The sequence below is a fragment of the Nelumbo lutea genome, chromosome 5 (assembly GCF_056320005.1).
Source record: "Nelumbo lutea isolate HS-2025 chromosome 5, American lotus-T2T, whole genome shotgun sequence".
Classification (NCBI taxonomy): domain Eukaryota; kingdom Viridiplantae; phylum Streptophyta; class Magnoliopsida; order Proteales; family Nelumbonaceae; genus Nelumbo; species Nelumbo lutea.
This window is the reverse complement of record NC_142688.1, coordinates 77627327-77699415: the sequence shown is the minus strand read 5'-3', so window position 1 is coordinate 77699415 and position 72089 is coordinate 77627327. Positions and strand designations below refer to the sequence as shown.

The window sequence follows — 72089 nt, the reverse complement described above, 5'->3', positions numbered from 1 at the left end:
GTCTTCCTAAAATAAGCAGAATCTTTGACTCACTGTTAACTACAGATTGGGTATCTAAAACCGGAAAATCAACAGGATAATAGAATTTATCAATCTAAAGCAAAACATCTTCCACTAATCCCCTTGGTTTCTGAATAGAACGGACAGCCAACTGTAACACAACGGATGTGGGTTTTATCTCTCCAAGACCTAACTGCAAGTAAATTGAATAAGGCATTAAGTTTACACTTGCTCCTAAGTCCAAGAGAACTTGACCGAATTCTTGTGTCCCAATATAACAGGAAATTATGGGGCACCCTGGATCTTTGTACTTTGGCAGCATTCTCTGCTCAATCACCGCACTTACTTGTTTTGTCAAAAATACAATTTTCTTGACATGGTGTCTCCTTTTCATGGTACATAGATCCTTGATCACCTTGGCATAAGCTAGTACCTGCTTAATCACATGCAACAAATGTAGATTAATCTTAACTTCTTTCAAATGTTCCAAAATCTCACCTTGGTTGTCTAAAAATTTTCTTCATTTTTTGGCTCTTTTGAGGGGGCATCTTCAGTTCTGCTCGAAGTGGTGACATTTGTGAGAGGTGGGTTTGGCAAAGGCCCATCTAAAACCTTACCACTGAGTAGTGATGGTGTGGACCCCCTTAATATTTTTCGGATCAGAGGTGGATTCCTGTACCATATGTGACCCCTTCGGATTGGTTTGAGGCTGAGATGGAATTTTGCCTTTCTCTTGTATAGTAAGAGCATTGGTAAGATTAGTTATCTGACTCTTGATATCCTTGTTCTCTTCAACCACCCGTGCAAGAACAAATTCAAATTTTTGGTTAGTCTTATTTTGTACCACTATAAATGCTTGAAGTGTTTCCTCTAAAAGATTCCTATTCAGTCGAGCATTGTATTGGGGTGTAGGATGAAATCTGGATGGTTGTGCCTCTACACTCCAATTGTTGTTGGATGATGTGGATTGGTTCTGATCCTTCCAACTAAAATTTGGATGGTTCCTCCAGCTATGGTTATAGGCCTCTCAATAGGGTGAGAAAGGTTTCCTATACATTCCTAAGGCATTACACTGTTCTTCATAAACCTCTCTCATCTCACCATAGGTTGGGCAATCCTGAGCTAAGTGATCTAATCCCCCACAGACAAAACATGAAGTTTGAGTTTCTACCCTGGCTACCGTGTGGGTGACTTTATTATTTCTCATCTTTAAGGCCTCAAGTTTCCTTGTTACAACTTCTAATTGCGCTTTGAGGTTGTCTTCCTCCTTGAGATGGTAAATCCTAGTTGGATGTGACTTTTTAGTACTATTAGTAGCACTAGGTCCAGTCCACGTGTGAGCTTTCTCAGCTAACTCATTTAGGTAATCTATGGCTTCTTCAGGATCCTTTTACAAAAACTTCCCATTACACATCATCTCTCTGAATTGGTGCTCCCTACTGGTTAATCCCTCATAAAAGTAACTAACTAGCCTTCAACTTTCATACCCATGGTGTGGACACAGGTTCTGTAGCTCTTTGAATCTCTCCCAGGTTTGGTATACGGTTTCACTATCCTTTTTAGAAAAGGTTGAGATCTGTCTCGTAAGGTTATTGGTCTTATGGTGCGGGAAGTACTTGTTAAAGAATGTTTGGGTCATCTCCACCCATGTACCTATGGATCTCGGTCTCAAAGAGTATAGCCAATTCTTAACTCTCTTTTTCAAGGAAAAAGTGAAAAATTTTAGCCTAACAATGTCTACAATATCAGCTCAGTTATGAAAGGTGGCCACTACCTCTTCAAATTCCTTAATGTGCACATATGGATTCTCACTGTCTAAACCATAGAAATTAGACAAGAGTTGGATCATTCCAGGTTTGAACTCAAATTGTGGTGTATTCAGAGGGAACATGATGCATGATGGTGTGGCTGTCCGGGTGGGGTGCAGGTAGTCTTTTAAAGACCTAACATGGTTGTCCTCATGTTGACTCATGGTTTCAGAATTAGAGAACGAACTAAATGCTACTTCTTCTTCAGGGAGTGGTGGTGGGTCTATTCGTATCTGTCTAGTGAATCTCCCTCTTTTGTCCCTCGGTCTATTCATACACCCTCAACTCCTATATTTTTTTTTTGGCTTACAAAAAGGAGAAAAGGAAAATAAGATAAAAAAAATAAAATACAACTAAAGAAAATGAAACAAACAAAGGAAATAAAATAGAAGTAAAGAATGTTCAAACTCAATTGTTGGTTTGGCTTCCACGGCAATGATGCCAAATTTTGTGTCTCGCCCAAAATTATTGCCCTTGGCTAAGCGGTCGTGGAAGCGTAGCTTTAGGTGTCAAATCCATAAAGAAGCTGATTAAACCAACAAAAGAAGTTATCGCTAAGAGTGAATAACCTAGAAAAAATGATTTTCTGAAGCAAAAGTATTTGAATAAAAGTAAAGATGATAAAAGGATGAAAAGTAGATTGTGATGAATAAGGCTTCAAGATTCACTTGTTCAATTTGCTTAACTGGTCTCGATTTTGATTCATATTCATTTCTCAATTGCAGGTTTCACATCCCAAACAAGCAATCGGAAAATATAACTTTGAAACCAACGACAAGAACAAAAGTATTTGTTTCGAGAGAATTAATTTTCGATGAAGAACATAATGATCTATTCTTACAAGCTACCCAAGAACAACAACATATCAGATTGACAGTATTGCAGTCAAGGATCAACTCATAAAATAAATCTACCCAATCAATTATTTTCTAACAAATTGCACATAAAAAGAGCATGACTAATCTTATACGGCAATTGAAGAATATAACTTTAGGGTTTATCAAAATAATAAAACAAATCTCTCAAGAACAAAATTTAACATTGAAATCTCTCAATGAATCAAAGTAAAATAATAAGTAAAACACATCGATCAAGGTCCTCCCTAGACTTGTTGAAGCTTTAGCCACGCTTGGATGACACTCTCCCCTCTTCTCTTCTATGAAAGGCTGAGCAAAATAATGCCAAAATAACCTCTGCAAGTCGTCCCCCTTTTAGGTTAGATTTTTTTCTCAAAAATCACTGAATTTAGATATCTGTAAACAAAAGATATGCCCAAAATACTGGACTCTATTCAAAGTAAAACGGGAAACGAATCAGCACTCATACTTGGGCCATAGAACTTGGGTTTGGGTTTTTTGGACCTACGTTTGGTCTTTCCTCCATTCAAATATTAATTATTTCAGCATAAAAATTGCACAAATAATAAAATTGACATTTATAAAATTATTATGGAAAAATATTACTTTTAAACTCTTTATTTTAAAAATGTCAATTGTTGAGTACGCTTTAGATATACATATTCATTCTTCCGTCAAACCCCGCTACAATGGATCCACCAGTGATCATGTTGATCACCCCCCGGATTGGTATTTCTTCTGGTAGCGGACGAGGTGGCTGCTCGTTCTATCTACTAGTCTCTAGGGCATCTTTCTGCCGATCTCCCTGTCGGTCCCCTGACCTTTCTCCTCGTGCAAAATGTAGTTTTTCAAATACCAACGGCAGATGAGTACCTCGATCTCGTCGTGGAGGTTTTTGCAATTCTCCGTGCTATGACCATGGTCCCAATGAATGTGGCAATAAACATTTGGGTTCCTGGTTACTAGGTCTCCTCATAGCTTGGGTGGCCATCTGACAATGGAGGAGTCATTAATGGCCATTAAGATCTCTCCTTGCTTCATGTTAAGGGGAGTGTAGTTGGTTCTCTCCACTGGCGGGGTCCTGGAACGCCGACCTAACCTATAGCTTCGGGAGGGGGACTTACTCCTCGAACGCGAAGATTTGCTTCTTCTCCTTTGGGACTTGCTCTGTTTTCTTTTCTATTTATTGTTGCTCGTTCCTTCTTCTTCTCTCTTTCTCTTTTCACCTTGCTGGTTTTCTGTCTTCTAGTTAATCTCCTTTTCTATGCTTATTAACTGATCGGCTAGCCTGAGGAGCTCGGTGATGTTCTTTGGCTTGTTTGCTACAATATGCCACTTAAATTCCTCATGAGTAAATCCCTTCCGAGCCGCGGTAAGGCGTATTGTTGGATCAAGGTCTGGTATCTGCAAATAGGTTTCGTTGAAGTGCTTGATGTAGCTTCAAATTGATTCTCTTTCCCTCTGCACCACGTTCAAAAGGCTCTCCTGCGACTTTAGGCACTTCTTACTAGTGATGAAGTGGGTTGTAAACATGTCTACAAATTGTGCCCAACTTTTGATAGAACCCGGTGTGAGGTTCCTATACCAGGTATGAACTATGCCCCTGAATGTGGTGGATAAAGCCACGCACATACAAGCCTCATTGGAACCAGCAAGATGCATCTGGGACTAGAAGGCGTCTACATGATCATTGGGGTCGAAAGGCCCATCGTACTTGTCTAGTGGTGGTACTTTGAAATCTTTTAACATTGGGGCCGCTAGGAGCTCAGGTGACAAGGGGGATGGCCAGTTCAACAAAGCAAGCATTGTTCTCGTGGCAACCAAGCTTACCTCTCTTTCTCTGCTTCGCCCTACTAGGTGGCTGGGCTTCGCTGGCGGGCTGTTCCTAGCTGAGGAATGGCGAGTCTTACGACGTCGCTACTGCTGCTTCTTTGTTGGCATTGCATTTGTGCTACCGGCCTTAGTGTTGTCAAGTATCTCGATTTTGCTCTAAATAATGGAGCAAGGTGGATCGTGACTGGTGCTGGCTGTCGCAGGGTGCCAAGGGGTCTCCTCTCGAGCCCGCACCTTGAGCCATGAGCTAACAATCTACGTTCTCCTACTACAGAAGTTGCCCACTATGCCTCTCAGGCTGGCTGAGCTCGGGCATGTCCTTAGAGTTCCCCCTTTGAGAGATTGGGGGAGTACGTCGTTCATCTACTCTACCCCATGGTGGGGTTCATCCCGTGGGAGGGACTAGTACTTGTGAAGTTCTCTCACCCCGGGGAGGAGACTGGCGGACACTCTAAAGGGCCCGGTGCTGGTTCTGGTTCTGAGTTTATCCTTGATGTTGACTTGTTGGCTGGTTCGGCTATAGTCGTGGGAACTGCTGCTGGTACTACTGGTAGAAGTAATATTGCTAGAACTACTAGAACTGGTGAATTTGTTGCATCTGGATCTGCATCATCCGAACACTCTGAACAAGGTCGTTAAACTGGGAATGCCAGATGGTGCCAATTGATGGGATTGACATGACCTTTCGATCGCTTCCCACAGACGGTGCCAATTGATGGTGTACGATTTGGATTCTCCAAGTTGTAGTGCAGCTTGAACGTCTGTCGCCAAGTAGGTCGCTCGAACTGCAAAGAAAGGGAGGAATCAAAGAACTCGGGGTGGCTAACCCGGCGAGGTCGCTCGAACTGCAAAGAAAGGGAGGAATCAGAGAACCTGGGGTGGCTAACCCGGCGAGGTCGCTCGAACTGCAAAGAAAAGGAGGAATCAAAGAACCCAGAGTGGCTAACCCGGTGAGTTGAGAGTTTGGGAAATAGGAGAGCTAGAATGCACTTAATCGTGCATACCTAGGTCCTAGGGGTTGATGCCCTTATATAGTTGAGCTGTCGTACGTCTCACGAAACAACACTGGGATCCTTGGTCTGTGTAGATGGGATCCGTTTTGCTTTAGAAGGAGAGTAATGTACCAGTCAATGAAGTTTATCGTTACCGCCGATCCGGGCGAGGAGAGGATAAGGCCTACGTTATGCAGTGTGATCCTGGGAGATTCGGAGTCCGCTGAGAAGCTTCTGGAGTTGATTACATGTCACTTCGGTACTCGGGTGCCGAAGCGGCTTTGGTGCCGAGGTGGCTCTGTGCCGAGATGCCCGAACACCTAGGCTCCCGAACTACTAACAAGGCTCCCCATGCTGAGTTTTCATCCTATTGACAGGCCGTGTCCACATGTCCTTTACTTACTATGTCAGGCCAAATCACCCCTCATCAGAAATCATTAAAACTAGATGAATACGATCACAAAGATGAGGAGATGATGCCTCTTCATATGACGTTGATGAGGCTAATAGCCAAGGATGATCATAATCCATCATTGTCTTCATGAGGAAAACTTGCTTTGTCAAGAAAAATATCTTTGTCAAATGGTCCAAAGAGCCACTACCTTTTTATATACTTGCAATTTCGTTTAATAGTGTTCTCTGTTCTCTTCATACAATCGCCAAACTTGAATGAAAATATGAAAAAAAAAACACAAACTTTTAATTTGAAAACAAGGCAAAAGAATCTTCAAAAATGTAAAAAGAGTAGATTTGACATTTTCAAAAATTTAAATAACACATGTCATCACATGATACAAATAACTAATGAACCGCTAATGGCAGATACTAAATTCACAGTTTTTGGGAATTCAAGTTTTTCAGTGGCATAGGGTACTAATATGCAATTTTCCATTGTTTCTTCTCTCCTTCAAATTCTATCTTTTCTCCTATCTCTCTCTCTCCTCAAATTTTGTTTCTCCTCTTTTTTCTCTCTCATGGATTCTCTCTCTCTCTTTCACTTTATAATGAATCTCAATCTCTGCGTTTGTATTGAACCAACCATGTGATGACAGTTGCAGCATAGTAAAAGTTTTTCTCAACAAGCATATATTTACATAATTTTAAATGTTCAGTTACAAACGAGTAGGGGGTGTTTAGTTTGGTTTGCAATCATGTACATACAAAATATATGTGTCATCAATGGATGTAAGTGGTTGGTGGAAGGATTGGTCTTCTCCATACCCATAACCCCCCAACCATGGTGGTAGAGGGATTTTTTCTTTTTCTTTTGGAAAGGCAGGTGGTAAGAGGGATTTGATCATGGCAGCAGCGGCCCAGGGCCAAGACAGGATTCGTTTCCAAATCTTGGGGAAATGCATCCGGAGACTTTACCAGAAGCAATCTCTCAAAAATGGGGTCCATCAGAAGAAGCAAAAGCGAAGTATTCTCAACCAGGAATAATATCCCACTTAGTGCATGCATGAGTTTCTCGCAGGGGTCTTGCCTTTTTTTTTCTGAATTTATTTAAAATATATAATTGCAGAGAAGGAGCTACCACACTTCCTCGGTTCTATTTATACGTCTGTTTCAGTTTCTGTTTCTCGTGCTTATTATCTCCTTCTCTTGGGGTCTCTCCTTCCATTAATTGTGTTTGCTTGTTTTCTTTCTTTTTTCCCTGAAATCAAGAGAGAAAAAGATGTCTACCTCAGCTAATGATAAGAAGAACCCATTGATAGTTTCGTTTGGAGAGATGCTGATCGATTTTGTTCCAGACGTTCCCGGAGTTTCCCTGGCTGAGTCTCCTGGCTTCCTCAAAGCTCCCGGTGGAGCTCCTGCTAACGTGGCCTGTGCCATCACCAAACTTGGTGGCTCTTCCGCTTTCATCGGAAAGGTACAATACAACTTATCCTTCCTTAATTTCCTTTATTCTCTAATAGGTGATCGATCGGCTTTCTGCTAAAAACATGAGAAGTTAATTGTTCGTTCTCTGGTTTTGATGTTTAATTATGTAACTAATGGATTCCATTTGTGGTGGCATTAAAAAGCTTGGAGACGATGAATTCGGGCATATGCTGGTCGAAATCTTGAAGAAGAACGGAGTGAACGTGGAGGGAGTATGCTTCGACACCAAAGCGAGGACGGCACTTGCGTTTGTGACATTGAAGAAGAACAAGGAGAGGGAGTTCATGTTCTACAGGAACCCAAGTGCCGACATGCTTTTAACAGAATCAGATCTTAACTTGGATTTGATCAAACAGGCGAAGATATTTCATTTTGGTTCCATAAGCTTGATCTCGGAGCCATGCAGGTCTGCTCATGTTGCAGCCATGAAAGCCGCTAAAAGAGCAGGAGCTTTGCTTTCCTACGACCCCAATCTCCGGCTGCCGCTCTGGCCTTCTCCTCAGTTTGCCAAAGAAAGGATAATGAGCATATGGAAAGAAGCTGACATTATCAAGGTTGGTACATGGTAGCTCTACTACTACTGTTACCCTGATTAGTTCTTGTGTTTGTGAGGTTTCAAATGGTAGCTCTACTCATTAATGTGCATGTTAGAAATTCTCCCTTGACGATTTTCTAACATGAGCCATGGGTGGATACTCAACCTTACGATTACTGCATGCCTGAGGGGTGAGCAAAAAAAACCGAAAAACCCAACCGACCGAAAACACCCACCAAAAACGAACCAAAAAATCGGTTAATTGAATCGATCGGTTTGATTTTAGTTTGGTGTTTTTAAAAAATACTGAAGATATTGGTTCGGTTTCGCGGTTAATCAATATAAAAATCGACGGTCAACCGAACTGATCGGTATACATATATTTCTATATATTTTATATATATTATATGTATATTATATATATATTTTTTTTTTATTTATTATAAATATGCATTATATATATTTATAATATATTACATATTATTTATTATTTAAAATATAATATTATATATATTTATAATTTATATTATATATTTATATATTTTTTTATAATATATATTATAAAAAAAAAACTGAAAAACCGATGAACCAAACCGATCAACCGATTAACCGATTGACTTCAGTTCGATTTTGATTATCGGCTTTTCAAAAACCAGTAATACTAATTCAATTCAAAAAAAAAAAAAAAAAACCCTATGATTCGATTAACCGAACCATGAACACCATAGCTGAGGATGGTGGTGAGTAGTTCTACCTCATCAGTTAATTAGCTCTTACCTATCTATCCCACCAAAAGTAGGAAAGCAGTAGGACAGATGGGATCAAATGCTGGCCACCCAAGAGAAATGAGATTTAGCAATATTAATTGATTACTATATATATCATACTATAAACAATGGGTGGATTGGATTGGAATCAGTCAGCCTAAAATTAGAAGTAGTCCAGCCAGTACTTCTAAAATAATCATTAAATATTAATCCCGGATTCTTGCAAATTAAATGGGTGATTGATGGGTTGTGGGTGGTTAATAGGTGACCATGGTTTAATTCTCTTCAACCCGTACTCAACCAAACCCACCCAATGTAATGGTAGGCAACAATTTGTTGCCTTCACTCATATTGAATTAAATTGCATTAAGAACAGGAAAAGCCATCAAACCAAATGGTTCGCCCAACAAAACTATCTAGTTTGTTTTACCTCTCTGTACTTTGGGGTAGTGACAACTAGGTGTCCTAAATTTTTAATTGTAACATCTGAGTACTCTAAACTCTAAAAAATAGACAGTTAGGTCCATTCGTTAGTATTCCGTCAGTTAAATATTATATAATGTAAAAAATATCCTTCTTATGTATTTTTGAGATCGTTATTAGGCAATTGAACATCTCCCCATGATAATGTTTTCATGTGGATAGCAAATATTATATTCAAATTTTCTGATGACGGCATTCTCTGGTGATGATTTTACTCCATAAAATGATCTCAAAAATACACGAGAAGGGTATTTTTAATACTATGTAATGTTTAACTGACGGAATACTAACGGATGGACCCAAATGTCTATTTTTGAAAGTTCAAAGTACCTACATGTCACTACCCCCAAAGTATAGGGTACCTATCTATAATTTATCCTATTTTTATTACCTTATCCTTTAATTAAGTATTAAGTAGGAGGGGGTTCACTTGTAGGACATAGCCGAGTTGAATATTCTAATTTGACTCAATAGAAAAGGACAAGCTACGCTTGAGTTCAGGCTCGAGCCTGAATCAAGCTAGAAATATTATCTCGAATTCAGTTAGAATCAAGTTTGAGTATGTCTTGAATCAAGCTCAATAGTGAGCCAAGCCTATTTGAGCTCAAGAAATCAAGCTCTTCTAGTTTTTGGTCATGACTAGTGAGCAGAAAGGGAGAGATACTAGGGGTGGGGATTAGTCAATTAGGGAATCTAAACCATAAATTTTTATTATTTTATTTTATTTCTTTATATATAAGTTCAATTAAGTTTGTAAGCTTCATGAGCCGAGCTATACTATGAAGGTAATGACAACGGATTTAAATTCAACTTGAAACTTGATTTGGATTTAGCCAAATTGAACTTTTTGCAAGCTGAGAATGAATGGCTTGTGAATATCTTGCTTTGGATCCACCCCTATTCACCCTTTAAACCTAGCCTCAACAAACCATCAACAAATCCTCTCCATGTGAAATTAGTTGGATAAAAGCTTTTTCTAATTTCCCCTCGTCTACTTAAAGGTGTCAATGGACCGGTTTTGGATTGGACCCCATCCAGTCCAAAATCAATTTGGACGGATTGTATGGGCCAACAAGATATATTGGATTGGACCAATCCGGTCCAAAATATTTAATAGATTGGATTGGACCTGATCCATCCATAATAAATTTATATTGGATTGGGTTGGGTTGGATTAAGCCAATATCTAGTCCATTGATATAAGATAATTAATATAGGTGTTAATAGACTGGATTTAGATTAAAACCAATCTAAATCAAAATAAATTTGAACAGATTGGATAGCTCAAACATTGAATTGGACCGGTCCAAAATAATCCAAAATATTCATTGGATTGGATTGGATTGGATTGTACCCAATCAAATCCAATTGACACCCCTACCTACTCTGTATCTCAGCTCAGCTCAATTAAGTCTAATCCCAACTTCCATAAACCATCAACAAATCTTCCATGTGACAAATTAGTTTAATGGTCAAAAGGGTCTTTCTGAATTTACTGTTTCCGCTCTGTATCTCAATTTAGCTTAATTAAGTCTTGCCCAAAATAACCCAATTACTGGAATCATGATCGATCAAATGACCCCACAGCTGGGTCAACCACAAGTGGAAAACATGGGTCCTCCCCCCAACTTTACAAGGTCAAGTCACTACGAGGTGCTTTGATTGGTCAAATCTCTTCAACTATCATGATAGATTTTCGAACCCTCAAATTCTTTTTCAGTACTCCCAACTCCTTTGCTTTTACTGCTATCATGGTCATGGAACTTGCTTGTAACCTGACAAGTCACTTATCAACTTTCTATTCGTAGGCCCAATATATCTAAAAAACTTTTGGCCCCTTTAAATTATAAATTATAGGTACAATTGCTTTTAACGGTGGATGATGAATCCACGCCTCCCTTGTTTTCATCAAAATTTTTGAATGTTGGAAAAGATTTAATGTACAGCCAAAGTTCTCTCAACATATCTTGGAACATGTGATTTTGTAAGTAAATTTTACTTAAGGTCATTTACTAAAACACCATGTAATTTGCAATCAATTTACTAATCAACCTTTCTTAAGAATCCTTTGTATTTTATATAAACAGAGTGGAAATGTTTAAAGGCATGAGCCCATGCTTATTTATTCTGAAAATAGCCCTAAAATTTCATATAAGGGTTGTAGGAAGAAATAAGGTTTGATTTTCACATCTACCAAAAAAAATGTTTATAGTGTCTGGCTCATAAAATTTCAGTTCATTAATTCTTGTCTCTATTTGTGCAGGTCAGCGATGACGAGGTGGCTTTCTTAACTGGAGGAGATCCCACGAATGAAGATGTTATGCTAACCTTGTGGCATGAGAGGTTAAAGTTACTCCTTGTCACAAGTGGAGACAAGGGTTGCATGTATTTCACCAAGGTTTTATTTATTTCTAGAAGTTTTAATTGCATATTAATTCATATAATACATATAAAAACTAATAAATTAAATTCAAATTTTATTATAAAATATGCAGAAATTCAAAGGAAAGGTTCGTGGGTTCTCACTGAAAAAAGTTGACACAACAGGAGCTGGTGATGCTTTTGTTGGTGCATTTCTCTTTCCAATTGCCAAACACACTTCAATCTTGGAGGTTTAATTCTTTTTCTTTATCATACCCCAAGGTTTTTAAAACCGAACCGGACAGGGAACTGTTATGGGGACCAAGACAGTCCGACCGCCTAGCTCGAATGGATGACCCATTCAACGGTTTGACTGCCTGGATCGACTGCCCAAATCGATGGTTCAACAGTTCGACTGTCCGGATCAGCGGGTCACTGAACAAATCAAAATTTTTTGACCAAAAAGTGGTTTTAGGGTGAAACAGAACCAGTTACTTGATTAATTCCCGGTTTTTCTGGTCTGACCATCTGATCCAATCCGGTTTTAAAAAGCATGTCATAGACATCTCTTTTTTAATCTATCTTTACGTTTTATTTTTACTTAATTATCAATATTTATGTTCAAATTCTTGATGGATGTAAATAGGAGGAAGAGAAATTAAAAGAGGCTTTATTGTTTGCAAGCGCTTGTGGAGCAATCACTACAACCCGGAAAGGGGCAATCCCAGCTCTTCCAGACGCATCAACCGCTCTTAAACTAGTTGTCAAGTCCAGGGAAGGAAAATTTAGACAACTTATGGCATTTGCATGGGTTGTTGCTTTACTGGGAATCAGTATATGGTTTTTGTCAGCACAATTGAAGAACAAGTTTATGACTTGATACTTATATATGTACGGTTGATACCAATAAGATGAACAAACTATATGGTTGTACTGGATTATTTGAAATTTTGATACATTATGTATCAGTCATTTGTTCTTCTAATAACAAAGCCTATATATGAGCAGTTGTCTCACATTTTGGTGTTCACTTCCTGGTGCTATTTGTCAAAATATAATTCATCAATATCAACCTAACTGCAATGTTAAATCCTGTGAAAACTGTGAAAAGAGGTCCTATGTGGGTAAAAGAGTTATGGGTATTTTGGGAATTCAGAAAAGTTTTATGGGTAGAATTGTCTAGGTTGGTATGGAGTAGGGGTAGTTTTTGGACGTTATGATGCAGGGAAGGTGTAGTACAATCTCAACCTCTGAATTGAGCTCTTGTTTAGATGGGAGCCTGTGGAATTAATGATAATATTCCACGCTGTCATTCAAAATTCTGGAGTGAGTTGTGGAGTATTTTTTTTTTCCATAGGAACAATGACGGTTCAGTCCAGTGCCAGAATTCTTAGGTTCAACGTACTTTTGATGTAGGTGCTAGATCGGAATTGATGCCAATCCATGGGCAACAATTGGTGTATAGGATACAGTATTTGACATTTTGAATTTTTATAGGTCTACAGTGGAATTCAGAATTTTGAATTGAGCTGCAGTGTACTTCTCCGTATATTATATGAGACCTGCACCTGTTATAATGGGGCCCATAAATTTATTACTGCTGTCGAACAATATCATTCATTCCAATAAAGATATTTTTTAGTTATATTTGGTGGGCCAACATTTTTGGGCCTTTTTAATCTAATGATGGTGTTCAATTTTTCTTAAAATGTTTGGACAATGGAGATTTGGTTCGAGGTTGGATAGTTAATTTTAGTCCATTAGAGAAATCATGTTTTGATCAAAGAGTACACGAGGGTATTTTCGGTTGAAATTTGACAGATGAGGGTTTGAAGATCTATGGGGCTTAATTCAAATTGTTCATACATTATATGTGGCAATTTCAATATAGGTAATGGAAGCATGGTATAGTGGGGGATTTGCTGCCTTCCAATCCATAGGCCGAACTTCAAATCTTTTACTTGTAGCTTATATCAATGCTTTCAACTTATGTTTGAATGTGATAGCCATTGGAAGAAAAAAAAAAGAAAAAAGAAAAACTATTGACTTGATTAACCAATCTGATGACCTGATTGGTTAAATTACTAACATATTTGACTCCATCTTTTCTTTTTTATTTTTGTTATTTAATTTATGATATTAGAAGATGACTTGTTTGACCTAAAAGGACATGCGATTCCAATCAATTTCAAACCATCGTCTTTGATCAATGTTTTTCATCCTAAGGTCAAATTGTCTAGTCGAATTGATTGAATCATCACTTGACTAGTCAATTTGTTTTTTGTTAAAACAAAAATTTTATAAAAAGAAAAGATGTAGCCAAGCAAAAATAGGTCATGAACAAACCAACCACCTAAGAAAGGGCCTACACAAAGAAAAAAAAGGAAAAACCAACTCACCAGAAAGAAAAAAAAAAAGCCCAATCCACTGAACCAAAAAAAAAAAAGCTATTCATGGGTAGCATAAAATCAAAGACCGTAATCTACTACAAAATGAAAAAGAAAAACTATTAACTCAGACAATTCTTATTTAAATTTTTTCTACAAATTATCTATATTTTTTTGGAATTTTATATTTTTATATATATTTTTCAAATTTTCATTTTTTAATTATGCCATCATGGGCCAATCTATTTAACCCAAATGATTCAACTATTAACCTACCACTTGGATTGAAAAAAAAAAAAGTAGTATTGGTTCTAATAAACCTTAAATTTTATATTCCATTTCCATCATTGATAAAGTTAATTATTATTTACCCTATTTATTTTTGTTCAATATGATAAGTATATAATATTACAGACGTGACCAATTTTATTCTACAACTTTTTCTTTGCATTCTATCTATTTTTTATATCTTTATTATTTCATTATGGTATTCTAGGTTGAGGACAAGTCCTCTTGGAGACGTTACAAGGGCCAGATATTGGCTTAATAAATATTTTGGACCGGATTGGTCCAATCCAATATGTCTTGTTGGTCCATCCAATCCTCCAAATTGATTTTGGACTGGACGGGGTCCAATCCAAAACCGTTCCATTGACACCCTTACCTAGGACCACATCCTTTGCCCTCTAATGTCTTTTTGTACTTGCAGGTGGGACCCTCAGACAATTCACCTTGAAATTTTCCAAATTACCCTTGTTTCCATCCTTGGTAACACCAATTGGAACCATCTATGGAAATTAAAAACAACCAAGGGCAACAACTCAATGATGTATTGGGTCTTCTAGGTTATGTTGAAGGCAACTCAATGATGGTTCTCTAGCGCTCCCTAGATCCATTCATTTCTGAGATCAATTTGTCGACCTCTTCCTTTCACATTGTTAGCAACAGGCACTATTAGGAGACCTTAACAATCTTAGCTGTAATCAGGTAAAATCCGAATGAACCACTCTAGGATTACATCCAACACTTCAACACCGAGGCCGTAGAGATTAAAAACCTCGACCAAGTCATTACTATCATAGTGGCCACAAATGGCTTGAGTTCATCAACCATTTGCTTTTCTCTCACCAAGAAACCACCTTAGAACATGGTTAGTTCCTATCATTAGCTAAATACATAAATCCTGAAGAAGCCAAAGCTAGTAAATGCTCGATGAAAGATGACCAAACTAATAGGAAGAGGAAGGACAAAGACGAGTTGAGGCCTAGCAGCTCACAGAGTAGAAGGACATGTCATCCAAGTATGCACCACCTTCATACAAGAACTATACACCTCTTAACACCTCCCAAAGCTATATCTTGATACAAAGCATGAAGCAATATTATGTGCAATGGCCTACCAATATGAAGAAAAATGCAAAAAAAGGAAATTAGGACAAGTACTATAAATACCACTGCATTGTTGGACTTGACATGGATGAGTGTCATGAACTCAAATATGAGATAGAAACTCTTATTAGTAGGAAGGGGTACCTAAAGGACTTCTTCTGAAAGATCAAGAAGTTGGGTCGGCCTCGAAACCGACCAACCCCAACCAAGCTAGGGTCATTAATGTCGTAGTAGCTGGCTTAGAAGCAAGCAAAGAGAACTCTTCTTCTAGAAAGTCCTATGCTCAACATCTACAAATAAGACATAGGCCATAGATAAAAGCTAAGTTAAAGGAAGTTATCACTTTTTTCAATGAAGACCTATAGGGGTCATCACACTCCATGGCAATGCATTGGTGGTCTCTTTGATGATCGCCAACTATGAGGTAAAGAGGATACTTGTGGATAACAGTTCATTAGCTAGCATCGTCTTGTATGATGCCTTTAAGAGGATGCAGCTAGCCCCAAATCAACTCCATCCCACTGGCGTACCATTAGTCGTTTCTCTGAGGCAACCATCAAGCTAAAAAGTAAGATAACCCTTCCAGTCATTGTGGTACCTAGACCCTCAAGTCACTTAGATGACCAAGTTCTTAGTCATTAAGGTTAGATTACCTTAATAATGCTCTCACTAGTTGACCTACTTTGCACTCATTAAAAGCAATGGTATCTTCATACAACCTCGTTATTAAATATCCAACCGACCATAGCATTAGAGGAGTGAAGGGCGATCAACACCTCACTTGCTAGTGTTACATGGAAGTTCTTAAAGGAAAAATGAAAGAGACCTTACTAGTAGAAGGGATTAACCCTAAAGATGAGCAAAAGACCATTCGAGGCCAACAAGTAGAGGACCTCATTGCTATGCCCCTAAATGAAGCCAAGCCCGAGAAGGCAGTGTTAATCAAGTCCCTTCTCTTAGAAGATCTATGCTCTGAACTAGTAAGTTTCCTCAAAGTCAATGCTAATGTATTTGGTTGATCTAGCATTGATATACCAAGAATTGACCCATCGATCATGACTTACAAGATAAGCGTGGACCCAAGCTATAAGCCAATTCGATAGAAGAAGAGGAACTTTGAGTTGGAGTGATGGGAAGTGACAAGAAATTGAAAAACTTTCAATGGGTGGAAGATTTCCAAAGGGCCTTTAATGAATTGAAAATAAAGATAATTTCTTGCAATTGTCGAGTAAGTTGAACCTAGAAAAAGAGTTATACCTATATCTCTGGGATAGGAGATTTGGTAGTCAGTAATCCTAGTCCAAGAAAACACAAGGGCAAAAACTAGTGTATTATGCTAGCAAGGTCATGAATGACCCCACGGTAAGGTACTCTAACATAGAGAATATAGTGTTTCCACACCCATACCATAGTTTTCCTAACCAACCCTTAAAGGAGATTCTTTAAAGGCTCGAGGATTAGGGTTGATTGATGAATTAGGCCATTAAGCCAAGAGAGTTTGATATTATATACAAGTTGAGGTTAACTATTAAAGCTCAGGCACTTTCATCATCAAGTGTAGTGTAGTGCAAACAAAAGAACTCTTACCTACTTGGACTCTGCATATAGATGGGCCCTCTAATCTTAAGGAGAGTGGAGTTAGACTCATCCTTTAGTGCCCAAACAAAACCACATTAGAGTATGCACTTTGGTTTGGATTTCTAGCCTCTAATCACAAAGATGAATACGAGGCATTTTTAATGAGCTTTTCTTTAGCTGAGTTGGGGATAGATCAAGTTGAAGTTTTCAGTGACTCCAAGAATTGTTTATACACTTTCAGCACTTTGAACTCCAGCAAATCTCATGATTGGGGAACATTTGAGTCGATGCCTTATCAAAACTAGCAAGCTCAATTGGATCACATCTTAGAAAGTTGGTATTTGTAGAGGAACTACCCCATTCTAGCATCAAAGCAATGGACAAAGCTATTTCTCCAATTCAGTCTAAACCAAGTTAGATAGATCCTATCATGGAGTACTTATGCCACAGTTGTCTACTTGAAAATGAAGTTGAATCTTAGAAGACTATACGATGATTGGGTCAGCATACATTGATAGATGATAATTTATATATTAGGTCATTCACCTTGTGGTATGCAAAGTGCATGAGGCTGGACAAAGGAGACTATATCCTTAGAGGGACACATGAAGGCCTCTATAGCAATCACTTAGGGGAATAGGGCCTTGGCTCATAAAGGTTGAGGAAATGTTATTTTTGTTCTTCGATGAAAGATGACACAATTCAACTTGTCCAAAAGTGCAATTGATGCTAAAGGTATGCCAATGTACCACGTTAGTTTACAACCTCCCTCACTTTTATTAGTAGTCAATACCCATTTGCATAAGGACATTTTTCCCTCGACCTCGGATCAAAGGAAATTCTTGATAGTAGCCTTTGATTATTTCATGAAGTGGGTTAAGGTCGAGCATTTAACATAGATCACAACAAAAAACATTCAAAACTTGTTCTAGAAGAACATTATCTACCACTTCAGTGTACCTCATACATTGATCACAAATAATGGCCATGAATTTAATGACTTGAAATTCATAAACTTTTGTACTTGCCTCACAGTAGAGCAACAACTCACCTCAGTTTGCTACCCACAAACCAACAACCAAACTAAGGATATTAACAAAACCATACTATGTAGCTTGAAGACTAGATTGGACCAAGCCAAAGGCTTATGAGTTAATAAATTTCCCAACAAGCTTTGGGTATATAGGACGATAGCTCATACCACCACTAGCAAAACACCCTTCAATCTCACCTTTTGAACTAATGTCGTCATACTAGTAAAGGTCGACCAACCAACCTTGAGGATTAATTCTTATGATGAGGTGGGGGAACAATGAGGAACTTAGAGTCAATTTAGACTTATTGGAATAAACCTAAGAACAAGCCCATATCAGAGTTGTGGCATATCAATGAATGGTTTCATGGTACTACAACCCTTGGGTCCAAAGACATCAGTTTTAGGAGGGTGACCTCATCCTCTGAAAAGTCATCGTTCCTAAGCCTAGTGTGGAAAAACTTGTACCCAATTAGGAAGGGCCTTAAATAATACTCAAGCACTAGGACCCATGGCATATTGGCTTAAATGCCTCAAGGTGAGGAGGCCATACCTCGTACTTGGAACACTAAAAGCTTCCAAATATATTACCTTTATAGTTGACACAGATGTAATCCCTTGCTATTAAAAAAAATTCCTCTTCTTCCCCATTGTTATGTTTACTTCTTCTAGGTATAAAACCTTAGTTTCCACCAAGGTAGTATCTTGGTTCTTTTAAAGCCCTAATAAGGATGGCAGCGAGGCAAGTTTGAGGAGGGTTTTGTAAATTTTAGACCCTACCCGCCTCCCTAAACCTCCTTATCTGACCCACCCCAAAACCCATAACAGGTTAGATTTTGAGAATCCAAACCCTTCCCACACATGAAAATGCAAAACCCTCCTCAACCCTACCTTCATTGCATTCAAGGGTAGGGCGAATTGGATTTAGAACCCACATCTAATTTCCCACTATTACTTGTTATATATAAGAAATAAATAAGTAAAATAACACAAGCAAACAACAGATCTTCCAATTATCATTCACATTCAAACTATTATTAAATTCAACACCTAGCTAATACATAAAGTTTATATGCTTCCTAACAATATGTGGGTTGGGTTTAACCTAATACCATACCCATATGGATTGTAGAATCCTAAAATCTGTCTCTACCCCAAAACCTGACCTTTAAACAAAAAAAGAAAAAACTACCCCCACAGGGTAGGGTAGAAATTTCAACCCCTAAGCCCTCACCTCAATCGGGCACAATCGAGACCCAAGGTAGCATCTAGTTATATGCTCAACAAGTTGGCTTGATTAGATGGGGAATGTCGGCATATTGTTGGTTGTGCCCTCCAATCTAGTAGCCTATCTAGTAGCCTATATGACTTAAAGACCATCTATGGCCTTGGACCGGACACCCTAGTCACACAAGAAATCTTACTGTGAACAATATAGACCTCATCCAACTGAAGCCTAAAACTCCTTACGTATTACCAAGTCAAAGCAATTTCTACTCTCAACTCACTACTAACTAATGTACTAGAATAAATAATTGAAAAAGAAAGGAGTGGTTCTCATTACTTCAAAAATAAATTATTTACATGACATGGTGGGGGCACCTTGGCCCTAGTTACAAGAAAAAAAAAGAAAAGAAAAAGAGTTCAAGCAAAACAAAGGCTAGTCAACCCAATAAGCAAATATAAATTTGTCTAACGACAAATACCTTGAAGAAGAAAGTAGACTCGGGCATCCCCATCCCTCCTCTTCACTTCATCCTTCTCCATGGCATTGACTTTACCAGGAGCGTCATCACTAGAGCCATTCCCGCCTTTTCCATCTCAAACCTCGACCACTCTTGAGCTATCCTTCTCCCCAATCCTAGTCTTGTTCCAATTATCATCCTTGACATCAGCATAGATGCTGAGCTTGATAACATCGAAGTCCAAAGCGACGACCAATACTTGCTCTTAATAAATGTGAAACCCTTCAATATACGACTTACTATTATAGTTGACTAAGTCAATCTTGTAGCATTTAGAAGCTTGGTACTTGACCACACCCAGAACCTTGGCCTCAATCAGCTCCTTCGACCTATTTGATGTAGTCATTTTTCTACTCCAACAACTCCCTAGTTTGGGAGAGCTCAATCTTAGCCTTCATGGCCCTCTCCAACAACTCCCTAGTGGTACTAAACTTTCTTCCTTAGACTTGGTCAACAACTCCTTAAGCCAAGATACCTCATCCTAAAGCTTGATTTGGAAATCCATGACATGGTTTCTTTCCTCTACAAATCGTTAGACTTCAAACATTTACTTATTAAACAGATGGTGGCAACAGTAACCAACTTTTTCCTCTCGAAAATTACATATCTACATGGTGAACAAGCTAAAGCTCCCTCAATAAGGAACTAGAAAATGAAACACTTCCCTAATTGGACTTGGTTCAATAAGTTCTTCCTCCCAATGTTAAGTGTCAAAGCAATCTTCTAAAAATAGAGATCAAGCTTCCCTTATTCCCTCCTCAAGGGCCAGCCCTCAGCATAAGATGCAAAAAGATAACGACCCTTCCAGTCATGGTGCAAAGACAAGAACCAATCCAAAATCTTCTTTCCTAAATTGGGCCATGAAGAACCACCATCCTTGTTGATAAGTGGGTCCTAATAGAGAACAAACTCCTTAAGAGATTGAGGTTTTAGCTAAATGCCTCTTTGGTGGGTTGTGAAAATGACCCTAACTATGATCCTAATGGCATTCAAATCCAATAATACCCAAGTTGTAGTTGATGCTCGTACAAATATATTTTGTCCCTCTCTCTTTTTTTCTTTTTTTCCTTTTTGATATCTTCTAAAGGGCTACATAATGAGGGTAGCCCATCCACCAACCCATACCCCCCTAACCCAAGTGCAGGTAGGATGAAATCTTAGGTCTCCACTATGACCAACAGAAGACCTTACCTACTAGCTAGTTGGCCCCTTGCAACAGATTTATCACTCATTGCCTATACATGTTCTCTCATTGGCCTTGGGTGTTAGACAATGTATGTCCTTAGCTCCAATTAGATTGATGTGCATAAACATTTATGAATAACATAAATAGATTATTGTTTCATGATAACATTTGTATGTTTCTGTGAATTAATCCTTAAAGTAGATACTTATGATAATCGTGTTAAATAAGAATATTCTCAATCATTGGATAACTTTGGTGTTTATCCTAATAAGACTGACATTGGTGTATTGCTGAATTGGAGGAACAACTTCTCTCAACTGCTATGATTAGACCCTAAGCACAATTAATGGGAGTTTAAAAGAAACACTAAACACAAACCAATTTCCAATTATGCCCTGGACCTTGAAGATAGATGGGCAAAATTGAAAAGTTGCACTTAACTCTATACTTGATTATAGTACTACACTAGGTTTTAGACTAAACTATTTTTTTATGTGCTAACCAATAAGATCCATCAATGGTCAAATATTTTGGCATGTTAGGAAATTTTAGGAAATTACCTAAGTGTAAAATTTAGGAATTTAACTGTATTTGAAACCTAATTTGCAAAATGTATCTATGTGTTATATTACAATTTTTAAAAAATGTTTACAAAAGGTTTTAATCCCAACATACGAATAGGGAGTGAGTGTGAGTGATGCTACATTTTGTAGTCAAGAAATTAGGTGTTAAAAACCATTCGTCTTACATAAGTCTATTGTCCTTAGGAGTTTCTTCATAGGGTGGGTGAATCCAAGGACCTTTTTTATGTAAACGTTGGCCCAACTGAGGCCAAACTAATTTGGTCAAGTGTTCACTGCCCTTGGGCAGTGAATTCGACCTCACCTCTTAAAGAGGTGGGACTGAGCACTTATGGACTTGTATGAGACCTTTGTAGGTCCCATGCCATACAATGTTTAGACCCACATGGCCTTGCAATGAATAGGAAAGTAAGCCATTAAAAAAAATGGGCCCTACTCTCATTATTAATATGATTAGTTAAATAGGCATATGACAACTTAGCAAGTTTGGGTTATGGATATGAGCATAGAGCACCCATTCTTTTGATGAGATAGAGTTTATCTGATAAGGATAAACCCTTATCCAAATCTAATTTGAATTCAGCTCTTAGTAGGACTATGAGAGTGCTCTACATAAGGGAAGAGAGGGATGGGCAAACCGAGCTATTCTAAGTTCTCTCCAGCTCTCTTTTTCTCTCTTTCACCTCCCTTGCTCCTATAAAAACTAGTTTGTTCCAATCCTAGTAGTGACCGATTTCTTTCAGTTCTTAATTGGTTTTTGAAGAAAAACATTAGTCCTAAGAAGGTTCACACTGCTACATTGATCCCAAGAAGGTTGGAGATTCGAAGTGTAAAAATTGTGTTGCTGAATCGACTTCACTTCACTACTATGAGGACTTCAAAAGACAAATGTTGTGGGCGAGCCGAGGCAAGCTAGATAAGAACTTAACTAACACACGAAGATGCAAATGACGAGATTTTTTAGCATCTTCCTCTTCCCTTTTATAGAAATTTTAGCGGCTAGGATCAATCTAGTACAGACGGTCAAGATTGTGTAATTTTTTTTCCATGCCAATGAGTGCCACTAAGTCCCTAACTTGCAATCTACATCACAAGTTTGACGATTCTAAACCATCACCCCCTCAACTTACAAACCGTCATGAACTTTGCACTAAACGCTGACCCCAAAGCAAGCTCTCTGTCTTTCCCTTGGCCTCAACCTTAGAAGTGGGGGCATGTGATGTAGCCTGAATTCGTATAGCAACAAGCAATATTCAAATTCGTATAGGATCAAGCAATATTCAAATTCGAATCCGATTAAAAGATTCGATATCCGAATTCGATTCAATATCTGACAGATATCGAAAAGTAAAATTCAAATTCGAATCTGATTAAATATTTAATATTCGATTCGATTTGAATTCAATTAATTAATTACTTTAGATAATTAATAAATATATAAAATAAATATGTTACTTATATAAAATATATAAATATATAAATTATTTATATAATTTAATTATTATATATAAAAATTATGTAAAAACATTTAAAAATTTTATATATTATACATAAGAATTAAATAATCGATCAAATTCAGATATTTATTGAACCGAATATGGTCATATCCGAATTCGAATCCAATTAACTATTCAGTATGAATAGGATATCCAAATTCAACTGGTTAAATATTCGAATTATCCGAATTCAATTTGATTATGTTGAATCTCAAATTTGAAATTAGATTTTCGAACACCATTGAAACCTTAGTAGTTGACAATTGATAAATTGCACCCTTGGGGGAAATTATGGAATTTTACCCCGAACTTAATGACGAGTCCTGCTCGGAGATGTTATGACCACAATCAAGCTATCAAGCTCAAAATATACCAATTTAACACTTAACCACGTGGTTGTAACTTTTTGAGGCCGATACCATTCCAACTCGACATGCAGAGCCATTACAAGGTGCCCACAATATTGTCATTAATGAAGAATTGCCTATAAATTGGGTTGGGTCAGGAAGCCATAGGTCTCAAGGTCACTGCCCTTGGGACCTCACCTAGGGCCTCTGACATCCTTTCGTGTTTACAAGTGGGAACTTTGGCTAGATCACCTTAAAATTTTCAAAACTACCATCATTGCTTTTTTAATATCAAAAAGGGCATTGCCATAATGAAATTTTATAAGGTGAATTTTTTAAATTATTCTTATGGTTTAGTTAATTATCTAACTATACCCTTACTGTTTTTTCTTTTTTTTTCTAAGAAAAAGGAGCAACTACACAAGGTAAGGGTAACTTGGCCCTAGGAATCAATAAGAAACCAATCAAACCATCGTTGAACAGCCCAAAAACCATTGTTATCTTTTGTTTAATATCAGTCAATCAGGGAGTACTCGAAGAAGCCAATCAACGCTCTTGACACCGGTGTCACTTGAATCAGATTTTCGTCCAGTGCAATTGGATGAGTGGTATACGTCCTTCGAAGGAACCTATAGTCTGTAGAAGGGTTGCTTCCGCAAATCCCCAATGTTATTGGATTCCCCAAACTATATAATTCTTCTTAGAATTAGCAAACCCATCATGTCTATTAGAAAGAAACAGAGAGAGAGAAAGAGAGAATCTCTTGACACCGGTGTCACTTGAATCAGATTTTCGTCCAGTGCAATTGGATGAGTGGTATACGTCCTTCGAAGGAACCTATAGTCTGTAGAAGGGTTGCTTCCGCAAATCCCCAATGTTATTGGATTCCCCAAACTATATAATTCTTCTTAGAATTAGCAAACCCATCATGTCTATTAGAAAGAAACAGAGAGAGAGAGAAAGAGAGAATCTCTTACCCTCTCAACAACAGACCTGGTGTCAAAGAGCTCGCTCATGTGGCTGAACCAAAACCCTTCAAAAGGGTTGTATGGGTCTCTATCTGAATCACAAAGCTGGTGGCGGTACCTGTTCATGCTCACCCAATCCATTGGATTCCCCTGCGACCCATGGAAATACATTAACTAGGAAAAAGAAAGGTATAATCAAAGCAGAAGATAAGAACTTAAAAATGAAGTAGGTAGTCACTGAATATGGTCGGAGTGCCACTCACCTGGAGGGCCTAAACTCCTGTGCGAAAGGATTGTGTGGAAAGAAAGAGTGATCCCAAATAGTCCAGTCACCACATAGAGCCTCCACAACCACCCGGAATGCTCCCCTTCTGAAAGTGAAAGGCGCAAATAAGAACAGACATTCATCACCAACTTACCCTTGTCGTGGCCACATCCAGGGAATTCCACTTTCTTCCAAAGTAGACCCCCCTCCTCTTCTGTTTCTTCGGAATACCAGTCAGAATGTAACTTCACCAAGGCCAGAAGGGATTATGGACGTAATTCTAGGCCCAATTGGTCAAGGCATCGACAGTGGGACCAAAAGCATGGGGGGCTTTGGCATCTAACCTCCCAAATGGACACAGATAGAAACAGAGGCGGAGATAGAGGCAGAGACGGAGACGGAGCACCAATCTCTTTCTGAAAATTTTCATCAATTGGGTTTTATTTTGAAAATTTGAGGAATAGTAAAAAGCAAATTCGACATTTTGTTTTTTCCGTTTGCACTGAACAATGATGTCAATTGTCAGAAACAATAGGAGTACTCTAAGACAAAATGTAAACAAAGGTATAATTATTCAATTAGCTAGACCATAAGGGTAGTTTAAGAAATTTGCCCAATTTTATATTGGTTGTACTAGTAACTTATAAGGAAAATGGTTTTGCACACCTCTAACATTTTGAGTTTCTCATCTTTCTTCATCGAGGTTGAAGACACCAAGAGCAAATGAAGAGTTTTAACTAAATGAAGAACTCATCACCAACCAAACAATTTCAACATATTACCCATTGCAAACCTTCCTATTGTCACTCTTAATAGCATCATCACCAAATGAAGAGCTTTATCACCAAACACCTATTTGAATTCTCCCTAGTGAACCACCACCACCTCTACCGTCATCCAACATATTCTCTAGGTAGTGCTGTATAACACTTGTAGCATCTGAGTTGGTCCTTCATGGTGGCTCCTACAAAGCATAGATCCACTCGATCTCTATCTTTTTATCTTGTTATCCATTACCACTCTCTTCTAAGTATTGATATCTTTTAGGCTCCTACAAAGCATTGATCCACTGTCCTAAACCAATATGAAAGCTTGCCCTTTTAGCTTGTGATCAAGAGATAGATTTTGTTTTCTTGTCAATGAAATCTATACCTCTAAAATATCAGAGATGATATTTTGGGTATCCCATTTGTGAGATGTAGGAAACTTTCTTCTCTCTCTTTTAAATGGATCATCAAGCCTTTTATAGTTTTATTTGAGCTGATCACCATCTTGTTTAGGTTTTCGAAGGGGTAAGGTATCTAAATCAGAGATGATATTTTGGGTATCCCATTTGTGAGATGTAGGAAACTTTCTTTTCTCTCTTTTAAATGGTTCATCAAGCCTTTTATAGTTTTATTTGAGCTGATCACCATCTTGTATAGGTTTTCGAAGGGGTAAGGTATCTAAATCCCCCCTCTCCTATGCTTTACCTTTTGAGAATATTAATAAATTCTACAGTGGCCACCCCTCCACTATGAAAAGTGTGTACATTCATTTCCCTAAGAAGGTAGTGTTAATCTTTTTTTATCTTATATGGTAAAGAAGTTAGTATTAATCAGGGTTCAAAAATATCGATACCACAAAATGTACAAGTAACGTTAAAAATGGATACATATTACAGACTTTGGACACACATGGATATCGTGAAAAAGGTACTACTCATACACATTGAACACATATGAAAAAGGTACTCATAAAACGCTAATAAATCAAATCAAATAGATACATCAATGGCACAAAACCTGAGATTGAAATAACAACAATAAAGTACCAACACATAAGAAACGTCTTTTAATAATCCATATAGATAATAACTTTATTAATAATGCATCAATCAGGGATGACAGCATATATAGAGATATTAACACATTAAATTTATCCCTCTCCCTCTGTAAATATATTATAAACAAATTAATCTACAAAAGTCCACTTATCTGAATTCTTAAAATGATAACTAAGCACTACACAATTTCTTAAAATTTTAAAATAGTAAATATGTTATTTACTGTAAATTATAATAGTAATTAATAATTTATAGAATTATATACTCTTAATTAAAAGAACACCAAATCTATTAGAATTTCTAAGATAGAAATCATATTATTTGCAATTAATAAATTTTAATCTTAAGGCGTCAGCTTTTGAAATGAATTGATGATGGATCAATGGATTTGATAGATCCATCTTATTCCATCAAAACCACTTAAACACTGAAATATGTAGCTCCAATGAGAATTTCGGGATTACTTAAAATGCAATCTTCTTCTTGATTTCAACGAGTTCTTTTTCTTTTTAATGCAAGATCTCAAGTGTTTCTACAGCAAGAACTCTGACAAGTGTTTAGGATGATAAAGCATTCTCCCAGAACTTGGCCTGTATGCTGTACAGTATATATCAACCAATAACAGGCTTAGTATAGCATGATATGGACAATACCAACCAGCATGTGTGGAAGGAATGGGCACCAACCCTTTCCACCCATGTTACATGCCAGTCTCTGTGGCTATGGAACAGGATACATATTATACCCAATGAAAGTATTGATATCTGATACCTTGTTTAAGTAAAATCTATGTCCTAACCAAATATGTGACAGTATTATAGTTCAAATTACACAGTAGCCTGCTACCAATATATCAGAGCAGAACAGCATCATACGATCTGACACCAAACTACATTTACAAATATGCAGAAGCAGAACTGAACCTGGACAGTACACTACTATTCAAAGTTATAATGCTTGTCGACAGCCTCAGAGACATCCCAGGTGCACTTCATTCCTTTTGGAAACTCAACCAAATCGCCAGCCCCAAACTCAACAAAGTCATTGTATCCATCAGGATAGACTTTCACCTTACCCTTCAACAGATAGCATGTTTCCTTAGCAGCATATGTCCATGGGAATTTGCTTGGAGGGCATCCCCACCTAATCACCAAATTATACATTCCACCATGTCAACTGATTATATTTAATATTTGAAAAAATAGAACCTACATACACATGATAAATGCATACCAACACACATCAATGCAAGTATAATAAAATAAACTCATATGTGACAGCTACTTTTAGAAATATAGAGCCATGATTGTACAGACACATATTGAGGTTTAACCCTTTGTGGCACAAATCCAGAGTTGACCACCAAACCAACAATATTGCAATGAACCACGGATATGGGAATTAGAATCTGACATGTAGCCAAGAATCTTGACTCGGCAAGATGAAAAAGTATATACTATATACTACTAATTCCAAGAATCTTGACTCATCAAGATGAAAAAGTATATACTATATACTACTAAAACGGTTCATATTTTTTGAATTCTAAAATCATGTACCTACAGAAAAAGGGCCTAAAATGTTACCTACAAGTGTCCCTCAGGAACTCAAGGTATGGTGAATCTGATAAATGCCCCACATAGACACTGTCTATTTAAGAGAGTTCATGCAATACTGCAAATTCTGCCATTCATCATCTATCAAGTCCAACTAGATTCTTCTCCAGAACTGTTTCCACAGGTATATGTTCAATTAGTGTGTCTACAATAAGGGCTTGCTTCAGAGATTTGCTCCTCTTCCTTCATTTGGGAGGAACATCTAACTCATTTACTTTCTTGTTCTTTTTAAAACATTTGACATCAATATGTCCTGTTTTGCCACATGTCTAGCAAGCAGATGATTTTGTGGTTCTTTTATGGGTTTTTCCCCTTAATTGTCTTTCTTTTCCACCTCATATGTTTTAGCTAGTTTTTTTTTATGTATATGAACGGTAACATTCATTGAAGAACAAAAACCTTATAAGCAAGCCGAAATGCACCCCAAGTTCCCTTGCTAAGCTAATAATCTCTTTTAGAGGCTGTCTAAGTGACCATACTCCCAAGTTTCTAGATTGCATCCACCCTATTACCAGCTCGGAGTCTCCTCCACTTCTAAGTGCTGCATTCCCCATTGTTTTGCCAATTTCAGTCCTTGGAGTAAGGCCATGACTTCTGCCCTCAAAGAATCTCCCACCCCAATCAGGCCTGAGTAAAGGGCCAAAACTCTTCCTTCCTCATTTCTGAAGACACCCCAACTCACCACAGGCCTGGATTACCTAAGGAGCTTCCATCAAAGTTTAATTTCAGCTTGAACCTGAGATGGTGGTGACCTCTTGAACTATAGGGGAAAAGGGAGAGGATACAGCTATAGAACTCTGATTTCTAACCCAGTCAGCTGAGGAGAAGTCCTTGAACAGTTGCTGCACTTTCATCCAATGCAGAATCTTGATGGTAATGAACAAGTGCTTCCCTGGACTTTTAAAGCCCTTGGAAAATCCTATTGTTTCTCTCTTCCCAAATCGACCAAAAGATGGCTGACTTGTTATTCTTTTTTTGATATCTTTTCAAGGGCTACACAACGGGTAACCCATCCCCCAACCCAGGTGCAGGCGGGATTCGATCCCAAGTCTCTTGTTATTCTCCAGATTATCTTACCTCTTTTCTTTGGTTATCGGAAGAAGCTAGAGTAAAAAAGGTTCAGCACACACAAGGGGGGATTCCATCTACAACCAAAAAGAGAAGAGAAACAATCCACAAATAAGAAGCAAAAGAACAAAAAATCAAAAGATGAGTCGCCGTCTCACCACTCCTTAAGCAAAGGCAATAGACATGTGGGGAAAGGCACCAACCTGGCCTTTTTCTTTGAAGTACATCCATAGTGTTGATCTTCTGGAGAACTACTTACCAGCAAAAAGCCCTAACCTTTGGTGGAATAGGAGAACACCACACTTCTTTAGCAGGAAAGGAGATAGGGACAATAGAAGGCAGTAGAGAACACTGATGTGGGCCCCACAGCTGTGATCCCACTCTGTCCGTAGGGTAGAATGTATATAGTCATAGCTGATGGTTCTGTTATTGTAGTTGTTATTTACTTTTCAGTTTTATATTGTTATGTGTTATGATGTAAACACCAAGGGCAGATGTGTCCTTTCATGTAACTAGCATAACATATAAATATTAAATTGAAGTGGCGGCAGCAGAACATCGAGATTCTGTCCTTTTCAAAGTTTGTGTTCTACTGCTCTCTCACTACTCTTTCTCCTCTTTCCTCTATACTTTCTCTTCTTTTCGAACCTAAAATTTAGTAGTGCTCAAGACTGATAGCAGTCTTGAACAACTACATGGTATCAGAGCCAAGTTAGGGTTAGGGTTTCTCATGTGAGTCTAGTACCAGCCAACCACATGAGAATCTCCTAGGACTGGAAGCTGAAAAGGTGGAGTTTGCCAGAAGGGCTAGCAGCTGTTGAAAGCTTGTCATGGTTGCAGAATGTTGGTGGTCAGGAAGGATCAGAGAAGACTAGGGTTTGGGTAACCTTGGAAGGCAGTGAACAATTTTTCCTTGTAAGTTATCTATTCTCTAAGAGAAGTACTATCAGAGAAGATAGGTTGGATCTATCTTGAAAGGGCGGCCAAACCATTCTAGGGTTTTCTCCCTTCTATTCTCTAGGGTTTTACAGCAAACCCTACTGTTGGGCCGAATTGTTTCAAGGTCTGAAAGTGATCTTGCGGCAAACCCTAATAAGCTTGCGGCAAGCCCTAATGTCAGGCTGAACCTTGCGGTTTACCTGGAGCTGTCCTCAAAGTTTGTTTTCTTTCAGCATTGATCAGCTTTTAGGGTTTCATATTAACCCTACTATCTGTATGGTACTTGTTGAAACTGAAGGAGAGGAGACTTGTGTGTTTCGGCAATGAGAGTTCTGAGAAGAATTTTCGAACAGTCTCTATCTCAGCCCTCTAACACTGTTTTATTAGATATTTTTGAGTAATTACAAGGAGGCCCTTAGTTGGGCAAAATTTACAAAGAACTTAAAAAAATAACTTAACATTGACAGGATGGGCCCAAAATAACAAGAAGAATAAACAACCTATGGGCCATTCGGCCCATCTTCTCTACACTCCCCCTCAAGCTGAGCATAGATGTCAATCATGCCAAGCTTGCTGGTATCATGCTGAAGTTTTGCCTTGGGAATGCCTTTGGTAAGAAAATCTGCCAACTGTCCTTCAGATGTGATGAAAGGAAGACACACTTCACCCGAAGAGACCCTTTCCCTAATGAAGTGTCGATCAACTTCAATATGCTTGGTTCTATCATGTTGCACTGGGTTGTGAGCAATGTTGATGGCAGCCTGATTATCACAGTATAACATCATTGGTTTGTCATATTCAACTCCAAGTTCTTCCATCAAAGATTTTAGCCATAATAATTCAGAAATCCCATGTGCCATGGCCCTGTATTCTGCTTCAGAGGAAGACCGAGCAACAACCGATTGTTTCTTGCTTCTCCAAGAAACAACATTACCAGCTACCAAGCTGCAATACCCAGATGTAGATCTTTTGTCATCAATGTTCCCGGCCCAGTCAGCATCGGTGTAAGCTTCAAGTTTCATATGACCATGCTTGGCAAACAGAATACCCTTTCCTGGGGAGCCCTTTAAATAACTTAGGATTCTCTCTGCAGCTGCCAAATGAGTGTCTCGAGGAGCATGCATGCATTGGCTAATGCAACTGACTGCATATGCAATATCTGGCCGAGTCATGCATAGATACAAAAGTTTCCCAAGAAGTCTCTGAAAGATTCCTTTGTCTTCTAACAATGTCCCTTCTGAGGCTGAGAGTTTATGACTCATATCAATAGGAGTAGCAGCTGGTCTAGCACCCATCTTTCCAGTTTCAGAGAGCAAGTCAAGAACATACTTTCTTTGGGAGATAAGAATCCCATCCTTGGATCGAGCCACTTCTATGCCAAGAAAGTATCTCATCAATTCCCCCAAATCTTTAATCTCAAACACTGTATGGAGAAAAGATTTTAGATCTTGAATTCCTGAGGCATCATTACCCGTCACTACAATATCATCTACATACACAATGAGGTATACTGCCAGAGGTCCACTCCTCTTCACAAAAAGAGTATGATCGGACTGTGTCTGCACATAACCAAAGTTAACAAGTGTTGTTCTAAATCTCTGAAACCATGCTCTAGGGGACTGTTTTAGTCCATAAAGAGATTTCTTCAGCTTGCATACCTTCCCTTTTATATCAGTTCCATACATCCCTGAAGGAAGAGACATGTAAACCTCCTCATGTAATACCATTCAGAAATGCATTCTTCACATCCAATTGATAAAGGGGCCAATCAAAGTGAGCAGCTAAAGATAGAAGAACCCTCACAGATGTCATCTTGGCAACAGGTGCAAAAGTCTCTAAATAATCAATCCCATATGTCTGTGTATAGCCTTTTGCAACCAGCCTGGCCTTGTACCTTTCAATGGTACCATCAGCTCTGTATTTGATAGTAAAAACCCACTTGCAACCAACAGGGTCCTTCCCTTCAGGCAAATCCATCACTTCCCATGTGTCATTCTTGTGTAGGGCATCTATTTCAGATTTCATAGCATCCCTCCATTCTAGAATCTTAAGAGCTTCTGACACAGACCTGGGAATAGGATGAGAAGCAATAGAAAAGAGAGAGGCAAAATATGAAGGTGAAAGCAAACTGTAAGAAAGGTGCTTGGAAATGCAGTGTGCAATGCACTTCCGTTTTCCTTTTCTAACAACAATGGGAATATCAAGGTCAGGGAAGGATGAATCCAAAGGTGTTGAACTAGTACCTGTTGTCTCTTCTGTGACTGGAAGTGTAGGAGGCTCATGTGTTGTAGGAGAAACAACTTGCACATTTCTGGATCTTTGCCTTTGATACACCTTGGGATTGAGGACAGGACGAGGAGGTAGGGTACTAGGACAAGGAGAATGGAACGACTGATCCAACCTTGATTCACCTTGGGATTGAGGACAGGACGAGGAGGTAGGGTACTAGGACAAGGAGAATGGAACGACTGATCCAACCTTGATTCATTTGAGGGAGAGGCAGACACATTAAGGGACTCAACAGGGACAGGAAGAGGAAGAGCAAACACTTGTGTCAAATTCTCCCCCTGTGGACAATGTCCTTCTGGAGAGGAACCATAAAAAGGGGAAGACTCATCAAAAGTGACATCCATTGAGACATACCGATTGCTAGACTTTGGATCAAAACAGCAATAACCCTTCTGTTTGGGGGAATAACCAAGGAAGATACACTTTTGGGCTTTGGGTTCAAATTTATGCCTTTGGACACTTGGAACATGTACATAACAGGTGCAGCCAAAGACACGAATAGGAATAGGAAAAATATCTTTGTCCGGATGAAGAAGAGTAAAGGGAGACTTAAAACCCAAAACCCTGGATGGCATGCGGTTTATGAGATAGGTAGCAGTAAGTACAGCATCACCCCAAAACCTGGTAGGAAGGAACATGTGAGGCAAATAAGATACTTCTTGCAACCTCAACAATATGCCTGTTTTTCCTCTCAGCAACCCCATTCTGTTCTGGGGTCCTAGCACATGAGCTTTGATGAATAACCCCCATGTCAGAAAGATAGCATGATAGGTTTTTCTCAAAGTATTCTTTTGCATTGTCTGATCTGAAGATTTTAATCCTGGTATCAAATTGGGTTAGAACAAATTCATGGAATTGTTTTACAAGTCTTGGGACTTCATCACGGGATTTCATCAGGAATATCCAAGTGAATCGTGAAAAGTCATCAATAAACAGGATAAAATATTTGTAGCCACCCATGGAAGGTAAGTGGTAAGGCCCCCACACATCAGAATGCACAATATTAAAAGGAACAGAAGATCTTTTATTTCTCAAATGATACTTGCTTCTACAATGCTTTGACAATTCACAAGACTCACAATGAAGACTGGACAGACTAATTCCCTTAAACAGTTCAGGGAATAGATGACTCAAAGCCAAAAAAGACAGATGACCAAAACGACAATGACACAACATAATCTGACTAACAGACTCTGAAGAGACAGATCCAAGAGCAACATTCCCAAGATGATCAGTGCATTGTCCCGGAGTATCAAACAGGTATATTCCGTTTGCCTCATGGCCACTCCCAATCACCTTCTGAGACTCCAGATCCTGAAAAACACAGTAGGAAGGAAAAAAAGTTACACAACAGTTTAGTGACTTGGTTAAACTGCACACAGACAACAAATTTGTATTTAGTTTAATTACATGAAGGGCAAAAGGGAGGTACAAGGAATCTGTAGCCTTGATGGTTCCCTTACCAGAGATAGGGGCAAGTGAACCATCAGCTTAAGTGATTTTATCATGTCCAGGAAGTAAGTATATGAAACAAACAAGGTAGACAGATTGGTCATATGGTCAGAAGAAACTGAGTCAATAATCCAAGGGATCTTGAGATTACCTGAAGAGGTAGCATGATTAGCAGAAGCCCTTATACCTGAATGAGCGAATGCTGAAGTAGTAGATTTTCCTGAAGGGTCGATAGTAGAGGTCACATCACTCAGCTGACTGATCATCTTCCCAAACTTTTCATATTCTACTCTCATGGCTGCCAACTGTGCAGAAGCAGACATCTCTTCACTATCTGGCCCGACAACTACATTTGCACTTCCTGATCTTTTACTATCATATTTTTTCTGAAACCTGATGGGAACAAGATTAGGATGTAACTTCCAGCACTTGTCTTTGGTGTGCTTCGGCCTCTTGCAGTACTCACATACAACTTCTTTCTTTCCTGTGCCACTAGAAGTTCCAACATTCCCTTTAGGTTTAATCCCCATATTGGCAAAGTGATCATTAATATCAGCCCCTTGAACCTGTACAGCCCTTCTGCTCTCTTCACTACTCACCAATGCATAAGCATGTGACAAAGATACACACTCCTTGGAAAGAATATTTTGTTTTGTGATATGATATTCCGGGTTTAGTCCGGTTAGGAACTCAAATACCCTGTTTCTTTCAACCAGTTTCCTGTAGGTCTCTGCATCATTGGTGGTGTCCCAGGTTATAGCTTCTATCAAGTCTATTTCTTGCCACAAAGACTTTAAGGTTGAGAAGTATACAGATAATGGTTTCTCCCCCTATCTCAGATTCTTCACATCACTTCTCAACTTATAGGCTCTAGCCACATTTAGTTTTTGGGAATAGGTTTCAGCAACACTATCCCATATTTCCTTTGTTGAATTCATTCATAGATAGTGTTGGCTGATCTATGGCTGCATTGAGTTCACAAGCCACCCAATGACAGTGTAATTTTCTTGCATCCACTTCTCGTACGATGGATCATCTTCTGAGAGAGCCTTCTTACTCCCGGAAATGAACCCCCACTTTCCTCTACAAACATGAATCTTTACTAATTGTGACCATGCCAGATAATTAGTTCCATCTAGCTTAACTGTGGTCACAGTCAATAAGGAATCACTTGGAGTCCCCTGACCCAGTCCATATTCAGCACCACTTTTGTTTTCAAACTCTGAGGAGTACATCATGTAAACACTCCAAATATGATTTCAGATGACTTCTACAAGTATGTTGGATAAGAACAAGCAATAACTGAGTTCAGCCGACCACAAGGAGACAACACACTGAGTTCAACCGACCACAAGGAGGCAACACATTGAGTTCAGGCTTCAAGAAGAAATCAGAAATTCCTAGGCACTGTGCATTTAGCCGAAGTACCCTTTTCAAGGTTGTACACTCAGCCCAAGAAGAGTAAGTACCAATCGGTATTGCTGAATATGCCTTTTCACAAACACAGTGTGGGCAATAGAGACAACCCCACTGTCAAAGAAGAGAAAAGACCCCAAAAACTGTTCGTACAACCCTCTAAAAACAGCCGAACAAGAGTAACAATACACAGCCTTGTTACAAGGATGTTTCGGCAGGTTTTAACAATCCAATAAGAAGAGAAAAACAGCCCAAAAATTTCTGGGTTAAACCAGATTTAATGCAGTTGAAGGTAGTACAGAACAGCTAGGATTTTTGAACACTTCAACAGTCCAAACACAGTCGAAGGTAATGCAAAACAGAACCAGAAAAATTGAGCACAACTTACAGTTCGAGCTTCAGCAGTCCAAACACAGTCGAGCTTCAAAAACAGAACCGAGCTGTTCCCCTTCCCTTTTCTTCTTCTTCTCTGATTCTTCCTGGTCACCGAACCCCTTCTCCAAGAGATTCTAGTCTTGGGCTTGTCCAATGACCACCAAGAATCAGGCAGTACGTGACTAAGCCTCCAGCCCTAGGACGTTCAAGTTCAGATATGCTCTAATACCATGTTGAAACTAAAGGAGAGGAGACTTGTGTGTTTCGGCAATGAGGGTTCTGAGAAGAGTTTTCAAACAGTCTCTATCTCAGCCCTCTAACACTGTTTTATTAGATATTTTTGAGTAATTACAAGGAGGCCCTTAGTTGGGCAGAATTTACAAAGAACTTAAAAAAATAACTTAACATTGACAGGATGGGCCCAAAATAACAAGAAGAATAAACAACCTATGGGCCATTCGGCCCATCTTCTCTACAGTACTGATTGGAATGTGCAACTGAGATGTTTTCTTTTGGAACTGATTAAAAACCCTAATTCTCCCAAGCATATCAGACCTGCTTCTAAGCTGATCTTCAGATTCTTTAGGGGTATTCGAACTCTCTTAAGGGGTGAGAACTGTACGGCTTGCTGCTATTGTGGTGCTAGTTGGTTTCAGATCATCAGTTATACCTGTTTCATGCACATATACCGTGAATACAGATTGGTTCTATACTGATTTTTGGTTGTGATTGACAAGTCCAAGTGTTGTTCTTTGGCTGTAGTAACCCTAATTTTGAGACTATTGGTTCTTAACCGAAATGGAGTTTAAAAATCAGGCCGGAGACAGTTTTGGGAACAACAGTTATGTGGTATGTGGGCATTGTTTTGGAAGCTACATCCTCATTTGGTCCCGGCAAAGTTAAGAAGCAAGAAGGGTAACGTTCATGTGGCAGTGAATACTAATTCAGCATCCTCGTCTGGCACAAGAGGCACATTCTTAGAGATCTTAGCCGCAGTTCGGGCTGCTCTTATCAAGCTGGAAGGGGAAGTTGGGAACTCAGCTCAGCCACCGCAGTCACCATTAGCCCCTGCCACATTTGCTTTCGCACATTCAGGTACTCGAGCCTCAGCCTACCATGCCTCAGCTCCAGGTACCACTGAACCCTGTTGGGTAATAGATTCAGGTGCATCCGACCATATGACTAGCTTGCCTTCATTGTTTACCACTTATCATTTATCTTCTAGTAGGGATAAAGTATCTATTGTTTATGGCTCTCTTGTCCCCATTTCTGGCAAGGGTGACATAAAGCTATCGGATACCATCTCCTTGTCTTTTGTCTTACATGTCCCTAAGCTTGATAGCTCGATTCTTTGGGATCCTTCCTTTCTTCAAACGGAACGAACAGAGATAGAATCAGACCGATTCCCGAAATGCCTTTCTGGATATTCCTCAATGTCCCGGCTATTCACGGAACGTGAATCATCTGCTTCCGGAAGAAATCGAAGAATTTCTTGGGAATCCTACAAGATCAATTTGTTCTTTTTTCTCTGACAGATGGTCAAAACTTCATCTGGGTTCGAATCCTACTGAGAGGTCCACTAGAGATCAAACCTTCTTTCAGTCAGTAGTATTACCAAACACATGAACTGCTCAGTAACCTTCTTCCCTGACCGGTGTGTTTTTCAGGACCTGAAGACAAAGAAGGTGATTGGGACTGGCCATGAGACGAATGGGATCTATCTACTCGGGAGAGTTCTCGTCGGAAAGAGTCAATGGATAAGAAATCACTTGTTTCCCATAGTGTGAGTTCGATTATGCCAAGCATAACCGATTGGGTCATTTATCTTTTCGGTCCTTAAAGAGTTTGTTTCCTAATTTGTTTGAGTCTGTTGAGTTGTCCCAGTTGCAATGTGAAAGCTGCGAATTTGCTAAACATTGTAGACACTCTTACTCATTGAGCAATAAAAGGAGCAATCGTCCTTTTGATCTTGTGCATACGGATGTTTGGGGGCCATATCACATTCCTTCCATGGGTGGGTACAGATATTTTCTGTTATTTGTTGATGACCATACCCGGTTTTCTTGGGTTTATCTTATGCGTTCACGAGATGAGGTTCCCGCCCTGACCCAAAACTTTCACCAAATGCTCCTAACCCAGTTTGATGCCAAGATCAAAGTTCTTAGATCTGATAATGCAAAGGAATACTTCGCTAAGCCATTGGCATCTTACCTTCCATGGGTGGGTACAGATATTTTCTGTTATTTGTTGATGACCATACCCGGTTTTCTTGGGTTTATCTTATGCGTTCACGAGATGAGGTTCCCGCCCTGACCAAAAACTTTCACCAAATGCTCCTAACCCAGTTTGATGCCAAGATCAAAGTTCTTAGATCTGATAATGCAAAGGAATACTTTGCTAAGCCATTGGCATCTTACCTTCCATGGGTGGGTACAGATATTTTCTGTTATTTGTTGATGACCATACCCGGTTTTCTTGGGTTTATCTTATGCGTTCACGAGATGAGGTTCCCGCCCTGACCCAAAACTTTCACCAAATGCTCCTAACCCAGTTTGATGCCAAGATCTTAGATCTGATAATGCAAAGGAATACTTTGCTAAGCCATTGGCATCTTACCTTCCATGGGTTATTCACCAGAGCACTTGCCCTCATACACCTCAGCAGAATGGGGTTGCCGAAAGGAAGAATAGGCACATCTTGGAGGTGGCTAGAAGTATTATGTTTACCTCCAATGTCCCTATTCGCTTCTGGGGTGATGCTATCCTCACGGCGGTATATCTTATTAACCGGGTTCCTTCCCGGGTTCTTGACATGTCATCTCCTTTTTCCCTTCTATACCCAGATGAGGAGTTGTTCACGGTTCCCCTTAAAACATTTGGTTGTACCTGTTTTGTTCAGCTTCTCGGACCCCATCACTCCAAGTTCAAACCAAAAGCCTCCAAATGCATTTTCCTTGGTTATGCACAAACTCAAAATGGGGTTGCTGAAAGGAAGAATAGGCACACATCTTGGAGGTGGCTAGAAGTAATATGTTTACCTCCAATGTCCCTATTCGCTTCTGGGGTGATGCTATCCTCACGGGGGTATATCTTATTAACCGGGTTCCTTCCCGGGTTCTTGACATGTCATCTCCTTTTTCCCTTCTATACCCAGATGAGGAGTTGTTCACGGTTCCCCTTAAAACATTTGGTTGTACCTGTTTTGTTCAGCTTCTCAGGCCCTATCACTCCAAGTTCAAACCAAAAGCCTCCAAATGCATTTTCCTTGGTTATGCACAAACTCAAAAGGGTTATTGCTGCTATGATCCGGTCTCTTTGAGGAGAACACCCTATTATCCTCGGGTTTCTCCTCAAGGGGAGAGCAGTGAGAGTGGGGGTTTGAGTCCTTGCCTTCAGGGGGAGAGCAGTGAGAGTGGGGCAGTTCCTTTACCTATTTCATTGGGTGATGAGAGCTGCAATGGTGAGAGTGGTCAAAGGGATCAAGAGTTGAGGGTCTATCACAGGCGGTGCAGGCAGGTTGATCCTGGTCATCAGCAGTCCAGGTTTTGCGGCTCTAAGTCCAGGTATTACAGTCCCAGGGCCCATAGAGACATCTTCCATTTGTTCCCACTTCACCCCCTGCAGACGACTTTGACCTTCCCATTGCCATCCGTAAAGGAAAACGGCATTGCACCACATCTACAGCCCACTGCATTTCCTAGTTTTTATCCTATGATCACCTATCTCCCTCCTACAGATCCTATCTTACTTTCGTTGCTAATGTCCCTATTCCAAGAACAGTGCAAGAAGCCCTATCAGTCCCGGAGTGGAGAGGTGCAATGCAAGTTGAAATGGATGCCCTGTTGAAAAATAATACCTGGGAGCTAGTTGATTTGCCCAAAGGAAAGAAACCAATTGGATGCAGATGGGTATTTACTGTGAAGCATAATGCGGATGGCTCCATTAAGAGGTACAAAGCTCGGCTAGTTGCAAAAGGGTTCACCCAGACTTATGGTATAGATTACTTGGAGACATTTGCCCCGGTAGCCAAGATGACTACCATTCGAGTTCTATTATCTCTTGCAACAAGCCACAATTGGCCTTTGTACCAAATGGACGTTAAAAATGCTTTTCTGAATGGAGACCTGCAGGAAGAGGTTTACATGCAGTTGCCTCCTGGATTCTATGATACAGAGACAGGTAAGAAGGTCTGCCGGCTCAATAAGGCATTGTATGGTTTGAAGCAGTCACCTAGAGCTTGGTTCGATAGATTCAGACTATCCCTTGGGAAGTTCGGTTATGTGCAGGCCCAGTCAGATCACACACTGTTCATCAAGAGGGTGGAGTCCTCTCTGACATTACTTGCAATATATGTTGGTTATTGTGGTGACAGGAAATGACAGCCATGAAATTGAGTCCCTCAAATAGCTCCTTCATCAAGAGTTTGAGGTGAAAGATCTTGGTGCACTTCGGTATTTCTTGGGTATTGAGGTTGCTAGATCCAAACAGGGGATCTTTATCTCGCAGAGGAAGTATGTCCTAGATATGCTGGTAGAAACTGGAAAGTTAGGTGTCCAGCCTGCGGATACACCCATTGAACAGAACCACAAGATTAACGCAGAGAGTGGGGTCTTGAAGACAAGGTTATGTTCCAGTGATTGGTAGGGAAGCTTTCTATATCTCTGCCTCACTCGGCCAGATATTACTTATGCTGTTAGTGTTGTCAGCCAGTTCATGCATTCTCCTCAAACCACACATCTTCTTGCGGTAGAAAGAATATTAGCATACTTGAAGAGATGCCCAGGTTGGGGTATACTGTTCAAGAACAAAAGCCACATGAAGGTGGAGGTCTATACGGATGCCGACTGGGCTGGGAGTGTTGATGACAGAAGATTTACCTCCGGATATTGTGCTCTTGTGGGAGGTAATCTTGTTTCTTGGAGAAGTAAGAAACAAAGTGTTGTCTCCCGATCTAGTGTTGAAGCAGAATACAGGTCGATGGCTAATGGAGTGGCTAAAATCCTATGGCTGAGATTTGAGGAGTTGGGTATAAAGTATGAGAAGCCCCTGATGCTGTATTGTGATAATCAAGCAGCTATCAATATAGCACATAATCCAGTGCAACATGACAGGACCAAACACATTGATGTTGACCACCATTTTGTACGAGAGAGGGTCTCATCTCAAGAAGTATGTCTGCCGTACATCACATCCAGTATGCAACTAGCAGACATCCTCACTAAAGCCGTATCAAGAAAGAAGCTAGAAGCGGATCTATCCAAGTTGGGAATGATGAACATTTACCCCCAACTTGAGGGGGAGTGTAGAGAACACTGATGTGGACCCCATAGCTGTGGTCCCACTCTATCCATAGTCAATCTGTTATTTTGTTATTCTAGTTGTTATTTACTTTTCAGTTTTATATTGTTATGTGTTATGATGTAAACACCAAGGGCAGATGTGTCTTTCATGTAACTAGCATAACATATAAATATTAAATTGAAGTGGCAGTAGCAAAACTTTGAGATTATGTCCTTCCTTTCAAAGTTTGTGTTCTACTGCTCTCTCACTACTCTTTCTGCTCTTTCCTCTATACTTTCTCTTCTTTTCGAACCTAAAACTTAGTAGTGCTCAAGACTGATAGCTGTCTTGAACAACTACAAAGGCTAAATTAGGGCATTGAAAAAAGAGGAGCAAGAGAAGACCCCTAAAGAGGATTATGTCCAAATTCTACTGTTTGGGCAAGACTAATCTAGGAAAACTGAACTTAACACAAAGAACAATTCATCTACAAACAACTTCACAAAACTTAATCTACACACGGAGTGAGGAAACTTCACATCATTAATAAAGTTTTTTTGTTATTGATAAAAAAAAAAAAAAAAACAGTTCATCTACAGACAAGCCAATTTTGAATGCATTGAAAAAAGAGGAGCAAGAGAAGACCCCTGAAGAGGATTATGTCCAAATTCTACTATCTGGGCAAGACTAATCTAGGAAAACTGAACTTAACACAAAGAACAGTTCATCTACAACTGGTAAAGAGAATACATTACCGGGAATCTGTCCTTAAGGGGGGTGTTCCCAAACCAAAGATCCTCCCCAAGGACAATTTTATTACTTGAACAGAGATCAAATCTAGTGAAAGGGTGTGCAAGACTCCAACAATGGCTTTCCAAGGGGAGAAATGAAGCCCTAGGGTCGAAACCAGCATCTCATCCATTAGTTGCCATCCTGTGAATACTTTCCACCACCAAGTGCCACAAAATGTCCTAATAATGCTACATTTCGTAATCTAACATTGACAATTAATCTAATATTGCCAATGTGTAGACACCCCCCCCTAAATCCTTTTTCCTAGAAACTACTTCCCACTTCACTAGATGGTCCATTTTTGAGTCTCCCAGTTCTCATAGAAAATCTCTCATGAGCTTCTCTATCTTAATGGCAAATTCTAATATTGCCAATGTGTAAACCAGACCCCCCCTAAATCCTTTTTCCTAGAAACTACTTCCCACTTCACTAGATGGTCCATTTTTGAGTCTCCCAGTTCCCATAGAAAATCTCGCATGAGCTTCTCTATCTTAATGGCAACTTTGACAAGTAACTTGAAGGTAAACAAGAAATACATTGGAAGGTTGGTCAAAGTGGACTTGATTAAAGTGATTCTACCCCCTAGTAAGATATAATTTCTCTTCCACCCTGCTAGCTTCTTAGTGAATCTTTCCAAAGTTGGGTAGAAAAATCTTTCAGCTCTAGGATTACCCCCCGGGGGCAGACCTAAATACACCAAAAGGCCAACCACTAACCTCGCAGCCCAAAGACCTACCCACCAATTGCACCTCATCTTCCCATATGTTTACTCCCACTACACAACTCTTATTCCAATTGACTTTCAGATCAGAGACTCTCAAAGTGTGCCACTATCGATCTCAAGTTATCCATCTCCTCTGCTTCCCCTTCACAAAAATGAATGACATCGTCTACAAATTGTAGGTGAGTGACTATCACTTGTTGCCTCCCAACTCTCCAACCTTTGATTAGATTCCTTGAATCAGCCCTAGAGATTAGGACACTTAAGACATCCACTACTAAGGTGTAGAAGAAAGGTGACAATGCGTCTCCTTGTCTAAGGCCTCTGTTAGCAGGAAAGAAGTTCCTAGCTACTCCATTTACTAAGACTGAAAAATGACAAGAGGTAAAACCCTTTACCCAATTACACCACCTCTCTCCAAAACCTCTGTTCCTCAACACTTATAGCAGAAACTCTCAATCCACCCAATCGTAAACCTTTTCTAGGTCAAGCTATTAGACCCCTCTCTCCTTTTCTTTTTTTGTAATCCACACATTCACTGGCTATTAAGAACTTATCGATAATTAGTCTCCCTTTCACAAAAGCCCCTTGGTTAGATAAGATAAAGGAGGGTAGGACTTTCTTAATTCTTAGGGCAACAACTTTAGAAATGATCTTATACAAGCTCCCAATTTGTAGACATCGTCTACAAATTGTAGGTGAGTGACTATCACTTGTTGCCTCCCAACTCTCCAACCTTTGATTAGATTCCTTGAATCAGCCCTAGAGATTAGGACACTTAAGACATCCACTACTAAGGTGTAGAAGAAAGGTGACAATGCGTCTCCTTGTCTAAGGCCTCTGTTAGCAGGAAAGAAGTTCCTAGCTACTCCATTTACTAAGACTGAAAAATGACAAGAGGTAAAACCCTTTACCCAATTACACCACCTCTCTCCAAAACCTCTGTTCCTCAACACTTATAGCAGAAACTCTCAATCCACCCAATCGTAAACCTTTTCTAGGTCAAGCTATTAGACCCCTCTCTCCTTTTCTTTTTTTGTAATCCACACATTCACTGGCTATTAAGAACTTATCGATAATTAGTCTCCCTTTCACAAAAGCCCCTTGGTTAGACAAGATAAAGGAGGGTAGGACTTTCTTAATTCTTAGGGCAACAACTTTAGAAATGATCTTATACAAGCTCCCAATCAAACTAATAGGTCTAAAGTCCCTAGGCTATTAAGAACTTATCGATAATTAGTCTCCCTTTCACAAAAGCCCCTTGGTTCGACAAGATAAAGGAGGGTAGGACTTTCTTAATTCTTAGGGCAACAACTTTAGAAATGATCTTATACAAGCTCCCAATCAAACTAATAGGTCTAAAGTCCCTAGGCTGAATTGTTAGAAACTTCTTGGTGGAAGGATAACACTGATTAGAGCCACGTTGGCAAACCTACCGGTTTACTTCCTCTCAACCTTTACCATGTAGAGTGGCAAGGAGGCTAGAAAAATACATGAGAGATTTCCTTTGGGATCCAGGAGAGGAGAGGAAGGATCACCTGATAAATTGGGATCAAGTTAGAAAGCCCAAGGATAAAGGGGGTTTAGGAATAGGAAATATTTCACTTAGGAACTCAGCTCTGCTAGAAAAATGGTTGTGGAGGTTCCCTTTTGAGAGAGATAGACTGTGGCACAAAGTCATTGCGAGTATCCATGGTTTGGATGGGAATGGTTGGGATGCAAAAGTCGCCCCTCATGTATCCTCTTGTTCTCCTTGGAAAGCTATCCATGAAATTTACCCATCTTTCCTTAATTCCATTCAGTTTGATGTGGGCCAGGGCAATAAAGTTCGTTTCTGGGAAGATCTTTGGGTGGGAGATACTCCACTCAAAGACCTTTTTCCTGACCTATACTCTTTATCAAACTTAAAAGGGAAAACAATAAGTCTTTTGGATAATCCTGGCCGAAGTGGGATCATTTGGAATCTGGGTTTCAGAAGGGGCCTGAGGTAAAATGAATGTGCATCTTTAATTCACTTGTTGGATATTCTAGGACAAGTCCTTTTGGACCCAATCCTTGGAAGATTCCAAATTCGAAAGGCTCCACAGATGGCCTCTTCTCTTGTTCCTCCTTTCTTTAATGTCCTTGCCTCACCTAGTAACCCGGGTGGGGACTTCCCTATAAAAGAAATTTGGTGTAAGCCTATCCCCCTAAAAATTCAAGCCTTCTGTTGGGAAATTTTCCTTGGCAAGGTTAATACGTGTGATATGCTGTAGAAAAGAAGGCCTTTTGCTTGCCGTTCTCCTCACATGTGCTCCCTTTGTAAGAAAAGTGGTGAGACCTTGGCACTCCTTTTTTTATCTTGTTCTTTTGTGCATCATGTTTGGGATTCTTTTTGTCTTCTCTTTGGTTGCAGGTGGGTCTTTTTAACCGTGACTTTTTGAGGCAATCAAAGAAAAGAGGGAAGGTTATGTGGAAAGCTACAAAGGCACTATTTGTTGGGTTTCAGAAGTAGAACCACGGAGGAGGTGATTGACACAATCAAAGTTAAAGTAGACCATTGGGTAAGTTCTTTGCATATATTCCAAGAGTTCTCAGTCACAGACATTATAAGATCCTAGACAAAAGTAGCACAATCTTCAAGAGTGAAAGAGAGAGTAAGGTTGGAATGGAAACCTCCAAATGGTAACAGAGTTAAATTGAATTTTGATGGAAGTTCATTTGGGAATCCGGGATTGTCAGGTATCAAGGGAGTAGTCAGAAATTCTGAAGGGAGGATATTAGCATTATTCTCTGGACCTATTGGCATGGGCAACTCTCTAAAAGCTGAGGTAATGGCATTGCTACAAGGATTGAAGATAGCCAAGCAACTAGGAATGAGGCAAATTGAGGTTGAAGGGGATTCCAAGGTGATCATCTCTTGGGCTAATTACAATAGAACTACTCTGTGGACCTTCAAACAAGTGATAAGGGAAGTGGAAAAGGTTGCAAGGGAGTGCAAATGGGTTAGAAGGAGTGCAAATGGGCTAGCTGATTATCTTGCTAAACAAGGGGCTTTGAGGCAACAACTGTTTTGGGCTGCATTGTAAAAGGGACAGAAATATGTATTCGTGTGGGACTTCTTGTTCCAAACACATTGTTGTAAAACTTCTTAAATCCAATTTCAAATAAAAGTTACCTTTGATGATAAAAAAAAAAAAAAAACCCATACATATTTATAGACTCTAAAGTCATAATAATCCTAGGAGTCAAACTGTTAGACACACATTGTTGTAAAACTTCTTAAATCCAATTTCAAATAAAAGTTACCTTTGATGATAAAAAAAAAAAAAAAAAAAAACCCATACATATTTATAGACTCTAAAGTCATAATAATCCTAGGAGTCAAACTGTTAGACTCGTAATAGTCTTAGGAGTCAAACTGTTAGACTTGATAATCCTAGTAGGACTTAAACCAAGTTGTCATATCCTATTTCAATTCAAAGAAGACTCAATAACTCTAATCCTACTTATGCAATGACTCTGAAATTTTAAACATAAACAAACTATAAATAGACAATTTAAACCCTATCTTTGAACCCCACAAAAAATGGAAAAATGACAAAACTACCCCATTTGTCCAAAAATATAGAAATACATAAAATATCATAAAATTTCAAATTTGACTCTTCAACTCCTATATCATTCTCCCCCGATTGGAAAAAAACTTGTCCTCGAGTTTTGAAGAACTTGAGGATGAAAAGATGATATGCCACAATTACGAAGGGAGTAGGACTTCCCACAGCTACATGCTTGGATTGTAGAGTAGAGGCCACACACAAAACTAGAAAAGGATCTTGCAAGAAATGTATTTTTGAAACATTGCCTTCCCAAACTATCTTTGTCAAATCATCGATAACATTAGTTTTTTGAACACTTAATTCATCAACCAGCCATTGTGATGAACCTTCACCCTGCTTATCCAAACTCTTAACCGCAACATTTGGAACCTTTCCTTCAACCTCTAGCTTAGGAATCACCATCTCTATGTGTTCTACTATCCTTGGTTCTTCAACAAATTCTAGGACTCCTTCCATTGTTGATGTTGGTGGAACTTGTGCTCTATCAGGTTGTAATTCTTGAATTAGTTCTAGTTGAACTTGAAAGGAAAAGTCACTTACTTTCTTATTAGGATTTACTACAGTCAATACATCTGTATCTTGCACCTGAATTTCTTTAACTTGCTCCTCTTCTATTTCTTATTGATCATTAACCTCAGGCTGATCATGGGTGTTGGAAACTCCAACAATTATTGTTTTTTTTTTGTTGGCCTACACCCTTTTGATTTTTAATATCTACAATTCCTATAGCTTGAAATTCTTCTTCTTTAGCTTCATCCTCAACTTCAGTTATAGGATAGGCATCAACATGCAAGGAATCATCTACTTTCTTTTCAACTTTGTACCTTCTTCCCATCGACTTCAAGTTCTTTATTGCAACCTGCTGCTTCTTCTTTTGCTTGAAATTAGTCAACTCCATTATGTAGGATCATCATGGAAGTCTAGTGGGATGTACTTTTCTTGCAAACACCTCTTCATCTCTGTCCATGTACTAATTGGATCATCGCCTCTATTTTGTCGTTGCTCAAGAGTTCTCCACCATACTTTAGCATGACTTGTCAACTTCATGCGCACAAATCTAATTGTCAAAAATATAATGCCAATCAAAATATTCTTCTAGTTCAGCAACCCAATCAAAGAGTGCTTGCAGATCATCATCATCTCCTTTGAAATCTGGTATTTCCCTTTCTATTCTAACATGTTTGAAAACCTTCCTTAGCCAACATTATTAGATCTCTTTTCTTCCACCATCTTCTCAAATAAGTCAACCAAAGACACTTCATATGGTCACATGATTTTCTTTTTGATATAAAGGATAGTGGCCCATTTTCATTTATTTTAGATTCATCTGAAGGCCCATTACTAGGTGCCACATGGTTTAGCAAAATGTCACCATCCAGTCCATCACCTCTAAGAAAACATGGTTCAAACCTCATCAACTTGCCTGGCTCAACAGTTGGCTTGATGTTACTCAAACTTTTAACAGTTGGCTCATTTAATGCTCCATCTCTCAATGCATAGTTCAAGTTCTTCTTTCCTATGCATTTCCAAAATCGTGTAAATAGAGAAAATGCAGAAAAAGGAAGGAAGTGAAACCTCCAAATTTTCCAGAACTACAGACTGAAATTTGAGGCCTGATAGACTTGTTCACCAGAAACATAGGTGGCAAAATTGTCTAGGAAGCTTCAAAGGAGTGGCCTATGACGCCGATGACATCTGGGCGAAGATCATAGCCAATCAAGAGGTAAGCGATTCTAACTTAGATCGCATTCATGAAACCTTCCAGAAATTTCAACACATTTGAGATGGAATTGTTCTATATCTTAAAACTGAAAAGGAAGCAAAACACTGCAAGCAATTGGGGCAAACAAGCCAATCATCTAAAAATAGTAGAATTGTTGTCTTCTATAGAAGAGTGTCATCCAGTGGAACGGTAAAGCATACTCCAGTGAAGGAGAATGTGAATCTTGTTTGCTTGGAAGTATGAAAAAGAGAAAATAGTAGAATTGTTGTCTTCGGAGGAACTAGGTGTTTCTGTAATTTCATTAGTAGGTATGATGGGGCTTGGAAACATGGCTCTTGCTGAGGATTTCGTCGGCACGACCAAACCCCACCTCCACTTCATGGTCCAATTGAGAGTTCAAGGTTCCACTTTCTAGTTTATAGAAAGCTTCACTCCTTCACTCCATCGGTTCCCACATCTGATTTCGTCGGCACGATCAAACCCCACCTACATTTTATTTTTGTCAATGGGAAAAGGGTTTTTGATTTCTGGGAACAAAGCCACCACTAGTGCTATATCTGGCATTTCCCTGGTGGGATCAAATACACCCTGGTCGATGAGATCTTGAACAGCAAACTTCAGCGGCCAACAAATGATCGATTGTGTGGCCTGGTCCTTGGTGATAGCCACAATGAGCATTTTCTTGGCCAAAGATATCCCTTTGAAACAAGAAAGGGTAACAACTGGGCATGAGAGCACAGTAGTTGGTGTGAGTACCCTTCTTTCTTTCTTCCAATGTGGCTGGCCATTTTGAATCATTTGGGCTGGAGCAAGGGATAATGTGTGTGATATACCGGATTGGAAGATGATGCATGAGGCAAAGTTGCTAGAGGTGAGATCGATATGACTAACGGTTTCTTGGCCATTACAGATGCACCAAGTGAATGCCCATGAACCAATGGTGGGTAGGATGTGGAAATGTTGCAGGGGTAGGTGGGGACAACGGTACACTAGATTGGGGTATGTGAAATGGGTTTGCACCAGTGCAAGATACAGCCATGGTTACAAACTGTTCGTCAATAAGAGCAGACATTTTCTGAACAAGAGCCCTCACTAAGCACAACTATGTAATTCAAGAATTATCACTTCTGTTATTTTCATTAGAGAGCGCATTGGCAACATGTCCAGAACCTTTGGGCTGATCCAATCCTACCAACCAACTCAGAATGTTTGAAACCACCACCCTACCAAATTTCAACCAAAAATACCCTCATTACCCTTCCATCTGGAAAGATTCCATTTCAGCCAATCTCACTGGCCCGCACTTACAAAATCCTTATTTACTGTTAGACCCACTTTAGCCCTTTGTCAGCTAACCAAACCCTTTATTATCAGCATAGTATTTTCGCCTGAGAGGAGGTTTCGTTGGAATGGTAGCAGGCTCAGATTCCTTCCCTATGCATCTATCAGTTTCGGAACAGAAATAGAACGTACGTCCATATCTTCGCTCTCCTGATAGATTTCTTTTTCTTAGTTTCTCTGTTCTTGTTAGTCTGGGTTGCTCTATTATGTTTGATATCTAAAATGGCCTAGATCTGAAAGGTGAGAAAGGAGAAGCTACTGGAGTTGACGGTGAAGTCTCACCAAACTAGCTCCTGTAGAATCCCCAAGGATGGCCGAATTTCATTGATCTGTGTTTGATCTCTGTTTAGCTCAGTAGAAAATGTTGTTCGATATTTACATAACTGCTCTGCTCACCATTGTGTTGCATAACTGATCTCTATTAGCCGTCGTTCATTATTTAGTTATCCATATTTCTATCGATCATTAGTACAACTGTTAGCGCCATATTCTCTAGATATTAAAACTAATAGCATCGTCTCTGCTATTTCTTTCTCTATTTATCTTTTGTTTTTTAGTACAACTGTTGGGACTTGGATCGTATCCTGTAAATCTCTTCCCAGGTCTTCAGACTTGTCGTCATCTTATCTTGTGTGTATCTCTTAATAGTTGTTGTATTTGAATGGATATTAATTAGCTTTTTTTTTCTTTTTATGTTGTTAAATGGGTGGATTGTTCAGTTAGATCGTTAAGTCATGGATAGTAGGTGCTCTATCTCGTCTCCCTATCGATCTATGCTTCCTAGAAGTTAGGAAAGTGTTCCGATGACATATGCGATTTTAATGTGGTGAAATACTTCTTAGGGGAAGGGGAGGCGGTTAATTCAAAGAAACAACCACATAAAAATATAAATATATAAGAAAAAAATAAAATGAAAGGAATTGGTGGTGCAATAAAATTGGGTGAGGTAGATCAAGATGGGCTAGGCAAGTTACCAAAAACGATGATGAACTAAAAAAAGAGAGAATAAAGAAAGAAGATAAATAAATAAAGCAAAACAAAATGAAAGAAGAAATTCAAAAAAATACACAAGTAAAAAATGAAAATAAAAATAAATAAATAAATAAAATAAAAAAGAAACAATAATAATAATAAGATGGAAATAATTCCATAGGGTAAATGAATAAATAGTGCTTCATAAGAAAATAACAAACAAAAGTAATAATAAATAATCAATAAAAGTAAAAATAAAAATAATTACTAAAAAAGGAAAGATGACAAAAATATAATAATAGTAAAAGATAAAAAAATAGTAAAAAATAATAAAATAAATAAAATAAAATCTTAAATTTTAAAATAGGAATAAAATAAATAAGAAAAAGAGTTAGTAATAAAAACAAATAGGTTGAGTTTACTCCTTTGTTCATTTGTCCTTATGATTTGCTTTCTTCATCATTATATGGTTTGAATCATGCTTGCTTGAGACCTCATGTGGGCCCCACCTGTTGGACTCGAGAGAGGGGTGCCTAGCCCCTTCCCTCTCCCATCCAAGTCTTACCCAAACTGGTTTGGGCTAGCCTTGAGCTGATGGAATCACTATGGAAACGAAATTTTTTTTAAATCATTCTCGGAGGTCCCCATCACCTCAATTTACTCCTTTGTTCATTTGTCCTTATGATTTGCTTTCTTCATCATTATATGGTTTGAAATTATATACCCATCCAAGTCTTACCCGAACTGGTTTGGGCTAGCCTTGAGCTGATGGAATCACTATGGAAACGAAATTTTTTTTAAATCATTCTCGGAGGTCCCATCATCTCAATTTACTCCTTTGTTCATTTGTCCTTATGATTTGCTTCCTTCATCATTATATGGTTTGAAATTATATACCCATGATCATGCTTGCTTGAGACCTCATGTGGGCCCCACCTGTTGGACTCGAGAGAGGGGTGCCTAGCCCCTTCCCTCTCCCATCCAAGTCTTACCCGAACTGGTTTGGGCTAGCCTTGAGCTGATGGAATCACTATGGAAACGAAATTTTTTTTAAATCATTCTCAAAGGTCCCATCACCTCAATTTATTAATATTGAAGAAATAGTTGGTTAGCCATGAGTGTGGGGTTCCATACCCACACTCAGGCTCTAGTGTGTGTGGTCCCACACCTAGTTGTTTCAAATTTCTGTTATTAGAAGTTTCTAATTTCTGTTAAGTTGGGCAGGCTGGCCGGGGTGCCTAGCCCCTTCCCTCTCCCATCCAAGGCTTACCCGAACTGGTTTGGGCTAGCCTTGAGCTGATGGAATCACTATGGAAACGAAATTCTTTTAAAATCATTCTCGAAGGTTCCATCACCTCAATTTATTAATATTGAAGAAATAGTTGGTTAGCCATGAGTGTGGGGTTCCATACCCACACTCAGGCTCTAGTGTGTGTGGTTTCATACCCACACCTAGTTGTTTCTAATTTCTGTTATTAGAAGTTTCTAATTTCTATTAAGTTGGGCAAGCTGGCCTTATTGTTTCCAATCTCTCTCTCTCTCTCTCTCTCTCTCTCTCTCTCTCTCTCTCTCTCTCTCTCTCTCTCTCTCTCTCTTCTTCTTCTTCTCTTCTTCTTCTTCTTCTTTCAAGTTGGTTATCAGAGCTTTAGATCTAGGGTTTCTCATGTGGAATCACTATGGAAACGAAATTTTTTTAAAATCATTCTCAGAGGGTCCCATCACCTCAATTTATTAATATTAGAAGTTTCTAATTTCTATTAAGTTGGGCAGGCTGGCCTTATTGTTTCTAATCTCTCCCTCTCTCTCTCTCTTCTTCTCTTCAAACCTATAATACAGTAAACAGTTCTTCTTCTTCTTCTTCTTCTTCTTCTTCTTCTTCTTCTTCTTTCAAGTTGGTATCAGAGCTTTAGATCTAGGGTTTCTCATGTGGATTTATTTAATTCAGCCAACCACATAAGAATTGTTTAGGGCTAAAAGTTCAAAAGGATCCTTATTTCGGTTGATTCTTGTAATCAGGCAGAATCAAGCAAGAATTGAGTGATCAAGATCGATTCTTGATCAAGATTGAAGATTGAAGGTAGCGATCAGTTTTCATGGTTTTTTCTTCATAAATTCGGTTGTTATCAGCTTTGAAACTTGTCACAGTAGTTGGGACTGGTGGTTCAGGTAACATGACTAAAAACACCTTTTAGATTACAATTGTTTGATGGATCAAACTACTTGGAATGGGCCCAATCAGCTATTGGGGGTAGAGGAAAGTTGAACTTCTTGCTAGGGGATGTGAAGGAACCCTCCAAGGAGGACCCTACTTATGTAGGTGGGTCCAAGAGAATTTTTTGGTAATGACATAGCTGTGCAACTCTATGCAGCCATACATCAGCTGAAACTACTTGTGGGCCAAAACAGCTAAGGAAATATGGGATGTTATGAAGGAAACCTACTCTCAGCCTCTTAATGTTGCTAGGGCTTATGAGCTAAAATGTGAGGTTAAAAATCTAAGGCAAGGAAAGAAGCATGTCTCTGTTTACTTTTCAACCTTAAAATCCCTGTGGCATGAAATTGACCATCTTGAAACAATTGAGTGGGAGAGTCAAAAAGATGCACAAACATATAGAAAGCGGGTTGAAACTAATAGAGTTTTTGAGTTCGTAGCTTGTCTGAACTCTAAATATGACATTGAGAGACAACAATTGTTGACAAGAGAATCACAATAGCCCTCTGAATCAGCCTTGGTAGCGGTTAGACCTAAATCTGGGGGGGGATAAGGAGAAAAAGGAAGCTAAGAAGGACTTTAAAGGGAATGCTAATATGGCTGTCAACACTAATAGTACAACTTCATCAGGCACAAGAGGCACTCCCTCTAGATACCCTAGCTACAGTCCAAGCTGCTCTAATTCAGCTAAAAAATGAATTTAGTAATTCAGCTCAACCTACATCAGTTCAACAGCCTACTTCAGCCTTGCTCATACAAGTACAAGAGCTACTGCTTGTCATGCTTCTGTCCCAAGTAATACTAGACCTTCCTGGGTAATAGATTCAGGTGCTTCAGATCAATTGACCAGCATATCTACTCTATTTAGCACCTATTGTTTATCTTCTAGGAGAGACAAAGTTTCTATTGTTGATGGCTCTCTTGTACCAATTTCTGGCAAGGGAGACATCAGATTATCAGATACCATCACCCTATCCTCATCTTTGCATGTTCCCAAGCTTAGTGCTAACTTACTTTCAGTTAGTAGCATTACTAAAAATCAAAACAGTTTGGTAACTTTTTTCCCTGATCGGTGTATTTTTCAGGGATCTGGAAACGAAGAAGGTGATTGGGATTGGCCGTGAAATGAATGGAGTCTACCCATTGGAACATTCACAGGGGGAGCAGAGCGAAGCAGGGAAAATTGTTTGTTTCTTAGTCTTGTAGTAAGATTATGCTTTGGCACAACCGCTTAGGTCATTTATCTTTTGGGTCTATAAAGAGTCCTTTTCCAAACTTGTTTGAGTTAGTAGAAGTGTTTGGGTTAAAAGGTGAAAGTTGTGAACTTGCAAAACATAGTAGATCATCTTATCCTTTAAGTAATAAAAGAAGCAACCTTCCTTTTGAGATTAAGCATACTGATGTTTGGGGGGCCTACCATACTCTCACCATGGGAGAGTACAGATATTTCTTATTATTTGTTGATGACTATACCCATTTTTCATGGGTCTCTTATGCACTCTCGAGATGAGGTCCCCTCTCTGACCCAAGCTTTCCATTAGATGATCCTAACTCAATTTGAAACCAAGATCAACATTCTTAGATCTGATTATGCCAATGAATACTTTCCAAAACCCTTGGCATCCTATCTCCTTGATCATGGGATCATTCATCAAAGCACCTGTCCTCACACACCTCAGCAAAACGGGGTTGTTGAGAGAAAAACAGACATCTTGGAAGTATTATGCCAATGAATACTTTCCAAAACCCTTGGCATCCTATCTCCTTGATCATGGGATCATTCATCAAAGCACCTGTCCTCACACACCTCAGCAAAACGGGGTTGTTGAGAGAAAAACAGACATCTTGGAGGTAGCTAGAAGCATTATGCTCAACTCCAATGTTCCCATATGCTTCTAGGGAGATGCAATCCGTATAGCCATATACCTCATTAACAGGGTTCTTTCACGGGTCCTAAACATGCAAACCCCGTTCAGTCTTCTATATCCAGATAAGGACCTATTCACTATTCCCCTCAAAACTTTTGGGCGTACTTCTTTTGTTCAAATCCTTGGACCTCATCGCTCCAAGTTTGATCCCAAAGCCACTAAGTGTATTTTCCTTAGGTATGCACAAAATCAAAAGAGATATTGTTGTCATGAGCCAGTTTCGGGGAAGCGCTTTGTCCATGGATGTACTTTTGGGTGTACTTCTTTTGTTCAAATCCTTGGACCTCATCGCTCCAAGTTTGATCCCAAAGCCACTAAGTGTATTTTCCTTATGTATGCACAAAATCAAAAGATATATTGTTGTTATGAGCCAGTTTCAAGGAAGCACTTTGTCCATGGATGTCACCTTCTTTGAGGATATGTCGTACACTATCATAAGGCTTCTCCTCAGGGGGAGAATAGTGAAGGAAGGGATTTCAGTTTCAGCTCAAAGAGTTCCTTTAACTGTCCCAGTTACCAAGGGTGGGGAGTTGCGAAAAAGGTTGTCAAAAATGCATGGAGTTGAGAGTGTATTATAGAAAATTGTGGAGGCAGGTTGCAGGTTGATTCTCGTACTCAACAGCAATCCAAACCAGTCCCAACATATTCTACGGCTCCAGATCCAGACACTACTAGTGCTCCCACTATTGATCCCACTGTTACAGAGGTTCAGCCCTCACCAACAGATGACCTTGATCTTCCAACTGCTATTCGTAAAGGGAAGCGCCGTTGCACCTCATCCACTACCCATTGCATCTCCAAGTTCCTTTCCTATAATTATCTCTCAGAATCCTACAAATCTTACTTGGAATTTATTTCTACTATTCCTATACCCAGAAAAGTGCAAGAAGCTCTTTTCATACCTGAATGGAAGGAAGCAATACAAGTAGAGATGGATGCTCTTGTCAAGAACAACACATAGAAACTAGTTAACCAGCCTGAAGGGAAGAAACTTGTTGGATGCAGATGGGTGTTTATTGTGAAATATAATGTTGATGGTACTGTAGAGAGTATAAGGCCAGATTGGTTGCAAAGAGATTCACACAAACTTATGGCATAGACTATACAGAAACCTTTGCACCTATTGCAAAAATGAACACTATCAGAGTTCTTCTATCCATTGTTGCAAACTTCTCATGGCCACTAACTTCAACTGGATGTTAAGAAGCAGGAAAGAAAGTTTTCTTTTTGAAGAAGGCCTTGTACAGGCTGAAACAATCCCCGAGAGCTTGGTTTGATAGGTTTAGACTGGCTTTGGACAAATTCGAATACATACAGACTCAGTCAAATCACACTCTCTTCTTTAAAAAGATAGGTCATTCCCTGACTCTACTTGCAATCTATGTAGATGACATTGTGATAATAGGAAGTGACACTAGTGAAATTGAAACCCTTAAACAACACCTTCACAAGGAATTTAAAGTGAAAGACTTAGGAAAGTTACACTATTTCCTAGGAATTGAGGTAGCTCGATCTAAACATGGCATTTTCATCTCCCAAAGGAAGCATGTTCTAGACTTGTTGGAAGAAACTGGCAAGGTTAGGAGTGAAACCTACTAATAACCCCATTGAGCCTAACCATAAGATAAGTGTAGAAAGTGGAGAACTCCTTAAGGACAGGGCTATGTACCAAAGGTTGGTTGAGAAACTTCTTTATCTCTGTCTAACCCGACCAGATATTTCTTATGCCATTAGTGTTGTCAGTCAATACATGCATTATCCTAAAATCACCCATCTCCTTGCAGTAGAAAGGATCCTTGCCTACAAGAATAATGGTCATATGAAAATAGAAGTGTATATAGATGCGGATTGGCCTGGATGTGTTAATGATCGGGGGTCCACCTCTGGATATTGTGCATTTGTGGAAGAAACTGGCAAGTTAGGAGTGAAACCTACTGATAACCCCATTGAGCCTAACCATAAGATAAGTGCAGAAAGTGGAGAACTCCTTAAGGATAGCTATGTGCCAAAGGTTGGTTGAAAAACTTCTTTATCTCTGTCTAACCTGACCAGATATTTCTTATGCCGTTAGTGTTGTCAGTCAATACATGCATTATCCTAAAATCACCCATCTCCTTGGTAGTAGAAAGGATCCTTGCCTACAGATGCGGATTGGCATGGATGTGTTGATGATAAGGGGTTCACCTCTGGATATTGTGCATTTGTGGGGGGAAATCTTGTTTCCTGGAGAAGCAAGAAACAAAATGTTGTTCCTCTGATGCTGTATTGTGATAATCAAGCTGCAATTAATAGTGCCCACAGCCCAATACAGCATGAAGCTGCAATTAATATTGCCCACAACCCAATACAGCATGACTGGACTAAGCATATCGAGGTTTATCGAGGTTGACAGACATTTTATCCGAGAGCGAGTCACATCTCAAGAAGTATGCCTTCCTTACATTGCCTTCAGACATGCAGTTAGCTGATCTCTTCGCCAAAGCAGTCACAAAAGGCAAATTGGAGACAGATCTATGCAAGTTGGGCATGACAAATATCTACTCCCAACTTGAGGGGTAGTGAAGAAATAGTTGGTTAGCCACGAGTGTATGGTTCCATTACCCACACTCAGGCTCTAGTGTGTGCGGGTTTCATACCCACATCTTGTTTCTAATTTTTGTTATTAGAAGTTTCTAATTTCTTCTTGTTTCTAATTTCTGTTAAGTTGGGTAGGCTGGCCTTATTGTTTCTAATTTTTGTTTATTTCCAATTCTTGCAAGGATCCTAAAAGCTATAAATAAAGGAGTGTATGGAGCAGCAGATTATTCACTACTGAACCCTCTCTCTCTCTCTCTCTCTCTCTCTCTCTCTCTCTCTCTCTCTCTCTCTCTCTCTCTCTCTCTCTCTTCATACCTGTAATACAGTAAATAGTTCTTCTTCTTCTTTCAAGTAATATAATGGGTGGCAACTCTATTTCCAGCCTAAGTGAGTCATTTCCCGATGCTTACAGACTGGCGACTCCACTGGGGAGACTTGCTTGGACCATAGGTGGGGCCCACATACCCAAGTTGTTTATTTCTTTTTGAATAAAGTTAGCTTTGTTTTAAAAGTCTTTTACGTATTGCAGTTGGATTGATATTTAGGTTTCTTGTTGTTTGCATCTTCTAGTTTGAGCATGTTTGTCTCCTCATTTGCATTTATTGGGTTGTTGAGAATTGTGGATTTTTAGGATAAATTGCTAGAATGGATGCATGCTTATTTCCCTCATACAATAGTTGTTAGTTTTCTTCTTTTCCGTTCTACTTTGCCAATAAGATTATATTTCCTCTTCATTTCTAATAATGGTTCCTTGGAGGAAATCAATTAGTAGAATAAGTTGGAGGAGCAAAACATTAGATTGGGATGTTGTACTTCAAACATTTCTTTCTTGTGGATCAAATCTCACCACCCATCCAAGGGTGCTTTCATGCCTATGCTCTTATAACATGGAAAATTGCAATGTGAATGAGCTACGAAGTGCTGAAATACATTTCAGTTTGGTATTCTTCGATTTCTTTTATTTAATGCTTGTTGGAGGCTATCCAAGAGGTAAGATTCTTCCTCACACTTCATTTTCTTTGAATGCCACAAATTGATAACATGTGGGATCCTCCAAGTTTTGATTTGGCATGAAATGGTTTGGGATTTTGGGTGTTATTTACATTCTTGAAAGCCATGAAATTGGAAACAGCTCACTACCATCTCTCCCTAAATCCACACTTTTGCATCACTTCTATTAAAAAAGTTCCAATCCACTAGATCGTAAGCCTTTTCCAAATCCAAACAAATCCTTTTCTCCTAGATCTCTTCATTTCCTCTACACACATTCTTTAATCCTCAACAGCAGAACTTTAGCAATTATTTTATATGTCACCAAACTAATGGGTCGAAAATCCTTGGGTTGGCTAGCATCAAACTCTTTTGGTATTAGAGCAAAGAAGGTTGCATTAACTCCAGGGCTGACAATGTGTATTTGAGAATTCCTGAAAGACTTCCGAAAGCTCATCTTTCACTACTTCCCAACAATCTTGATGTAAATCTATCCGGACCCAATACTTTATTTCCTTCCAAATCCAAACAAATCCTTTTCTCCTAGATCTCTTCATTTCCTCTACACACATTCTTTAATCCTCAACAGCAGAACTTTAGCAATTATTTTATATGTCACCAAACTAATGGGTCGAAAATCCTTGGGTTGGCTAGCATCAAATTCTTTTGGTATTAGAGCAAAGAAGGTTGCATTAACTCCAGGGCTGACAATGTGTATTTGAGAATTCCTGAAAGACTTCCGAAAGCTCATCTTTCACTACTTCCCAACAATCTTGATGTAAATCTATCAGGACCCAATACTTTATTTCCTCTTCCTCAAAATCCCTTTCTAGCCATCTTGCCACCTCCTCTTCTAATAAGGGCCACTCTAACTCTTCTACAAACTTTTTGTAAATGGATTTGAAATTCTGCAAATGTCCTTGGCTATGTCATCCCGACTGGAAACCACTTCCCAAGTCCTGTTCTTGTCATCGAATTTTAAGAACTTCCCTCAAAAACCACCAATCACTTCGAAAGTGAGGATGCTCCATTTCATCTTTCACTACTTCCCAACAATCTTGATGTAAATCTATCAGGACCCAATACTTTATTTCCTCTTCCTCAAAATCCCTTTCTAGCCATCTTGCCACCTCCTCTTCTAATAAGGGCCACTCTAACTCTTCTACAAACTTTTTGTAAATGGATTTGAAATTCTGCAAATATCCTTGGCTATGTCATCCCGACTGGAAACCACTTCCCAAGTCCTGTTCTTGTCATCGAATTTTAAGAACTTCCCTCAAAAACCACCAATCACTTCGAAAGTGAGGATGCTCCATTGCGGAAGTGGGATTCCGATTACATCAATCCACACCACCCTTCTTTTGTTGCTAATTACACCTATTGCTGGATACCACAACCGTCGTAGTCAAAGATCAAACTCCCTTACCACCGAAGATTCTGATTTCAAATCAAAATCCCTTTTGCCATTTCTCTACTGTAAACACAAATAGGAACATTCCTCCATTCAACACCCCATGCCTCGACCTTCTCCACATCCGAATCCAAACCTGTGAACCTACTAGAATTTTACACTCAACACCCCCATCCTCTCTTCCATCTTCCCAACTTTGCAGATGTCAACTTGCATTCAGCCCATATTCTCCTTTCAACACCCCATGCCTCGACCTTCTCCACATCCGAATCCAAACCTGTGAACCTCCCTACTAGACTTACACTCAACACCCCCATCCTCTCTTCCATCTCCCCAACTTTTCAATACACCTATTGCTGGATACCACAACCGTCGTAGTCAAAGATCAAACTCCCTTACCACCGAAGATTTTGATTTCAAATCAAAATCCCTTTTGCCATTTCTCTACTGTAAACACAAATAGGAACATTCCTCCATTCAACACCCCATGCCTCGACCTTCTCCACATCCGAATCCAAACCTGTGAACCTACTAGAATTTTACACTCAACACCCCCATCCTCTCTTCCATCTTCCCAACTTTGCAGATGTCAACTTGCATTCAGCCCATATTCTCCTTTCAACACCCCATGCCTCGACCTTCTCCACATCCGAATCCAAACCTGTGAACCTCCCTACTAGACTTACACTCAACACCCCCATCCTCTCTTCCATCTCCCCAACTTTGCAGATGTCAACTTGCATTCAGCCCATATTACTCCATTCAACACCCCTTGCCTCGACCTTCTCCACATCCAAATCCAAACCCATATTCCTCCATTCAACACCCCCATCTTCCCTCCCAACTTTGCAGATGTCAACTTGCATTCAGCCCATATTCTCCTTTCAACACCCCATGCCTCGACCTTCTCCACATCCGAATCCAAACCTGTGAACCTCCCTACTAGACTTACACTCAACACCCCCATCCTCTCTTCCATCTCCCCAACTTTGCAGATGTCAACTTGCATTCAGCCCATATTCCTCCATTCAACACCCCTTGCCTCGACCTTCTCCACGTCCAAATCCAAACCCATATTCCTCCATTCAACACCCCCATCTTCCCTCCCAACTTTGCAGAGATTTCAACTTGAATCAATGATACCCTCTGACCCATTTCCAGACTATTGTGTGAAGTAATCCCAAGCCCAAAACCCTAACCTTCACAAGATAACTTGGCACTTGACACTCTAGGCATTTCCAAACTATTGTATCTAGGCACTCACCCTTTTCCATAAGTTAATAAATTCACCCCCCCCCCCTTTTGATAAGCAACAGATAGATTTCATTAAAGGGGAGACCACTGTAGCAACATAGTGGAAAGAGTGCAATAAAAGAGAACAAAAAAAAAAAAAAAAAAAAAACAGCCAAACCAGCTCCAATGAAAAGAACTCTAACAAAGATAAACACAATGAAAAAACCAAAGAGAACAACATAAAAAGGAAATCAAGTATTACAAGTTTGCCCTCAGTCCTAGACAAACCTAATCAAGTTGGCTCTTCTTTACCCCATCTTTGGGGTACCCCACTTGCATTCAGCCCATATTCCTCCATTCAACACCCCTTGCCTCGACCTTCTCCACGTCCAAATCCAAACCCAATATTCCTCCATTCAACACCCCCATCTTCCCTCCCAACTTTGCAGAGATTTCAACTTGAATCAATGATACCCTCTGACCCATTTCCAGACTATTGTGTCAAGTAATCCCAAGCCCAAAACCCTAACCTTCACAAGATAACTTGGCACTTGACACTCTAGGCATTTCCAAATTATTGTATCTAGGCACTCACCCTTTTCCATAAGTTAATAAATTCACCCCCCCCCCCTTTTGATAAGCAACAGATAGATTTCATTAAAGGGGAGACCACTGTAGCAACATAGTGGAAAGAGTGCAATAAAAGAGAACAAAAAAAAAAAAAAAACAGCCAAACCAGCTCCAATGAAAAGAACTCTAACAAAGATAAACACAATGAAAAAACCAAAGAGAACAACATAAAAAGGAAATCAAGTATTACAAGTTTGCCCTCGGTCCTAGACAAACCTAATCAAGTTGGCTCTTCTTTACCCCATCCTTGGGGTACCCCACTTGAATGAGCGAAGCTATTAACACTTCTAGGTATCCACTTCAATGAGCTATTCAAAAAGGATCCCAAGTGTTCACAATCACTTTCCATCTCCGCATTTTTTAAATTCTTTAATTTCAACAATTCCAAACCTTAAAGCAAGGCCTTCACAGTTCACCTCTTTGATAATTGCCATAACCAATAGGCCCAGGAAAGCTTAGCAAGATACATCAATTATGATCCAGACCTCTAATACTTTCTTTTCAACTAAGCTTCTCGCAACTAGAATAGGGTTGGCTAAATGAATCCTATTCTATCATTTTGCTCTATTCAGTGGCATGTTGTAAGAACTCAATTCCTTGCCAACTCAAACTTCTCTATCAATTCAATTCTGCCACACTCACCAAGAATACGCTAGAAGCCTAAGGTGAAACAATCAAAAATTCTCTATATATCTACCTCTCTCTCCATCTATTTGATCACAACTCAAACTTCTCTATCCACTTTTTCCATCTCCATTAAAGCCTATTTAGCAAAAAACTTCACCACCTCAACCCAACTCAACTAAGCCTTATCCCAACTAATATGGGGTCAACTACATGAATCATATCAATGTCATATCCATTGTAAGAAGAACAAACCCAATTCCACGCCAACTTCAACTTCGCTATCAATCATGATCGCATTGGCTCCCCATAGATTGCCCACACATGCCCCACAACACATCCCAGCTATGCATTGGAAACATCTTCCTATGACAAGTACGAAAAATGATTACAATGCATGCTAAGGTGTTGCAGCGAACCCACTGGGTGGGCTCTATGGGGACCCTATCCAAACTCCTATCAATCACCTTCTCTAAATCTACTTCGTTGTTTGCCACCTTAACCCAATTAAATAAAATCTTAGGGAAATACTTGTGCATACTTTTGTAAATACCAAATGCCCATGCCTTGTCATCTTCCTCTAACAAATTATACACGGCAGTCCATTTTCAAAGCCCGATGAGTATTAATAGAAAAAGACCTTTTCTCTCTCTTGTTTGCTATGCAAATGACTACCTTCTCTCTCCCTCAATTCTCTTTTTTTCCATCTTCTCTTTCCCTCCATTACAATGGTAAAGGACGAGAACTTGAAAGGTGGAGAATGATTGACAAAGAGGGAAAGAATCTCCCTCTTATGCACAACCATCCCCACAAATTTGCTACTAGTTTATCAACTAATTTATCCTAGCCTACATACGCTATCTAGAGGAAATTTCATACTTGGTACATATCTAATGAACCGAGATTTTCTATTGGTAGGTCTGAACTATTGGCATGTAAACATCAAAACCTGCAAAAAATCTAAGGCTCTTGTTTCCAAAACTAACCAAATTCAAATGGACTTAAGCGGGTTGGCATCCCAATTCAATTAGGGACACTATCTCAAAATCCCAAGTATGGAGGATAGAAACGCTGGGATCAGACATAAATCTGGAGGAGCAGCAATTGGAGAAAGAATTGGCGAGGGTAAAGAGCAAGCATGGCACACTACCTGATGTGGTTGAGATTTTTGAAGTCTGCTCCAACTAGCACACCTAAGGATGGGATGTATATTCAATGACTAAAAAGGAAAATGTCTAAGTTCAAGATTTTATTGGGCAATGTTGACTTTCTAAGAGCAAAAACTATAGAGAAAGTGATTGAGATTAAGCCCTGTTTAGATTGTTTCTCAACAGCTACAACACAACTTTAGCTCAAGATTTGAATATTGGGAGAGAGAAATGCATTTATCTATGGTAAACTCCAATCATTAGTTTGAAAGAACAAAAAGATAATAATTTGCATATTGGTAAAGAGAGAAATTTTTGACAGTGGTAAAGAGAGTGAGAGAGAGAAAGAGAGAGATGGGCTATCATCACTTTGAGTTGTAGGGTGATGGAATGGTGAGAGTGGTCTTTGAGTTGTAGAGCAATTTTTGTGGTAAAGAGAGTGAGAGAGAGAAAGAGAGAGATGGGCTATCATCACTTTGAGTTGTAGAGTGATGGAATGGTGAGAGTGGTCTTTGAGATGTAGAGCAATGAGTGTTCAAAATCAAATGCCATATCATCACTTTTTTAGAGGATGACATGTGGCATGGGAATTTGGAAATAAACCATAAAGACCAAGACTCCGATGATGCATCACTTTGAGTTATAGGGTGATGGAATGGTGAGAGTGGTCTTTGAGTTGTAGTGCAACGAGTGTTCAAAATCAAATGCCATATCATCACTTTTTTAGAGGATGATATGTGGCATGGGAATTTGGAAATAAACCATAAAGACCAAGACTCCAATGAACTTCCAATTTCTGCTTGAACTAGGGCTATATTAATTTACAAAATGTCAGTGCTTTTCCCAAAAAAATTACCACCTTCCTTTTATTGGTCAAATTCTTCCTAGAAATCTTGCCCAAAAAGTCCTACATCCACATTCTTCATATAAACTCAATAAATGTTCACCATCATCTTTGGCATGGGTTCAATATCCTCCTACATAGGTGTAAAACCATGCGATTAGCCATAACATGCCATTAGCAATGCAATAGGATAATAGTGCAGCAACATGAATACAAAACCCATTACAACTCATAGACTAAGGCACAATGAGAGCCACTCATTGCATAGCACTAGCATGTTAGCCTCTTGACAAAATGGTCTCCCAGTGCATTCCATTTCAATCATGTAAATTGACACTTAACCCCATTGCACTCAACATTTAGTTGCATTTCTCCTTAAGAACTTAGGAAGGGTTTGTAGCTACTAGCTACTCATGTCCTCACATGCACACGTTGAGAAAGGGCAAGAGCCCAAGTACTGACATGAACACGTGACAAGACCCCAACTAGTCCAAGTGTCACAAATGGAGCAACTTTATAACAAACTCTATTATGAACTTTCCGAAAAAAGAAACTTCCTAAGAAAATTCTATAAATAGGGGTCCCCTGAGGGAATCCCCACATGTACTTGCTGCCACATATTGAGAGTTTCCACTTCCCACCAAAGAAACCCTTCTCAGATGTCTAATCTAAGATCTGCAACCTCTCCTGGCAATCTCCCTTTCTTATTACAACCCTCACCCCCACGCCATTTGTGTCTTTCAGGCAGTCCTCCATAGTGTCTAATTCTTCCCTCCAATAGTTACAACACTTGTGGTTCTAGATCACATAGATCACTTTTAATAAATATGCCTACATCTTAGGTTTCAAACTTTCCATTATACAAAATTTAATAACAGGCTTCAAATTTAAGCATGAAAGTTCTTCATGAACAAACACATCATCTTTTGATGATGGAAGGAGGATTAATCATGTGCAAGACTGGTTGGAATATCAATGAGCTCAGTAATTCCAAATGCATTGTGCAGTGGTAGCAGATTTGGCACAGGCCTAAGCCATCTTTAACAAGTCATAACCATGACAAAAGAAAAGCAAGCATGGCAGCGACTTTGACAGGACTAAGCAACTGAGTGCATCAACTGAGGGAAAAATCAGAATTTGATTGTGTCTTTCAAGTCATTCATTTCATAGTATTACCACTTCAAGTTAGTAAATACCTACTTTTAGTGGAAAGACTAATACCGTTCTAAAACATGAAAAACCACTGATAGGTTGACAACGGCCACACAAGAAAAGCAAACATGGTGGAAACTGGCTATCATGCAATTGACAACGGCCAAATGCATTGTGCAATGGTAGCAACCTTGGCACAGGCCTAAGCCAACTTTAACAAGTCATAACCATGACAAAAGAAAAGCAAGCATGGCAGCGGCTTTGACAGGACTAGGCAACTGAGTGCATCAACTGAGGGAAAAATCAGAATTTGATCGAGTCTTTCAAGTCATTCATTTCATAGTATTACCACTTCAAGTTAGCAAATACCTACTTTTAGTGGAAAGACTAATACCTTTCTAAAACATGAAAAACCACTGATAGGTTGACAACGGCCACACAAGAAAAGCAAACATGGTGGAAACTGGCTATCATGCAATTGACAATAAACTCAACCAATCCATACCTCAATATTGAACTATAAAAAGTCAATCATCATGAACGAGTCATCTCAAAATTTTCAAGCTGGCTAAAGATTAGATATTCTGTTATTGTAACAAACAATGCTAGAAGGTAATCCCCCCAATGACTATTTGCAGTGACCAAGTCAGTATATACATCCAAGTATACCTAGTATAATGAGTTTTTTTCTAGATTTTAATACTTCTACCCAAAGTTTCAATGGCTTCTTTGATGAAAACAACATTTTCATCCTTGGCTTCATGGTGGCAATGGAAGTACACAGTGAAGGGGAACAGGAAAAGGAAAGAAATATTATTCAACATAGTTCTTTATGATACTACTCCTAATTCCCAAGCTGTGTGGGGCAAATAAATTGTCAACCCTGTAACACCCAGAACACTTTAGCAGTTTGTCTAGCGAGATCCAAGCACCATTGGCATCTGCGTCAAAAGGCAGGTTTCTACTTGACAGTGACTACTTAGTGACACCAAAAGCATCAACCAACGAAGCCTCCCCTCTTCTCTAAGTTTTCCCCTTTCAACATAGTTCTTTATGATACTACTCCTAATTCCCAAGCCGTGTGGGGCAAATAAATTGTCAACCCTGTAACACCGAGAACACTTTAGCAGTTTGTCTAGCGAGATCCAAGCACCATTGGCATCTGCGTCAAAAGGCAGGTTTCTACTTGACAGTGACTACTTAGTGACACCAAAAGCATCAACCAACGAAGGCTCCCCTCTTCTCCCCTCTTCTCTAAGTTTTCCCCTTTCAACATAGTTCTTTATGATACTACTCCTAATTCCCAAGCCGTGTGGGGCAAATAAATTGTCAACCCTGTAACACCGAGAACACTCTAGCAGTTTGTCTAGCGAGATCCAAGCACCATTGGCATCTGCGTCAAAAGGCAGGTTTCTACTTGACAGTGACTACTTAGTGACACCAAAAGCATCAACCAACGAAGGCTCCCCTCTTTTCCTCTCTTCTCTAAGTTTTCTCCCACCCCCACCCCGCTATTGTTCTAGCTTGATTCTTGAGAGACGTATCTTCCCTCTAATTTTTGCAGATTACATCTTCAACCCTCCAAAATTTTAACTGAAAGATATCGACCAACAGACCAAGTGCGATAAAACTCATTAAGCCTTTATCCTAACAGAAATCAAATGTCGTATTCTGTTAAACTCTTACCATCTAAATCAAAGCCCTAAAAGGAAATGACAATGCGAGCCCGCAAATAAATTTAAAAAACAAGAAAAAACACTTTCTTGAATAATACCAAAAACCCACGTAGATTTCTCAATTTTTCACGCTGAAAAGGTAAATGCAAGCAAAGATTTTCCACCGTATTCCACAAAAGAAAAGAAAATTAAAAAGATTGGTAAGAAATACAGAAGCTACGGACTTAAGAAAAAATTAATAGGGTTTGAACGTACTTGGGCCATGACCTGACTCCAAGTTCAGTGAGTTTGGCTTCAGGAGGGTTTTTTTCGATCTTGATCCCCATCTTCTCGGTCGCCATGGTTTCCGCTCTTATCGTCAGTGAACCGCCTCGACTTTGTTTCTTGTAATTGACTCTGGAAAGAGGAACAGAAACCACTGATGCAGAGCTTTTGGTCTGTGCGTTGCAACGAGAGACAAACCCGGAAGCCTGATTTATAACTGCGAGACTCGCCATTGCAACGTTCCGAAAAAAAGCCGTTACTCACTCACAGTTGGACTGTGACTGAGTGTTCGATTTCATGAATCCTTTTTTATCTTCTTTTTCTAATCTCCTCCATTCATTTTTCTAATGGCCATATTTTATCCGCTTCCTCCTTAATCGTGTTGCAAAGAGAGAGTTTCACTAGGTCCCATCATTCGCAACTCGGGTCCACTTCGATTGGACACGCTGAAATATCCCAGCGAGTCAACACCCATGCATGATCGCATACAGCTGCAAATCTTGTTGACATTTTAGCGCTGCAAACGGTACCGAATAACATCTCGGATCCGGTTTGTACGAGAATTCGAACTCCATCCCATTGATGGTGATCCAAATTCAATCCGCCTACAAGCCCTAGACCCTTTATAAATTATCATGGTTTTTAAAACCGGACCTGAAAAACTAGGAACCGGTCAGGTGACCAGTTTCGGTTTTCCCCAAAACTAGAAATTTGCCCAAATCCATTGATTTTGATCAACAAACCACTGATTCGGGTAATTAATCATTTGAATGGTTTTAACTGTTTTTTTTTTATTTTTTTGTCAGAATAGGCCGATCATTTGAGTCAACCCAATAACCAAACCCCAGAGGCCCCTGCGTTGAAGGGGAAAGTGGAAGGTAAAAGAAAATGAAAAATGAAAATCTTTAAATACTAGGATTGGATCATGAAGGAAAGGAAATAAGGAATCACATGCATATGAGCGAGACTCTTTCCAGCTTTATGCCATGATCAAATCCATGTAACCGGAACCAGTTGGGGAGCATTCATACTTCATCCCTTTATAAATTAGGGAATTGGACAAGGGATGTAAATGGATAGGATCGGATTCGGACCAGGGTATAGCTGAGTCCGATCCAATCCGAAGATCAGACAAATCTTACAAGTGGCGATTCATTTCATAGTATTACCACTTCAATCTAGCAATAAATACATACTTTTAGTATACCTTTCTAAAACATGAAAAAAAAAAAACACCGATAGGTTGACAACGGCCATACAAGAAAAGCAAACATGGTGGAAACTGGCCTATACTTCAAGCCTAATTTGATTTGGTCATTGAAATCAAAGATCACTTACTATTAAGTGTTGGGCCCATACTGTTGGATTGAAGTCTTTGTATGTATGAGTATTCGGATGATAAGAGTTCTTATTAGCCTATACTTAAGTTTAAGTTATCCTGTACTGGGCCTATGTTAATGGGCCTAATCCTGTTTAATGTTTTAAGTTGTCTGGGTGTCCCATCACTAATCAGGGGCATTCTAGTAACTTCTTGTATGATTGTACTACATCATAATATAAATAATAATACTGTCGACTGAGCTATTTAGTTCAACATTCACAGCATATTAGTGGTGTTCTTCTCCTCTCCTCTACTTCAAGTACAGCTCTCAAGATAACATGGTATCAAAGCACTAGCTTCTCTTTGGTTTCAGCCGGCACACTACTCTCTCTTCTCTTGCTGTTCTTTCCATCTTCTTCCTTCTTTTCTAGGTTGCTGAAAAAACTAGGGTTGTAAGAGAACAAAGCAGATTTGAACCTAGGGTTTCCCTTGGTTGTAGGGCTCAAGGGAGGTAAGGTCCAGAAGTGGATGTCCTACTAGGTTCTTCTTTCAGCAAATAGTAGCTATTTGGCTACTAAGAGAGGTCTGTATAGGACAAACCTAGTTGAGGACTGATTTCAGTAGTCCTAGCCCTAGCCGAAAGGGAGAGAGCTTCTCCACAACTGCAGCTTCGAAACCCCAGCAAAACCAACATAGCACAGTACAGCTCCATGTTCAGGTTGGTTATCAGTCCGGAACCTCTCAACACTATTGTACTCGAACTGCTTCAGCTCAAGTGAAGATTACCTAGGGAGCTACCAGCTCCAGATTGTCCAGCACTGTGAACCCTAGTTGAGGACTGAAGTCAGCAGTCCTAGTATTGGCCGGAAGGAGGGAGACTCTCCTTACAGTTGTAGTACTCAAAGTTCAAGTGGAGTCTGCATAGCACAATAGTTGAGAACCCTTAGTTTCAGGTCGGTTACCAACCCATAACTCCTTGCTTGCTGCTGTAACTAAACTGCTTCAGAACTATGAGTCTCGGCAAGTCTGAAACTGTGTCGAGTGCTGTCAGAACCTGTTGTAATCACTTCGGCAAATCAAAACCTACTTCAGAACTGCTTCAGAACCTGCTGTGATCACTTTGGCTAATTAGAATCTGCTCCAGAATTGGTTCAGAACCTTCAGAACTGCTTCGGCTAGTCTTAATCAGTGTCACCTACACAGCAGCTGCAGTCAAGATGTCTCCAATATCCAGAGAAGTTTCTTCTAAGGATAGCAAGCCTACGGCAAGTGGGAATCTTGTCACCAACAACAATGGTGACAACTCACAGAATACTCCAACTGTGTCTTCTTCTCCTATGGGACAGGTTGTTGATTCCTCTAGAACTGGTGCTTTGGGCTTCACTACTAGTGAGGTAGAGGTCCTTAGCAGGGCATTAGCCCGTCTAAGGAATAATTCTTTTGCTTCTACATCTCTTGCCAAATCAGGTACAACCTCTGCCTTTAGTGCCACTGGATCTATTGACTCTACTTCTTGGGTTATTGATTCTAGTGCTACTGACCACATGACACATAGGTCTTCCCTATTCTTCTCATATCATTTGTTGTCTGGTCAGGATAAGATGATAGTTGCTGACGGGTCTTTCTCCACTATCTCTAGAAAGGGAATGGTTGACCTAAGCAAGGACTTCTCTCTTAAATCAGTTTTACATGTTCCCAGTCTCACCTCAAATCTTTTGTCTGTCACAAAACTTTACCAAAAATTTGAACTGTAGTATAACCTTTTTTCCTACTCATTGTGTCTTCCAGGACAGATTGACAAGGAGAACGATTGGGTGCGGTCATGAGTATGGAGGACTCTACTATCTTGATGCAGACATTGGTTCAGCCTTACAAGCATCTGTCGGTAGTAGTCCGGAGAATGTAGAGTCAAAAGCTAAGTTGCATCTTTGGCATGCTAGGCTAGGTCATGTGTCTTTCTCTTCATTAGAAATGTTGTTTCCCGAACTGTTTAAGGGCATTTCAAGTTAGAGTTTAACCTGTGAAGTATGTCAAGTGTCAAAACAATGTAGAACTGTGTATCCAATTTTCAGTAATGAAATTTGTACTCCTTTTGATTTGGTTCATTTTGATGTCTGGGGCCCTTCACCCATTGTTTCTTTTGATGGCTTTCGGTACTTCTTCAATTTTATTGACCACTAATCTCGATGCACATGGATCTACTTGTTAAAAGGACGGGATGAAGTACCACGGATAACTATGGCATTTTGCAAGATGATTGAAACGTAGTATAATAAGAAGATTAAGCAATTCAGGTTAGACAATGCTGCTGAATACTTTGAAAAATCCTTGAACTTATTCATGGAAGATGTTGGCATACTACATCAGTCATCCTGTGCTAATACCCCTCAGCAGAATGGGGTTGTTGAGCGCAAGAATAGACATCTATTGGAGACAGCTTGAGCCTTTCTATTCCAGCACAAAGTCCCCAAGCAATACTGGTCTCAAGCGGTACTTACTGCATCATATCTGATAAATCAAATGCCATCTAAGGTAAACCCCTTTCTTTGTTTTGTGTCCCACTCTTCCAGATTTTTCCCTTCCTCCTCGGGTCTTTGGCTGTCTATGTTTCATACATGTGAAGGATCCAAAGAAGACCAAGCTGGATCCTAAGGCTACAAAGGGAATATTCCTGGGGTACTCTCCTACACAAAAGGGTTACAAGTGTTATGACCCTGTCTCCAAGATAAAGTATGTCACTAGGGATGTGGTCTTCTTTGAGTCTCAACCCTATTTTCAGTCTTCTCAGAATCCTCTTCAGGGGGAGACTAGTGGGATGGAAGAGGATTATCATTCTCTCTCCTTTGTTGTTCCTCTATCTACCTCGGGTCTTCCATCCTCTCCTCCTACTCCTTGTTGTGGCATTCTAGGTCAACCCAGTGAGGCTCCTACTATGCCGGTTACCTCTCCTGATGCTGCAGATGTTCCTGAAGGCTCCAGTAGGCAACCGAAAGAGATACTTACATACAACAGAAGAAAAATGGGCCCTCAATCTCATGACAGCAACCGGTTGGACTCGGATCAATCTGTCTCTACAATCCAAGGTAATTCCAACTTACATACTTCTGATTTGGATCTTCCTATTACTCTCCATAAGCCTATTCGCTCTTGCACCATCCAACACCCCATTGCTAATTTTGTTTCTTACTCACATTTATCTCCTGCCTATCACTCCTTTATGTCTGCTCTTTCCTCTATGTGTGTTCCTTCTAGGTACTCAGATGTTGTGTCTGATCCAAGGTGGAAAGAAGCTATGAATGAAGAGATGAAAGCCCTAATGAAAGCAAGAACTTGGGAATTAGTGAATCTGCTAGAGGGGAAGAATATTGTTGGGTGCAAGTGGGTGTTTATTGTAAAGCACAGGGAGGACGGGTCCATTGAAAGGTACAAGGCTAGACTTGTGGCAAAGGGGTTCACTCAAAAATAAGGGATTGACTACAAAGAAACCTTTGCCCTAGTAGCAAAGCTCAACACAATTCAGGTTCTTTTGTCACTTGCAGCAAATTTTTCATTGGAACTTCATTAGCTGAATGTGAAGAATGCCTTCTTAAATGGTGACCTTCATGAAGAGGTATTTATGGAACCTCCACCAAGCTATGATTTTGGTAGAAAGGTGTGTAAACTGAGGAAAGCATTATATGGGTTGAAGCAATCTCCCCGCGCATGATTTGAAAGGCTTTGTGGGGCCATGAAGAAAGTGGGGTACACTTAGAGTGGTGTAGACCATACCTTGTTCATAAGGAGATAGGATAGCAAACCTACTACACTCATTGTTTATGTAGATGATATGGTAATAACCGGGAATGACTTGGAAGACATAAAAGGACTGAAGGAGTTTCTAGCTTCGGAATTTGAGATCAAAGACTTAGGTCATTTGAGATATTTTCTTGGGATTGAAGTTGCTAGGTCAAGAGAGGGAATCTACATATGTCAGTAGAAGTATGTCCTTGACCTGCTAGAGGAAACATGCATGATGGGGTGCAGGTCAGCAGATACTCCAATAGAACAAATCCATGGCCTGCAGGAATCAGTAGGGGAGGACTACTGTGATAGAGAGAGATTCCAAAAATTGGTAGGGAAGCTGATATACTTATCCCTCACTCGGCCAGATATTGCTTTTGTTGTGCATGTTGTCAGTCAAT

At 39.5% G+C, this 72089-nt stretch overlaps 2 protein-coding genes and 1 non-coding gene across 4 annotated transcripts; 2 read left to right on the top strand and 1 right to left on the bottom strand.

Moving 5' to 3' along the window:
* Nucleotides 1–1484: 1484 nt before the first annotated feature.
* Nucleotides 1485–1591, top strand: LOC148853001 (small nucleolar RNA R71). Its single transcript, XR_016100006.1, has one exon. It is a non-coding gene; the product is annotated as a small nucleolar RNA R71 (small nucleolar RNA).
* Nucleotides 1592–6985: 5394 nt separating this feature from the next.
* On the top strand, nucleotides 6986–12533 carry LOC148853000 (putative fructokinase-5). Of its 2 annotated transcripts, XM_088943990.1 has the most exons (5): nucleotides 6986–7360; nucleotides 7515–7925; nucleotides 11420–11554; nucleotides 11652–11768; nucleotides 12164–12533. In XM_088943990.1, the coding sequence occupies exons 1-5, from the start codon at nucleotides 7166–7168 to the stop codon at nucleotides 12395–12397; spliced, it is 1092 nt and encodes a 363-aa protein (XP_088800116.1). In that variant the 5' UTR covers nucleotides 6986–7165; the 3' UTR covers nucleotides 12398–12533. The 2 variants fall into 2 exon arrangements, with proteins under 2 accessions (XP_088800116.1, XP_088800117.1); XM_088943991.1 differs by lacking the exon at nucleotides 11652–11768.
* Nucleotides 12534–27055: 14522 nt separating this feature from the next.
* LOC148852999 (RmlC-like cupins superfamily protein) lies at nucleotides 27056–66911 on the bottom strand. Its single transcript, XM_088943989.1, has 2 exons — nucleotides 66579–66911; nucleotides 27056–27459 (listed from the first exon to the last, which is right to left on the bottom strand). The coding sequence occupies exons 1-2, from the start codon at nucleotides 66818–66820 to the stop codon at nucleotides 27255–27257; spliced, it is 447 nt and encodes a 148-aa protein (XP_088800115.1). The 5' UTR covers nucleotides 66821–66911; the 3' UTR covers nucleotides 27056–27254.
* Nucleotides 66912–72089: the final 5178 nt, after the last annotated feature.

What these genes read in the sequence shown, in the direction of transcription:
- LOC148853000 (XM_088943990.1), top strand. Translation starts at nt 7,166, where the DNA reads ATGTCTACCTCAGCTAATGATAAGAAGAACCCATTGATAGTTTCGTTT. An exon ending in GTTGCATGTATTTCACCAAG is followed by an intron (nt 11,555 to 11,651) that starts GTTTTATTTATT and finishes TAAAATATGCAG; the next exon opens with AAATTCAAAGGAAAGGTTCG. An exon ending in AACACACTTCAATCTTGGAG is followed by an intron (nt 11,769 to 12,163) that starts GTTTAATTCTTT and finishes GGATGTAAATAG; the next exon opens with GAGGAAGAGAAATTAAAAGA.
- LOC148852999 (XM_088943989.1), bottom strand. Translation starts at nt 66,820, where the DNA reads ATGGCGAGTCTCGCAGTTATAAATCAGGCTTCCGGGTTTGTCTCTCGT. An exon ending in GGAGTCAGGTCATGGCCCAA is followed by an intron (nt 27,460 to 66,578) that starts GTACGTTCAAAC and finishes TTTGGTGATTAG; the next exon opens with GTGGGGATGCCCTCCAAGCA.